The sequence below is a fragment of the Zea mays genome, chromosome 3 (genome assembly GCF_902167145.1).
Source record: "Zea mays cultivar B73 chromosome 3, Zm-B73-REFERENCE-NAM-5.0, whole genome shotgun sequence".
NCBI lineage: Eukaryota > Viridiplantae > Streptophyta > Magnoliopsida > Poales > Poaceae > Zea > Zea mays.
In genome coordinates, this window is record NC_050098.1 from 229,721,138 (window position 1) to 229,793,001 (window position 71,864).

General features: G+C 47.7%; 3 protein-coding genes across 20 annotated transcripts; 1 reads left to right on the forward strand and 2 right to left on the reverse strand.

Moving 5' to 3' along the window:
- Nucleotides 1–17,578: 17,578 nt before the first annotated feature.
- On the reverse strand, nucleotides 17,579–32,019 carry LOC100383414 (leunig-related1). 18 transcript variants are annotated; one of them, XM_020549903.2, is made up of 19 exons: nucleotides 31,518–32,019; nucleotides 30,843–30,940; nucleotides 30,646–30,755; nucleotides 28,919–29,069; nucleotides 28,779–28,846; nucleotides 28,615–28,703; nucleotides 25,121–25,211; nucleotides 24,922–24,997; nucleotides 24,592–24,641; nucleotides 22,771–23,043; nucleotides 21,412–21,603; nucleotides 20,656–20,886; nucleotides 20,449–20,566; nucleotides 20,008–20,117; nucleotides 19,785–19,934; nucleotides 19,545–19,709; nucleotides 19,325–19,444; nucleotides 18,232–18,438; nucleotides 17,579–18,135 (listed from the first exon to the last, which is right to left on the reverse strand). In XM_020549903.2, the coding sequence occupies exons 1-19, from the start codon at nucleotides 31,547–31,549 to the stop codon at nucleotides 17,989–17,991; spliced, it is 2,478 nt and encodes an 825-aa protein (XP_020405492.1). In that variant the 5' UTR covers nucleotides 31,550–32,019; the 3' UTR covers nucleotides 17,579–17,988. The 18 variants fall into 18 exon arrangements, with proteins under 18 accessions (XP_020405492.1, XP_035821878.1, XP_035821876.1 ...); XM_035965985.1 differs by having other exon boundaries at nucleotides 20,008–20,120; XM_035965983.1 differs by having other exon boundaries at nucleotides 20,008–20,120; nucleotides 22,771–23,076.
- A 2,341-nt stretch (nucleotides 32,020–34,360) lies between these two features.
- On the forward strand, nucleotides 34,361–35,101 carry LOC100278034 (uncharacterized). The gene has a single exon (NM_001151444.2). The coding sequence runs from the start codon at nucleotides 34,495–34,497 to the stop codon at nucleotides 35,038–35,040; it is 546 nt and encodes a 181-aa protein (NP_001144916.1). The 5' UTR covers nucleotides 34,361–34,494; the 3' UTR covers nucleotides 35,041–35,101.
- A 26,695-nt stretch (nucleotides 35,102–61,796) lies between these two features.
- LOC100279562 (uncharacterized) lies at nucleotides 61,797–66,786 on the reverse strand. Its single transcript, NM_001152559.1, has 2 exons — nucleotides 65,208–66,786; nucleotides 61,797–62,760 (listed from the first exon to the last, which is right to left on the reverse strand). Exons 1-2 carry the CDS (start codon nucleotides 66,601–66,603, stop codon nucleotides 62,099–62,101), a joined length of 2,058 nt encoding a protein of 685 aa, NP_001146031.1. The 5' UTR covers nucleotides 66,604–66,786; the 3' UTR covers nucleotides 61,797–62,098.
- Between the last annotated feature and the right edge of the window lie 5,078 nt (nucleotides 66,787–71,864).

The window sequence follows — 71,864 nt, forward strand, 5'->3', positions numbered from 1 at the left end:
GCAAAGCGGGGCCACGCCTGATCGAAACTGGCAGACCCCGTACCTGCAATATCTCCAACAAGGAGAGCTACCCCTCGACCGGGCCGAGGCTCGCCGGGTGGCACGGCGTGCCAAGTCGTTCGTCTTGCTGGGCGATGAGAAGGAGCTCTACCACCGCAGCCCCTCAGGCATCCTCCAGCGATGCATCTCCGTCGCCGAAGGTCAGGAACTCCTGCGGGAGATACACTCGGGGGCTTGCGGCCATCACGCAGCACCTCGAGCCCTTGTCGGGAATGCTTTTCGACAAGGATTCTACTAGCCGACGGCGGTGGCCGACGCCACTAGAATCGTCCGCACCTGCAAAGGGTGTCAATTCTATGCGAAGCAGACCTAGCTGCCCGCTCAGGCTCTGCAGACGATACCCATCACCTGGCCCTTTGCTGTGTGGGGTCTGGACCTTGTCGGCCCCTTGCAGAAGGCGCCCGGGGGCTACACGCACCTGCTGGTCGCCATTGACAAATTCTCCAAGTGGATCGAGGTCCGACCTCTGAACAGCATCAGGTCCGAGCAGGCGGTGGCGTTCTTCACCAACATCATCCATCGCTTCGGGGTCCCGAACTCCATCATCACCGACAACGGCACCCAGTTCACCGGCTGAAAGTTCTTGGACTTCTGCGAGGATCACCACATCCGGGTGGACTGGGCCGCCGTGGCTCATCCCATGTCAAATGGGCAAGTAGAGCGTGCCAACGGCATGATTCTACAAGGGCTCAAGCCTCGGATTTATAATGACCTCAACAAGTTCGGCAAGCGATGGATGAAGGAACTCCCCTCGGTAGTCTGGAGCCTGAGGACCACGCCGAGCCGAGCCACGGGTTTCACGCCGTTCTTCCTAGTCTACGGGGCCGAGGCCGTCTTGCCCACAGACCTGGAATACGGCTCCCCGAGGACGATGGCCTACAGCGATCAAAGCAACCAAGCCAGCCGAGAAGACTCGCTGGACCAGCTGGAAGAGGCTCGGGACAAGGCCTTACTACACTCGGCGCGGTACCAGCAGTCCATGCGACGCTACCACGCCCGAGGGGTCCGGTCCCGAGACCTCCAGGTAGGCGACCTGGTGCTTCGGCTGCGACAAGACCCCCGAGGGAAGCACAAGCTCACGCCCCCCTGGGAGGGACCGTTCGTCATCGCCAAGGTTCTGAAGCCCGGAACGTACAAGCTGGCCAACAGCCAAGGCGAGGTCTACGGCAACGCTTGGAACATCCAATAGCTACGTCGCTTCTACCCTTAAAATATTTTCAAGTCGTTCATATACCTCGCACCCACGCAAAGTTTAGTCATCAAGGAAGGGTCGGCCTCGCCTCGGCAAAGCCCGACCCTCCCTCGGGGGCTAAAAGGGGGGCAACCCCCTCTGCGTCGAAATTTTCCTCGAAAAAATATCTCATCTGCCAGAATATCTTTCGTGCTTTTTGACTACTTCGAAAAGTGGATCCTGAAAACGACGGAGTACACGTAAGCAGCCAAGGCTGACCGAGCCGAGGGACTCCTACGCCTCCGGGATACGGATACCTCACTCATCACCTTCTGCGATAAGTAACTCGCGTTCGGATAAGTGATTCCGCGGACCGAACAAGTCTTCACGTTTGGAAGCTCTTCTGCCGAAGCGATCCTTCGAGCCTTCTCGACTGAGTCGGTGACAGAGCCTCATGGACGGGTGAAAGTGCGCGTAAGCGGTAAGGCCGACCGAGCCGAGGGACTCCCACGCCTCCGGGATACGGATACCTCACTCATCACCTTCCGTGAGAAGCAACTCTCACTCGCACAAACATCCCTGTTGCCGACAAAAAAGTCCAGATACTTGAAACAAGAGGAAAAGAGACGCGGCTTTACAACGCAGCGAGGGTGTGTGTTCTGGCCTCGGCGGCCGCAGAAGGCACGCGCTACAAGACAATATGATCCTGCAGGCTCGGGTCTTGACACTGGAAGGGGGCAGCAGCACCCTCGGCATCGACGACACCTTCGGCGAGGTCCGACCTAGCCTCGAACGACGACGCGGTCCAAGAATCTCCGCTCTAAGGGACGACGTCATCGCCACGCCCGGGCAATTGCTGCCTGGGTCTTCTCCAGAAATCTGGCCCGAGCAGGCGGCTCGGCCGGTCACTCCGGGGCCTCGGCCAACCATCTTCCAAGGGCGCCGGCCCGACCCGAGGCCTCGGCTGGTCAACTCCGGCGTCGGTCCCGCCAGCGGACAACCCGGCTAGGCTCCGGCCAACCAGGTTTCATTTTCGAGCCAACTCTGCCCCTGTTGGTGCTGATATCGCTACCCCTGGCCTCGGCTCGTCGAGGAGCGGCCAAGGGGTCCCTTTAACTAAGCTAGAGAAGCCTCAGACAGCAAGGCCGACCGAGCCGAGGGACTCCTACGCCTCCGGGATACGGATACCTCACTCGTCACCTTGACACGGGGCGACTCACGCTTGGTGAAGCGGTTCAGACAACCAACAGGCAAGTCTTAGTGCTCGAAAATGAGGAAAAAACACGGCTCCGTGCCAAAATTACATACATGTTCAGGCCTCGACAGCCACAATGAACAAAAACACTGGCATTCGAAGTGCCACTACAAGCGGAACTCTGGTTCCGTCCCCGCGGGTATGAGCAACCTCGAGCCTGCGGGGCGACGAACACCGGGAGGCCCGCCAGTGACCTCTGCAGCAGCAGCCATGGTCCCGGGTGGACGCGGCCGCCGGAGGGCACTCGTTCGCGTTCCCGCTCAAGGGACGCGAACCAGCTATTAAAGCCAAAGAGCGAGCCGCTCCCAAGCGCGCCGGCAGATCCTCGCTGTCGTCCCCGCCGCGAATGCGAGGAAGAGGGCGGAATGTTGCATCCTAGCTGGGAAGCAACAGTTCGCCTTCCTCGGCATGGCTGGAAGACGTCTCCGCCGCAGGGCTGGAGGGCGATTGCCACCACCAGAAGCTGGAAGAAGAGGTGGCCCGCCAACCCGCGCAGGAGGTAGAGCCCCGTCTCGCCTCGCTCCCCGCCCTAGCAAGGATGACGAACACCCTCGACGCTGAGGGCGGGATCGAGATCACAGCCCGGCTTGCCTCTCCCCATCCAGGAGCTGGAGGTCACCGTCTTGGGTGACCACCAGCGGAGGGGTGCAACCGGGCTGTGTGATGAAAATCCTTGAAGCCGAACGATGGCTGAAAGGTACCAACTCCCACGGAGTTGCGTTCCTCCAACGATGAGGCGAAAAGACAGCGGGTATCCCCCATCCGGGGGCTTGGAAGGTGGAAAGACACGATGCATAAGGGAGCGCGAAGACATGGTCGCCTTCCAAGGGGGTCACCCTCCTTTTAAAGACGACTATCCCTACTCGCGTCCTCAGCCGTCACGGGCTGAGTCTTCTCCAACACGCTCCAAGGCCCTCCCCTGCGGCGCGGGGGCCGGGTCCCACATGTCATGCAAGCCAGCTTAGAGCAGAAGAAGCCAAACCGCCGCGCGTGGTACACGCGACCGCCCAGCGGTTAAAAGTGACCCTCCACTTTTGCCCAGACCAACGGGCGAAAGGAGCGGGCAGCCATGCGGGCGGCATGCAACCGCGCTACGTGGGCACGCTTCTCCGACTCCCGACACGCCCAGCATGGAGGCCCAGGCCCACGCGTCACGCAACCGGCGCGCCGGATGCTTCATGCAAGAAACTGCACCGCCACTTGCGCCACCGCCACGCCTCCTCGATTGCGGAACCAATGTCGCGACTCGAGGCGACCCAGCGCATGACCCAGCTGAGAGCACCTAGAGGGGGGGTGAATAGGTGATCCTGTGAAACTTAAACTTATAGCCACAAAAACTTGTTAAGCGTTAGCACAATAATTGCCAAGTGGCTAGATAGGAATCCTCAACAAAGTACAATAACCAACAAAGATCAATCACAGAGATGACACGGTGGTTATCCCGTGGTTCGGCCAAGACCAACGCTTGCCTACTCCACGTTGTGGCGTCCCAACGGACGAGGGTTGCAATCAACCCCTCTCAAGCGGTCCACAGACCCACTTGAATACCACGGTGTTTTGCTTTGCTTATCTTTATCCCACTTGCGAGGAATCTCCACAAATTGGAGTCTCTCGCCCTTACACTTAAAGTTCACAAAGAAGCACGGAGTAAGGGAGGGGAGCAACACACACAAATCCACAGCAAAATGCGCACACACACGGCCAAGAATCGAGCTCAAAAGACTATCTCAAAGTTCTCACTAGAACGGAGCTCGAATCACTGAGAATGACAAACGAATGCGCAAAGACTGAGTGTGGATGATCAAGAATGCTCTAAGGTTGCTTGGTGTGCTCCTCCATGCGCCTAGGGGTCCCTTTTATAGCCCCAAGGCAGCTAGGAGCCGTTGAGAGCAAATTTAGAAGGCCATCCTTGCCTTCTGTCGTCTGGCGCACCGGACAGTCCGGTGCACACCGGACACTGTCCGGTGCCAGATTTCTTTCCTTAAATGGCGAAGCCGACCGTTGGCAGATTTGGAGCCGTTGGCGCACCGGACATGTCCGGTGCACACCGGACAGTCCGGTGCCCCCTTCCGACCGTTGGCTTGGCCACGTGTCCCGCGCAGATCGCGCGGCCGACCGTTGGCTCGGCCGACCGATGGCTCACCGGACAGTCCGGTGCACACCGGACAGTCCGGTGAATTTTAGCCGTACGCCGTCGGCGAATTCCCGAGAGCGGCCACTTCGCTCGAGGCAGCCTGGCGCACCGGACACTGTCCGGTGCACCACCGGACAGTATGGTGCCCCAGACCGAAACAGCCTTTTGGCTGTACACAGCCAACTCTTCTCTTTTCTTCTTCTTTTTGTTTCTGATACTTAGACAAGTATATTAGTACACAAAACCAATGTACTAAGACTTAGAAACATACCTTTTCTCTTGATTTGCACTTTGTCCATTCATGGGCATAGATTTACATTTAAGCACTTGTGTTGGCATTCAATCACCAAAATACTTAGAAATGGCCCAAGGGCACATTTCCTTTTCAATCTCCCCCTTTTTGGTGATTTATGCCAACACAACATAAACCAACTAGAACACGTGCAAAATCGCTTCAAATAAAACTCAAATTTATTTTGATTCAAATTTTGGCATATATGGATCATCCTTTGCCACCACTTGGTTTGTTTTTGCAAATCAAACTCAAAATCCTATCTCTAAGTCAGATCCACTTGTAGAGACACAAAGAGAGGTTTTCCAAAGAAAATTGATTCAAGATTCCAAAAACTCCCCCTTTTTCCCATAATCAACACTTCTCCCCACAAGAGGCCAACTTTTGACAAAAGAGACAGTGCAAGAGTTTTGACAAACCAAAAGCTCTATCCTACTGTTTTCAAAGTTTCTCAAGTGGTAGCTGATCCATTTATTGCTTTGGCCTTTATTTTCTCCCCCTTTGGCATCAAGCACCAAAACGGGATCAATCTTGGCCCTTTAGCCCCATTGCCTCACCAAAATCTTCAACTAAGAGCAAATAGGCAATAAGAGTTTAAAGATGAACTTGGAATAAGTTACCCTCTCATCGGAGTGCAGTGGAAGTCTTTCATGGTCCAAGTCCACCTTTTCCCTTTCAATTCTCCTTCGAGACTAAATCAAGTAAACTCAAGCATATGGTTAGTCTCAAAGGGTCAAGTTGTAACACAACTCCCCCTAAATATGTGCATCACTGACACAAGGACTTGTGAGATCCAGGGAGTGTTTGTACAACTTGAGCACCATACTAAACAACAAAATGCAAAAAGGAACATGATCAAAGGTATAAACACATGTATGCTACAAATCAATCCAAGTTCCGCGAATCTAAGACATTTAGCTCACTACGCAACCTGCAAAAGGTCTTCTCATCTAGAGGCTTGGTAAAGATATCGGCTAGCTGGTTCTCGGTGCTAATATGAAACACTTCGATATCTCCCTTTTGCTGGTGGTCTCTCAAAAAGTGATGTCGGATGTCTATGTGCTTTGTGCGGCTGTGTTCAACAGGATTTTCCGCCATGCGGATAGCACTCTCATTATCACATAGGAGTGGGACTTTGCTCAGATTGTAGCCAAAGTCCCGGAGGGTTTGCCTCATCCAAAGTAGTTGCGCGCAACACTGTCCTGCGGCAACATACTCGGCCTCAGCGGTGGATAGGGCAACGGAGGTTTGTTTCTTAGAGTTCCACGACACCAGGGACCTTCCTAAGAATTGGCACGTCCCTGATGTACTCTTCCTATCGACCTTACATCCAGCATAGTCGGAATCTGAGTATCCAACCAAGTCAAAGGTAGACCCTTTTGGATACCAGAGCCCGAAACAAGGCGTAGCAACCAAATATCTTAGAATTCGCTTCATCGCCACTAAGTGACACTCCTTAGGATCGGATTGAAATCTAGCACACATGCATACGCTAAGCATAATATCCGGTCTACTAGCACATAAATAAAGTAAAGACCCTATCATTGACCGGTATGCTTTTTGATCAACGGACTTACCTCCTTTGTTGAGGTCGGTGTGTCCGTCGGTTCCCATCGGAGTCTTTGCGGGCTTGGCATCCTTCATCCCAAACCGCTTTAGCAGATCTTGCGTGTACTTCGTTTGGGAGATGAAGGTGCCGTCCTTGAGTTGCTTCACTTGGAACCCAAGGAAGTAGTTCAACTCACCCATCATCGACATCTCGAATTTCTGCGTCATCACCCTGCTAAACTCTTCACAAGACTTTTGGTTAGTAGAACCAAATATTATGTCATCGACATAAATTTGGCACACAAACAAATCACCATCACATGTCTTAGTAAAGAGAGTTGGATCGGCTTTCCCAACCTTGAAAGCATTAACAATTAGAAAGTCTCTAAGGCATTCATACCATGCTCTTGGGGCTTGCTTAAGTCCATAGAGCGCCTTAGAGAGCTTACACACGTGGTCGGGGTACCGTTCATCCTCGAAGCCAGGGGGTTGCTCCACGTACACCTCCTCCTTGATCGGCCCGTTGAGGAAAGCGCTCTTCACATCCATTTGGTACAACCTGAAAGAATGGTGAGCGGCATATGCTAGCAAGATGCGAATTGACTCTAGCCTAGCCACAGGAGCAAACGTCTCCTCAAAGTCCAAACCTGCGACTTGGGCATAACCTTTTGCCACAAGTCGAGCCTTGTTCCTCGTCACCACCCCGTGCTCGTCCTGTTTGTTGCGGAACACCCACTTGGTTCCCACAACATTTTGCTTGGGACGAGGCACCAGTGTCCAAACTTCATTGCGCTTGAAGTTGTTGAGTTCCTCCTGCATGGCCAATACCCAATCCGGATCTAGCAAGGCCTCCTCTACCCTGAAAGGCTCAATAGAAGAGACAAAGGAGTAATGCTCACAAAAATTAACTAATCGAGATCGAGTTGTTACTCCCTTGCTAATATCACCCAGAATTTGATCGACGGGATGATTCCTTTGAATCATCGCTCGAACTTGGGTTGGAGGTGCCGGTTGCGCTTCTTCCTCCATCACATGATCATCTTGTGCTCCCCCTTGATCACACGCCTCCTGTTGATTAACCTGTTCATCGTCTTGAGTTGGGGGATGCACCGTTGTTGAGGAAGAAGGTTGATCTCGTTCATCTTGTTCCTGTGGCCGCACTTCTCCAATCGCCATGGTTCGTATAGCAGCCGTCGGAACATCTTCTTCATCTACATCATCACAATCAACAACTTGCTCTTTTGGAGAGCCATTAGTCTCATCAAATACGACGTCGCTAGAGACTTCAACCAAACCCGATGATTTGTTGAAGACTCTATACGCCTTTGTATTTGAGTCATAACCTAACAAAAACCCTTCTACAACTTTGGGAGCAAATTTAGAATTTCTACCCTTCTTAACTAGAATGTAGCACTTGCTCCCAAATACACGAAAGTAGGACACATTGGGTTTGTTACCGGTTAGTAGCTCATACGAAGTCTTCTTGAGGAGGCGATGAAGGTAGACCCTGTTGATGGCGTGGCAAGCCGTGTTCACGGCTTCCGACCAAAAGCACTCGGGGGTCTTGAACTCTCCAAGCATAGTCCTCGCCATATCTATGAGCGTCCTATTCTTCCTCTCTACCACACCATTTTGCTGAGGTGTGTAGGGAGCGGAGAACTCGTGCTTGATCCCCTCCTCCTCAAGGAACTCCTCCACTTGAAGGTTCTTGAATTCGGACCCGTTGTCGCTCCTTATCTTCTTTACCTTGAGCTCAAACTCATTTTGAGCTCTCCTGAGGAAGCGCTTGAGGGTCCCTTGGGTTTCAGACTTATCCTGCAAAAAGAACACCCAAGTGAAGCGGGAAAAGTCATCAACAATAACTAAACCATACTTACTTCCTCCTATGCTTAGATAGGCGACGGGTCCGAAGAGGTCCATATGTAGCAACTCCAGGGGTCTTGATGTGGTCATCACATTCTTGCTGTGATGCGCTCCTCCCACCTGTTTACCTGCCTGACAAGCTGCACAAGGTCTATCTTTTTCGAATTGTACGTTAGTCAAACCTATCACGTGTTCTCCATTTAGAAGTTTGTGAAGGTTCTTCATCCCCACATGTGCTAAGCGGCGATGCCACAGCCAGCCCATGCTAGTCTTAGCAATTAAGCATGCATCTAGACCAGCCTCTTCTTTTGCAAAATCAACTAAGTAAAGCTTGCCGTCTAATACACCCTTAAAGGCTAGTGAACCATCACTTCTTCTAAAGACAGACACATCTACATTTGTAAATAGACAGTTATACCCCATGTTGCATAATTGACTAACAGATAGCAAATTATATCCAAGAGACTCTACTAAAAACACATTAGATATGGAGTGCTCATTAGAAATTGCAATTTTACCTAACCCTTTTACCTTGCCTTGATTCCCATCACCGAATATAATTGAATCTTGGTAATCCTTATTCTTGACGTAGGAGGTGAACATCTTCTTCTCCCCCGTCATATGGTTTGTGCATCCGCTATCAATAATCCAGCTTGAACCCCCGGATGCATAAACCTGCAAGGCAAATTTAGGCTTGGGACTTAGGTACCCAACTCTTGTTGGGTCCTACTAGGTTAGTCACAATTTCCTTAGGGACCCAAATGCAAGTTTTATCACCCTTGCATTTTGCCCCTAACTTTCTAGCAATTACCTTTCTATCCTTTCTACAAATTGCAAAGGAAGCATTCAAAGCATGATATATTGTAGAAGGCTCATTAACTTTCCTAGGAATATTAACAACATCTCTTCTAGGCATATTATGAACAACATTCCTTCTACCAACATTTCTATCATGCACATATGAAGAACTAGAAGCAAACATAGCATGAGAAAAATCATCGTAAGCATTATAACTCCTATAAGCATTTCTAGTTTGTCTCCTATCATGATACAAAAAGGCATGGTTCTTTTTAGCACTAGTAGCCATAGGGGCCTTCCCTTTCTCCTTAGCGGGAATGGGAGCCTTATGGCTTGTTAAGTTCTTGGCTTCCCTCTTGAAGCCAAGTCCATCCTTAATTGAGGGGTGTCTACCGATCGTGTAGGCATCCCTTGCAAATTTTAGTTTATCAAATTCATTCTTGCTAGTCTTAAGTTGGGCATTAAGACTAGCCAATTCCTCAGTTAATTTGGAAATTGAAACTAAATGATCACTACAAGCATCAACATCGAAATTTTTACACCTAGTGCAAATCTCAACATGTTCTACACAAGAATTAGATTTACTAGCTACTTCTAGTTTAGCATTTAAGTCATCATTAACACTCTTTAAAGTAGCAATGGTTTCATGACAAGAAGATAATTCACTAGAGAGCATTTCATTCCTCTTAATTTCTAGAGCAAGAGATTTCTGAGCTTCTACAAATTTATCATGTTCTTCATACAACAAATCCTCTTGCTTTTCTAAAAGTATATTCCTATCATTCAAGGCATCAATCAATTCATTAATTTTGTCTACCTTGGTTCTATCTAATCCCTTGAATAAGCATGAGTAATCTATCTCATCATCGTCACTAGACTCATCCTCACTTGAAGAAGCATAAGTACTAGTATTATGAGTGCTTACTTTCTTCTCCCTTGCCATGAGGCAAGTGTGACGCTCGTTGGGGAAGAGGGATAACTTGTTGAAGGCGGTGGCGGCGAGTCCTTCATTGTCGGAGTCGGATGAAGAGCAGTCCGAATCCCACTCCTTGCCCAGATGAGCCTCGCCCTTTGCCTTCTTATAGTTCTTCTTTTTCTCCCTCTTGTTCCCTTGATCCTGATCACTATCATTGCCGGGACAGTTAGCAATAAAATGACCAAGCTTACCGCATTTGAAGCATGAGCGCTTCCCCTTGGCTTTGGTCTTGCTTGGCTGTCCCTTGCGACCTTTAAGCACCGTCTTGAATCTTTTGATGATGAGAGCCATCTCTTCATCATTAAGTCCGGTCGCCTCAAACTGTGCCACCTTGCTAGGTAGCGTCTCCTTGCTTTGTGTTGCTTTGAGAGCAAGGGGTTGCGACTCGTTGATCGGACCATTCAAGGCGTCGTCCACGTACCTTGCCTCCTTAATCATCATTCACCCACTAACGAATTTCCCAAGAACTTCTTCGGGCGACATCTTGGTGTACCTGGGATTTTCACGTATATTGTTCACCAAATGAGGATCAAGAACGGTAAATGACCTTAGCATTAGGCGGACGACGTCGTGGTCCGTCCATCGCGTGCTCCCGTAGCTCCTTATTTTGTTGATAAGGGTCTTGAGCCGGTTGTATGTTTGCGTCGGCTCCTCCCCCCTTATCATCGCGAACCGTCCAAGTTCGCCTTCCACCAACTCCATTTTGGTGAGCAAGGTGACGTCGTTTCCCTCATGAGAGATCTTGAGGGTGTCCCAGATCTGCTTGGCATTGTCCAAGCCGCTCACCTTGTGATACTCGTCCCTGCACAAAGAGGCTAGCAATACAGTAGTAGCTTGTGCATTTCTATGAATCTGTTCATTAATAAACATAGGGTTATCCGAGCTATCAAATTTCATTCCACTTTCCACAATCTCCCAAATGCTTGGATGGAGAGAAAACAGATGAGTACGCATTTTGTGGCTCCAAAATCCGTAATCCTCTCCATCAAAGTGAGGGGGCTTGCCAAGTGGAATGGGAAGCAATTGAGCATTTGAACTATGCGGGATGCGCGAATAATCGAAAGAAAAGTTTGAGTTAACCGTCTTTCGTTTATCGTAGTCGTCGTCGTCCTTTTGGGAGGAGGAAGATTCGTCGCTGTCGTAGTAGACAATTTCCTTGATGCGCCTTGCCTTCTTCTTTCTCCCGTCTTTTCTTTTGTGGCCCGAGCCTGAGTCGGTGAGCTTGTCATCATTGGGCTCGTTGACGAAGGACTCCTTTTCCTTGTCGTTGATCACCATCCCCTTGCCTTTAGGATCCATCTCTTCGGGCGGTTAGTCCCTTTCTTGAAGAGAACGGCTCCGATACCAATTGAGAGCACCTAGAGGGGGGGTGAATAGGTGATCCTGTGAAACTTAAACTTATAGCCACAAAAACTTGTTAAGCGTTAGCACAATAATTGCCAAGTGGCTAGATAGGAATCCTCAACAAAGTACAATAACCAACAAAGATCAATCACAGAGATGACACGGTGGTTATCCCGTGGTTCGGCCAAGACCAACGCTTGCCTACTCCACGTTGTGGCGTCCCAACGGACGAGGGTTGCAATCAACCCCTCTCAAGCGGTCCACAGACCCACTTGAATACCACGGTGTTTTGCTTTGCTTATCTTTATCCCACTTGCGAGGAATCTCCACAAATTGGAGTCTCTCGCCCTTACACTTAAAGTTCACAAAGAAGCAAGGAGTAAGGGAGGGGAGCAACACACACAAATCCACAGCAAAATGCGCACACACACGGCCAAGAATCGAGCTCAAAAGACTATCTCAAAGTTCTCACTAGAACGGAGCTCGAATCACTGAGAATGACAAACGAATGCGCAAAGACTGAGTGTGGATGATCAAGAATGCTCTAAGGTTGCTTGGTGTGCTCCTCCATGCGCCTAGGGGTCCCTTTTATAGCCCCAAGGCAGCTAGGAGCCGTTGAGAGCAAATTTAGAAGGCCATCCTTGCCTTCTGTCGTCTGGCGCACCGGACAGTCCGGTGCACACCGGACACTGTCCGGTGCCAGATTTCTTTCCTTAAATGGCGAAGCCGACCGTTGGCAGATTTGGAGCCGTTGGCGCACCGGACATGTCCGGTGCACACCGGACAGTCCGGTGCCCCCTTCCGACCGTTGGCTTGGCCACGTGTCCCGCGCAGATCGCGCGGCCGACCGTTGGCTCGGCCGACCGATGGCTCACCGGACAGTCCGGTGCACACCGGACAGTCCGGTGAATTTTAGTCGTACGCCGTCGGCGAATTCCCGAGAGCGGCCACTTCGCTCGAGGCAGCCCGGCGCACCGGACACTGTCCGGTGCACCACCGGACAGTCCGGTGCCCCAGACCGAAACAGCCTTTTGGCTGTACACAGCCAACTCTTCTCTTTTCTTCTTCTTTTTGTTTCTGATACTTAGACAAGTATATTAGTACACAAAACCAATGTACTAAGACTTAGAAACATACCTTTTCTCTTGATTTGCACTTTGTCCATTCATGGGCATAGATTTACATTTAAGCACTTGTGTTGGCATTCAATCACCAAAATACTTAGAAATGGCCCAAGGGCACATTTCCCTTTCACCAGCAGCGCCAGCCTGGCGCGGCGGTCAATGCGGTCAAAAATGGGCCGGCAGTAATGACGCTGGCAGGCGGGCGGGAGCAGCGGTCACGTCGTCAGCCAAGCTCACATCCCATCCGGGGGCAGCAAGAGAACCCCCTCTCACGACGTGAAGACAACGCGCCCGTGACCCGTCCCTCGAACGGCTCGCGCACGCGCAACGGCCGCCCCGCCAACCACTCGCCCCGTCGCATTAACTCCGCGGCGGGACAGGCGGCGCCTCTGGCAGGAGAAGCGGGCGACGCTTCGCCTTCGCCATAATAACCGCACCAAAAAAGGTACGCCACGTCGTTCGGTTTCGTATCCTTTTCCTTTTTTCCTCTTTCTCTCTCTCTTGCAACAGGGACCGGGAAAGGGGGATACCCCGAAAAGGATCCTTCCCCGTGAAGGAACCGGGCTCCGAGCCTCCCTACTGATCAGAGGTTCGAAGGCTGGCCCCCCCGAAGGGTTCGAAAGCCGCCTCAGATCGCGTGGGCCCTACACCCACTACTGGTCAGAGGTTCGAAGGCCGGCCCCCCGAAGGGTTCCACGGCCGCCTCAGGCTACTCGGGCTCCGCGCCCATTACTGATCAGGGGTTCGAAGGCTGGCCCCCGAAGGGTTCACAACCGCCTCAGACGCCGAGCGAGGGATGACCAGGGGTACGTTCGATACATAACCAAGGCTCGGGTTGCGCTCCCGAGGTACCCTAGGACATTTCCGAGACCAGCGGGAGCGATCTTGTAACGGAATCCCATCGGAGGGAGGCATCGAGCCCTCGGACCCCGTCGCCAGGGGACCGGGTCCGGCAGATCACCCGCAGGTACTTTTGGGCGTGCCTCTGGGCTCCTAGCCGACCCCTAACGAACGGGGCACCGACGTCCACTCGGATTACCCGCTTGCAGCTCACCGGAGACACCATGTTCGGCGCCCATCGAGGGCAACATGGCGCTTTCCCCCCCCTCCTCCTTGCGAAAAGGCGACGCAGGGGCATATGTAAAAAAGCCGAGTCTGTCCCTGATCGCCCTCTCGCCCTGTGCAGAGGCTCGGGGGCTGCTCTCGCAAACCTAGCTCCGGCCGAACCGTTGACAGCGTCAACATACCAGCCCGAGAACTTGGGACCCGACCGTACACCCGGGCTACGGCCAGCTCGCATGGGGGAACGATCAGACTAGCCGAAGCATTACGCGAGGCATTAAGACCTCGAAGGAGTGAAACCACTCCTCCGAGGCCTCGGGGGCTACACCCGGCGGGTGCGCTCGCGCGCACCCACCGGAACAAAATGCAACCGAGAAAGGCTGGTCCCCTTGCAAAAAAGTGCGACGAAAGCCTCCAAGCGAGTGCTAACACTCCCTTCGAGGCTCGGGGGCTACTGTCGGGGACCATAATTAGGGGTACCCTCAAGGCTCCTAATTCTCAGCTGGTAACCCCCATCAGCATAAAGCTGCTAAGGCCTGATGGGTGCGATTAAGTCAGGGATCAGTCCATTCGAGCGACTCGATCATGCCTCGCCCGAGCCTAGCCTCGGACAAGGGCAGCCGACTCCGGAGGATTTTCGTCTCGCCCGAGGCCCCCCTCCGACGGCGAACATATTTCCGGCTTGCCCGAGGCCCTGCCTTCGCTAAGAAGCAACCCTGACTAAATCGCCGCACCGACCGACCAAATCGCAGGAGCATTTAATGCAATGGTGGTCTGACACCCTTATCCTGGCATGCGCCCCCCGGCAGAGCCGAAGTGACCGCCGTCACTTCGCCGCTCCACTGACCGGCCTGACAGAAGGACAGCGACGCCTGCGCCGTGCCGGCTGCAGTGCCACTTGACAGAGTGAGGCTGACAGGCAGTCAGGTCCTGCAGAAGGCACCACAGGAAACTCCGCTCCGCCCGACCTAGGGCTCGGACTCGGGCTCAGCCCCGGAAGACGGCGAACTCCGCTCCGCCCGACCCAGGGCTCGGACTCGGGCTAAGTCCCGGAAGACGACGAACTCCGCTCCGCCCGACCCAGGGCTCGGACTCGGACTAAGTCCCAGAAGACGGCAAACTCCGCTCCGCCCGACCCAGGGCTCGGACTCGGGCTAAGTCCCGGAAGACGGCGAACTCCGCTCCGCCCGACCCAGGGCTCGGACTCGGGCTAAGTCCCGGAAGACGGCGAACTCCGCTCCGCCCGACCCCAGGGCTCGGACTCCGCCCTGGCCTCAGACGACGACCTCCGCCTCGCCCGACCAGGGGCTCGGACTCGGCCTCGGCCACGGAAGACAGACTCGACCTCAGCTTCGGAGGAGCTTCCACCTCGCCCAACCTAGGGCGCAGACCAGCCACGTCAACGGGAGGCGCCATCATCACCCTACCCCGAGCTGACTCGGGCCGCAGGAAACAAGACCGGCGTCCCATCTGGCTAGCTCCGCCGGATAGGCAATGATGGCGTCCCGCATGCTCTGTGACGACGGCGGCTCTCAGCCCCCTTACGGAAGCAAGAGGACGTCAGCAAGGACCCAACCGCTCCGACAGCTGTCCCTCCGCCAGGCTCCATCGCTCCTCCGACAGCCACGACATCACACCAGCTGGGTGCCAAAACCTCTCCGGCTGCCACGACGGCATGTACTTAGGGCGCTAGCTCTCCCCCGCTAGACACGTAGCACTCTGCTACACTCCCATTGTACGCCTGGATCCTCTCCTTACGCCTATAAAAGGAAGGACCAGAGCCCTCTTAGAGAGGGTTGGCCGCGCGGGGACGAGGACGAGACAGGCGCTCTCTTGAGGCCGCTCGCTTCCCTCTCCCGCGTGGACGCTTGTAACCCCCTACTGCAAGCGCACCCGACCTGGGCGCGGGACGAACACGAAGGCCGCGGGATTCCCACCTCTCTCACGCCGGTCTCCGACCGCCTCGCTCCTCCCCCCTTCGCGCTCGCCCTCGCGCTCGACCCATCTGGGCTGGGGCACGCGGCGACACTCACTAGTCGGCCCAAGGGACCCCCCGGTCTCACAACGCCGACACTAACTTACTATGGTTTCTATATATTATATAGATAAATTTTGCTTAAATTAAATAGTTATTTAAACATAATTTAAACTTATAGATTCTCATATCACGACAAAGGGAGACAACCAACGCACGGCGACATGCTTGTAGGGTCGGATCACATGGCTCTGGCTGTATCTCATGGTGCATCTAGGATGTAGCCCTGTAGACGTCGTGATAAGACGAGATGAAGTTTTTCCTCTCATTTTTTTCACGCTCGCGAGATTAGGGATGGTGAGGGAAACACACGACCCAAGCATCTCGGAGAATTAATAGTGTCGTTGTCTGGTATGAGAACCATGTCGTGCCCAAGTCTTTTTAGTCCATAGTGCCAAACCGTTCGAGTACAATTATATTTTTTATTAAATATCAAGTGCTTTGTATTGAACATGTTCCATTTGTATTGAACTCAAACCCCTTAAGTTCCATTTTTTGTTTATTCTCCCAATGTACCATCCATGCAGATTTGCATGCGTGTTTATTTTCGCAACCATGCATGCGAGTGAAAGACACTTGCTTTGCATCCGCACGGCAAGGGCAACGACTTAGGTTGTCTCCAACAAGGATCTGTAAAGCCTCCTTTCCTAGAAATATAGCGGATGGGGACGTTCTGCACGCGTCCAGCGGTCACCACCCGCTAAAATATAGCGAGCCTTCGTCAGCCGCTACATTTGGTGGATAGACGATCGTGCGCTATACACTGTTCATCACGTGTCACCGTCTTTCGCCCGTCCCCGCGCTTTAGCAAAACCTACTGCAGCCGTCCATGGTTGATGTCAGACTGTATGTAGCGGCCAGCCGAAGCCGGTGGTGAGCATCGCGGCTGTACTTTTTTTTGCCATATTGTTGAAATAGTTGAACGTATGCAATAATTCGTAAAATGCTAACGATTAATTTATTTGATCCGATAAAAAATGATGAAAATAATTTCTGTTAATATGGTTGCAGAGAATATGGAGGATGAGATATAGAGGACGAAATTTAGAGAACGTTACTGGAGATGGAAAAGATATAGAGGATAAAATCTTTTAAAGTGTGTTGTAAAGGACAGAGAATATTCTTTTAGATGATAAAATTTAGAGGAAGTTGCTGGAGGAATTGCATGCATGCAGATTTGCATGCGGGCGAAAGAGGCGGTCATGCATATTTGCATGCATGCTTATTTGTACGCGAGTTGCATGCCTACGCGAGTGGAGTGGCGACTCGAGTCAAAATGATTGCTGCTGCTTTACAGTATAGATGTGTTTAAGGGTGTGTTTGGTTTGACTTTTGGCTTTGACTTTTGCCCCCTAAAAGCCAAAAGCCAACCAAAGGGCTGGATCCAGGAAGCAGCTTTTTCTAAAAGCCGACTTTCTCGTAGTGCAAAACTGAAAGCACCCCTGGACCTGCTTTTAGTGGCTTTTGGATGGAACTGTGAAAACATATATCGAAGAAATTTTAACGACTTTTAGTGGTTTCCACCAAACGATTTTTAGCTTTTTAACAGCACACAGCCTACAGCAGCTTTTTCCACAGCTCACAGCCCACAGCAACTTTTTCCACAGCCACAGCCCAACCAAACAGACCGTAAGTCTAACAATGGGCCTTCGTGTTCGGTTTGAGTGGGATTGATGGAAATTAAGAGTATTAAATTGCATCTCTATTTAAAATTGAATAGGAAGTGATTTAATCTCCCCTAGTCCCCTCCAATCCTCCAATCCCGAAGGGTATTTGAGATTTCCAAAGTAGCCCTCAATTTATCACTAACCAAACAAGCCTTAAGACCCTATTCGTTTTTATCAAACTCATGGGGGATAAACTCAAAACCACTATCAGTCCACTCCAATCTCCTTCAATCCCCGTGGACTAGGGGATGAAATGAACATAAGCCTACTTTATTTGGATACTATAGTATTTACATTAATCCCTAGTATTCAACTAAATCCACATGTATTGAGTTGAATTGTGTATAAATTAAACTAATTTACACCCTAACCCACTTCAATACACATGGATTGGAATAAATACTAGAGTAGCCAAATAGGCCTAAGTGGGAGGTCAAATTATAATAGCAGTTCTCTAAATAGATAAAATTGTAACATAGTATCACCCGGCATGGATAAACAAACAAAGAAATAAGGGAAGCACATTACTGACAACTATTTGAATAGTTTGCGCATGCCACAGTCGCAAATCAACCTAGGAGATCAGATCAGCTGCCCTTTCGCTTTTGCCACGACACTGGAAATGAGAATGACACAGACGAGCGTTGCTGTGTTCAGTGTCACCTCCAGAGCTTAACGAGCTGATCATGACTCACTGATGCAACCAGCCCCGATGCACTTGACGCGGCTAGGGCAGCAACCATGCCGTCATGAGCGTTGCTGATTGTCACCGTGTTCTTCTCCCTTATGTCCCAAAGCTCTAGGGACTGCATGATGTGAAAGATACAAGCAAATGCAATGAGAAAGGTGGATATTATAAAAACGATTAGCTTAGGCCTCTGACAAGATAAGGGAGAACTTGCCTCATAACAACCGATTATAAGCAAATTCGGGTAATTTGGGTGAAAAACACACGAATGGAACTTGTTCCCGCTGCAGATCAGCTCATGTATGCATTCGATGTAGTTCCCTGAGGTAAATGACCACACCCTGACAGAATCTTCACTGACAGACGCCAGATAGTTGCCCGCGGCATCCCAACATACTGACTGAATAATCTGTACGTGGCCCTACATAAAAAACACAAGCCAAAATTACAGAGTACATCGAGAATAGTGCAGAGTAAATGCAAAAAACATACAGTGAAGTTATAACTTAGAATAGCCGCTAAGTTGCATACCTACACTTACCGCAATTTAGGAATGACATGGACATCAAGGAACTGATTATAATTCAGGAAAGAAACAAAATTTCAGCCTGGATGGTGATGAGCTGATCAAATGCTCATTATACCACAAGAGTTCTCATCATACCACAATAAAGTATAAACGTACACTCGTTTGTATGTTGTATCTCAATAATCTAGTACTCCCTCCATTCCAAATTATAAAATAATTTTGCTTTTCTAGTTATATTACTTTTACTATATATCTAGACATAGTGCGTATCTAAGGGGGGTGTTTTATTGCACTAGAGCAGTAGAGCTAATAGTTAGTTGGCTAAAAAATAGCTAGTGGAATTAGCTAGATACTAATAGGTAATAGCTAATTTGCTAAAATAGCTAATAGTTAAACTATTAGCTAGACTGTTTGGATATCTTCAGTTAATTTTAGCGGTCTACTATTAGCTCTAATGCATACAAACATGGTCTAAGTACATAGCAAAAGCTATGTATCTAGAAAAGCCAAAACATCTTACTATAATTTAGAATAGGAGTAGAACATTACATGTAACTACTCTTGCAAGTAACTAACCAAGAAAATGATACTATTTTGAGCGCTCAGCACAGAAACAAAGGGTATAATTTCTCAGCTATATGTTTGTTTAATCAAACCAAATGTATACGTGGGTGGGTGGGAGACTAGGAGTGGGGGTCATTGTTTAGCATAGACTGCACATAAGGAATAATGAAAGCCTCACCAGCGGATACTGGATGTGGGGTATCTAGTTACCAACCTGCAAAGGAGTTCTACAAACTTGTAATGTCTCCGCATCCAGTATGGATATTCCCTTTTCTGAGGCAGCTGCCAGATATTTACCCTGGCGAGGTTGAAATCTTAACCGAGTAGCTCCTCCCTGCAAAGAAAAAATACAAATAGTAACAGGGGCACATTTTACTACATTAGCATGGTACAAACACACCATATGTGAATCAGAGAAAATGAGTGTTGCATACATTGAAAACCCTAACGCAGGTCACACAACTACCATTATTTATGCTCCAACACCGCACTTCACCATCACTATCACACGAACAAACGATGTCTTCTTTGTTCGGATGAAAATCAAGTGACATGACAGATGCTGAATGACCTGTAAAAGTGCGTAGCGAATAATCTGGCTGCACACAGAAAGCAAATTAGTCATGGGATTCGAAAGTACAATATCTAAAGGTAGCTAATGAAAAAGCACATACATTGTCAGCGTCCCAAACCCGCACGGTTTTGTCAAAGGAAGATGTGGCAAGGCGGGTCATGCCAGGGCTGAATCGGACATCTGTAATTAGGGAAGAGTGCTCTTCTAATGCGGATTTACGTTTTAGCACATCTGTAAACCATAAAACGACCTGAAAAAGAAACATGTAGCATGAAATTTCTTTATCGCGTAAAGGCAAATTCGTTTCATCTTGGCATCCACACCTTTTTATCATGCCCTCCGGTGGCAAGAAGTTTCCCATCCAATGAGAAATGGCAACAAACAACTTTGTTTGTACTCGCACGGGCTTTTGCAACCTCAGTAAAACCCAACCCTGCTACAAAGAGAGATTAACAGGTTGGCATTGCATCCAACCCCTCAAAATAGTTGCAGTCATGCAGAAAAAAAACTATTAGCAAACTTATTGACTTATAAAAATAAGATGAATGATGAACATGATTTTAAAACAAATACATAAGCTCTAGAGTATATTGCTAGCTCACTGTAAAAGACAAAGTGGCAAGTTTTAACATCATGGATATTCTGTGTTCAAGAAAAAAAATTGAATATTCATATTCCAAACCAAAAGGCATGAGAAAAATAATAATAGCTATTATCCGACTGACTCAAGAAGAGCAAGGCATCAGTGGGAAATAGTAACAAACCTTTACTAGAATCCATGCAGCGTCCCATTGTTTCTCGAGGATCCATGTCATCTTGCGATAAAAAAGATTCTACATTTTCATCCAAGGAACCATCTTCCAACAGACGTTCAACATCACCCTGAAGGTGAGAGTTTTTGTTATCTTGCTGGCAAAGCAATGTGTTAAATGACGCTATGAAAGAGAACGTTTGGACCGGCATGTAAATACCAGCGGGTTTGCTGGAGAAGTCAAGCTTCCAGTGCCATCAGAGCCAAACATCATCAATGGTTTTGAAGGGCCACCATTATACTGCAGCTGTGGAATGGACATTGCATCTCCTGGCGTGTGAGTAGATGGTGTTGAGGGTGCAGAGCTAGGAGATGGCCCAGCAGTGTTCGCTGTTCCTGAACTATTAGCTCTACCAGAGGATGAGACAGGTTTCTTTCTCTTCTTTGATCCCTGAACAACGAAAGGAAAATCATAAGTGATTGAATTAGAAATCAAATCGTTCTCTTGCTAATATGAAGCATTTGGAATCAGTGCTGCAAAATTTTAACAATAGATAAAATCGAGATTAAGCAAGGGGCATAGTACTATGGAAACATAGCCGAAGACCTCTGGATACATATAGGGTAAGTAATGCTAAAAGCAAGTCTTCAAATCTATAATCAAACTGCAGCTCCAGCTTTATGAAAGAAAAGCAGCTTATTAATGGCTTTGCAACAATATAATTGTAAATGGTAACTCAAAAAGGCATTCATAGAACCCCATATATATAAGCAGTAGCAAGTAATCATATGAGGTAAAGTTAATAAATAAAACCAAGATGATCTACATGATTCATTATAGGTAGTTATAGATACTTCAGTTGTGACAAACTACAACTGTTTGCAGATTCGAATTATTTCTCTGGTTGTAGGTTGCAGCATATATCATTCATTAATACCAAAACCAGCATGAAAACACTAGTCGTATCAGACATACTTGTTCAGGAAATCCAAAAGAGTTTGGCAAGTTTCCATCAATAGGCAAGCTCCCAACTCCTGGTTTTCCATGCTGATGGAGAAGCTGGTTTGAACTTTGAGATTGCTGTCCAGAGAGCGCAGGTTGCTGAAGCTGCTGCTGCTGGCTATGACTTTGCTGCTGCTGCTGCTGCTGTAGAAGAGCAAATTTCTTCTACTATATAGAAATACCAATATAAGTACATGCTCGTATCAGAAGTAAAAAAAATGTTAGAAGACTAGTGTAAAGGGAGGAATTTGTCTGTTAAAATAGGTTGTTAGGCACACAACTACACATGTATCAGCCAAGAATAATTGAAGGAAACTATAAGACCAGTCTAACTCTCATTTCATACTGTTGCACAGATTAGCTGCATAGTATGAAAAACTCGGCCTGCGGGGGTATGACAGCCTCCGGGCATTATATTAAGAAGAAAACATTCTCACGCAGGTCGAGAAAACCCCCGAACCCCTGGCCCGCCCATACATAGCGGCACCGTAGCCCATATGAGAAACGACAACGACCGAGCTTTAGACCTGTGCTTTGGCATGAGACAGACGAGGGGATTTTTTTAACCACAGCCTAAAATTCGCTCCCACGGGAAGTCGAACCCAGGACCTGAGGAGTACTACCCAGACCACCTGACCAACTCAGCTAGAGGCTCTTTCGCAGCTGCATAGTATGAAGCAGGCTAATTATTCAAGAGTTAAAAGCAGGTTAATCATTCAAGAGCTAAATGCACGAGTGGCCCCAAACTTGTCATTATGGATGTGCAGTGCACTTAACGAGTTTAGGGATGGTCGTTATGGATGATGTCCAGAAATGGACCTGCGAGTTTAGGGATGTGCAGTGCACTTAACAAGTTAATTAGGAACCCATAAATATATTTTCAAAGTTCGTGGACCTAAGTGGCATCTCTTGACAACTTCAAGGGCCACTGATGCATTTAACTCACTATTCAATTAGGTAAGCAGTGAGCACCATGACAGAAGTAGCTAGAATACAATTATGGAAACAAGTACAGGCACAAACTATGCCTAAATTTAGAAACTATCACAAAGTTCCAAAGATTAAGAGAGTCTTGAGGAAAGTAAACAAATGGTGAATATATAACAATAAAATCAGATTAAGGCAGAAGTACGACTTTGTCTCGATGTTCCTCCATCCACCCTACTCATCATCTCACCAAAATGGGGCATGCAACTCTGTATACTAAGCTAATGGCATGGTATTTGATATGACCTTTAACAAACTAGATATGATTACTTCACAAAGAAAATAATATATCTTGTATGAACTTTGAAAAATGAGTGACTTAGAGGTAGAGATCTGTAGGGATACCTTTATTAGTATATCTATATCATTACGCGATCCACCACTTTGCCCTGGCGAACCAATATTTGGGATAACATCACCGCCGCTATTTGTCTGCCCATCCTGTCCAAGGACCACATTCCTGTTGTTAAGAAGCATCCTTAATCTCCTGGTATCAACATCGCTTGACATCGAGGACGACAGATTTTGCTGAGCGTGCAGCAAAAGCTGCTGCTGCTGCTGTGGGGTCAGAAACTGGAGCTGCTGAAATTGCTGTGGAGATTGCATAAATGGCTTCTGCTGCAGAATTCCAGAGCGAAAATGATCAAGTCCCTAAGAAGATAAAAGGAGCTGCATGTTAAAACAGAATTTTGACACAGAACATCTATAGTAGCACCAATCACATGATGTGTATTATACTTCCAAGCTACATAAAACTGCTGAATGCAGACATTCATTCTGTCACACCGCAGAACTAAATATACTACGAAGTCTGTCGTGGAACTATAAGATACAAGGGCATTATATGTGGCAGAACAAATGTGAGGCTGTTGCAAAGCGAGACGCCACTGCTTCAGGGTATAATGGAGATGGCAACTTCAGTCCAGATGATCACCAGGTTTCGGCTCCTGCATAGAGAGCCGAAGAACCAGACGAAGTCGCATTAGGGGAATCCACTAGTTTCCAGGTATGGAGCCTACCTTGGTCAACACCGCCATCGCCAAAATTTCACCAGGACAATGAATCATGAAGCAGCAGCACGATGCCCATGGATCCGGCACCAACCTCCTTGCAGCCACCTCATAGGAAAGAGGATGTTGTGCCGTGCCCACAAGCCCTCTGCTCCACCGCTACTGAGCCATGCCCTGCACCAAACTACCTCTGGTGCGCCCTCAGCTATGCCGCCACCATCAGCAGCATGCCCTCTGCTGCGCCATCACTGAGTCCACCCACCACCGCGCACGCCTCCGCTGCACCGCCGCCGGTCCCACATGTCACCCCTGCGGACATGTGGCTTGGATCTCCAGAAACTGGGGGTGTGAAGAGAGAGCACAAGGGCAAGAGCAGTAGAGCACTTGGGAAGGGATGAGCTAGAAAAGGACGGATTGGCTTTAATTAGTTAAGGTCCCACACAAATAAGTGATTACTTTGTGTTTGTGTGGTTTCTAAAGGAAGACTTTTGCTATGGAAACTAGAGGATAGTTTCAGCATTGGGACTGCACTAAGCTTTTAGTATACATATCTAATGCTAATAGCCTAATGTCTAATAGATATGGCAGATATACATATAGCAAGTGTCAAGTGATAAAAAACAAAGGAATTTTTATGTGCAGTATAGCCACACCACATACCATGGAGAAAGTGAAATATGTGATACTGTGTAGTTTCTAAAGGAAGATTCTTGCTATGGAAACCAGAGGATAGTTTCAGCATTGGGACTGCCCTAAGCTTTTAGTATTCAATATCATAATGCCAATAGCCTATAGCTTAAAAGTCTAATAGATATAACAGATATCCATATGTCCATATAGCAAGAGATCATAAAGAGAATTTTTACATGCGATATAGCCACACCACATACCATGGAGACAGTAAAATGTGATGTTGGCGAGTTAAATGCTTCTATTATAGGTAGAGGGACACGCTTGCAGTTCAGTAAACAGTAACAAAATTTTGGAAATATAAATACGCTCCTCAAATATGCAACCACAGGGATGAGCTGAAGTAAGTGTTTAGTCCACAAAACAGAAACAGAATGTAACCTAAATCAAAATCCAGAATATGGGCACGCGTCATAAATGAAGCACATGCAAAGAGAAACACATTCAATCAGATAGTAGAGCTTACCGTGAGCGGCCAGCCTTTCAGAGTTAAATTGTTTCCAGCCTGATTAGATCCTGCTAAAATGAGACGGGAGCTTAACTTCATAAAACTACCTACTAGAGTAGTAAGTATTACATGACATGATGCTATGTCAAAAGATTCAACAGGAATGATGTGGCAGCATAATCATGGTTTCAAAGGCGACTAGGCGTCCAATTGAGTGCTGGATCCACCTGGACGCTTAGGCACCACTATTTCCCAAGGCAAGCTGGGTATAACTGGATGCGTTTAAAACAGGGGGCCATAATTAACCAGAGAACAATGAGTCTAGTGAACATAATATATGACTGTTACCTTGGATACCAATCAATGAACCCTCAGTGCCTGCTGCTCTTGGTGTCAACACTGGATTGATCTCGGTCCTGATATTCTGCAAAAAAAATATGATCATTGATGGGAATGTTAATAACACCCCCCCCCCCTCTCTCTTTTTTTTCCTCATTCTTTTTTGCCCATGGAAGTGAGTGGCAAACATTTTGATATCATAGGTAACCTGTTCTGCTGTAGGTGGTTGTTGTGGGCTTCTTGCCTGAACTTGTTGCGGAGTACCTGACAAACCACTAGCAGTCCCATGCAAAATTTGCCTATGGAAGATAGCATGTCAAAATTCATGAAAGCAAGACTAAGGACACCTAGAAAGCTACCCACTCCATTCTAAATTGTAGGTTGTTTTAGTTTTGTTGCAATTCAAACTTCTCTAACTTTGACCAAGTTTATAGATGGATCAACATCTAGTATATCAAAGAGAAGTTTGACTTAGGGCAAAACTAAAACAGCCAACAATTTGGAACAGAGGGAATAATTGCTACATAATCCAGATGAAACCATAACCAACACCTCATTCCTGCAAAATGCAAAACTGCAAAAGACTATTTGTCTCTCACACCAATATTTCAAGCATACTAATGACTACACAAAAACCTATAGCCTAAATAGATGAGTAAAGTTTTTTTGACCAAGAATACATGAGTAAAGTTGGTGTTTAATCACTTTAATGATCAATAGACAGTCAATGGATGACAAACAACTGCCAATTGTACTTCAGAAATCCAAACAAGAACTGTCATGGAATTAAATAAAAAAGGAAATACAAGCAATATTTCCAATAAGTATAATCTAAATGTACCAAAAAGTTAGCAAAATACTTTATGCATGAATGTGCCTTATGAGTTATGATTAACATGTTAAGACTATCAATTGATTGCAAGGGTGTGAACCGAAATACAGAGAAGACTAGACAAAAGAAAACTAGCTAGAAACAGTCCAACTCCAAGACATTCCAGATACGGAACTTTTGCCACAGCATTCTAATAGGAGAATAGAAATGAAGGCTAATAATCATTGTTTGCCTAAATGGCCTTTTAGTGCATTTAAACAGTAAACAAAGGCTTACCATGTTATTTAGGGCCTGTTTGTTTCAGCTTATAAATTATATAATCTAGATTATAATCTAGACTATATAATCCAGATTATAATTTGTTTAGATTATAATTTATATGTAGCTGTTTGGTAGTCTAGATTATACAACTGCAGATTATTATTATCTAATACACAATATCCCTCTCACTCCATCTCACTTACGTACAGGCCAACATGACATCTCCTTCCTCTGTTCTCTCCCTAGTCCTTTTCCTGGATACGTCATGTGTAAGGCTGGTGAGGACGACGAGTGCCTGCAAAGCAGCAGTGCTGGCGAGCAGCATGGATGAGCGTAGTTGCGACAGCGGGAGAAGAAAGTGGGCCGCGCGGCGGCCGGCTGCCTACTCGCCCAGAGGAGGCACAACAGACATCGTGTGGTCAGCCGCCTACTCACCCTGCGACGGCGCAGCAGCAGCCCCCGCGGCCCGCGCCATGCTCCAAGGGCAGGGGGCGGCGGGATGGAGATGCGCAGGGCAGGAGCGGGGAGAGAATGGGCAGGAAAGGGGGCAGCGGGATGGAGAGAATGGGGAGGGGGAATGGCGATCGTATAGAAAAGAAGATGTTGGCAGATTCTGTAATTTACATTTACATAACCATGGGTAGTGGATCTTTTTACCAAAAATAATCTGAAATAAGCTACTCTTGAGGAGATTATGAGATTATCATGATCTGGGCATAGATTATATAATCTGGACCTATAATCTAGGTGTTTGTTTGCCTGTCGGATTATTTGCGCTGGATTATATAATCTCGCCAAATTATAATCTGAAACAAACAGGGCCTTAGGCCCTAAATGGTTGGACAGTTTTAAACCATTAAAAACCATCTAAACATAATCGGGTTAAATGTGATTAAATGAGCTAATGGGCATTTAATTCACCATTTAGTCAATACAAGGACTACAATTGCCAACATTGGCACCCAACTAGTTAACATCGTAAGTATAAGAGGTGGAGTGGAATGTAGTTTTCTTCCAATAAAACTATTTGATAGAATTCTTATTTTTTTACATGCCTAAATATGCACACTTTCTAGCATATTTGAATTTTACATACACAAATATGTACTCCCTCCGTTCCAAAATAGTAGTCATTTTAGCACTTTATTTAAATGACTATATTCAAATGGATGATGATGAATCTAGACACATACATCAAGTATTGTATGAATCCTCTAATTTCCTAAAACGAATTTTATTTTGAAATGGAGGGAGTATATTTTAATGTTAAAGCACTTCCAAGAGTTCCCAAAATCATTGAGTTTTCCAAGTCGCCAAAAATAATTAGGAGCAGCAAAGAAGGGTCTTTCCAGCAGTTTCACAAAGGTAACTCATAAAATATATAAAAAATAGAGCCAAGGGAAATTTTCTTGGCAACACGTGGGTATTTTCGCTACAGTGACAACATCAAGCAGTGCGCAGAGTGTCCTCGCCAGTGGCCCAGACAATGTCCTTGAGTGCCAGCCGAAGCTCCTCACTACAGAACAATTGGTACTCTATCATGTCGCCACTGTCCTTCACGTCCACCAGGAGCACCAAAGGTGTCACGCTGAAGATCTCCGCGACCACGGCTAGCCAGCCCCTGTGCGCACACGCGAAGCGGCCTTCCACACGCACACCCCATGAGTGTTTTTTGTCATGCGCATGTTTGTATTAAGTTGCATGCACCAACCAATTCAACCCAAAAGCTTAAGCTGATAGGAAGAGGTGGACAATTCACTTATATTATATTCCAACACCCCTCCTCACGTCGAGCCTCTTTTAGGTCTCTGACGTGGAATATAGGAGTGAGCAACAATTATTTTATTTAATTGTGCATACCAGGATTCGAACTCGAGACATCTGGCTTTGATACCATATTAAGTTGTATGCACCAACCAATTCAACCTAAAAGCTTAAGCTGATAGGAAGAGGTGGACAATTCACTTATATTATATTCCAACAGTTTGTACCACGGTCAGTGATCAACGACTCCATACAGGAGACCACGTTGTTGGCGGCCTTGTATCGCGATAGGGATGCTGCCCACAAAGGCCTGAAAACCTGGCACGGGGAGGATACACAGACGCGACTGCGCGGATTTTTCCACACGGGGGCTTAATTTTCCCAAGTGCCAAAAGATTGTGAGCTGGGGTTGGGAGCTGTTGATGTGTTTTACACAACCATTTAGGTCATTTAACTCCATTTAAACAGTCTAAACAGCCAAAACGCTAAACAAAGGGTGACCGACTATTTACCATTTAGTGTTTAGGATAACACTGCTGTATATATATCAGTTCATTATTCAATATAATACTAATAGATCACGAGTTTCTGTGCTGTTCTGCACTCATGGTATCTGGAATTCTAGATAGTTAGACAAATAGCTGCCAACTGTAGTAGGCTTTTTTTACCATCACAGTCCAAAAGGACGCTTCCTACAAAATCTTTCGTCTAAATAGAAAATAAATAAGAGCTTTTGGAAATCCATCATCATGCCGAAAGAAGCCTATGTATTCATGTCTGCCATATGATGTAACTTGTAGCAATGAAATATGCAATGCACACGCAACTTAGAATTTTGCACATACCCAGAGGATTGTCCAGCTGCAGCTGCTTTCAATAGTGCTTGGTTCGGATCAATTACTTGTCCCACATTTTCTCCATATCTTTGCTGCAACTGATGTTTTCATGACACGATGTGATAAGAGTAAACTAAAAGATAAGAACTGGCAGATCTAGCAAGGTGTGGTACCTTTATTGACGCCTCATCCAGAGAATCCCGCTGGGGAGGGAGCTTTAACCTCTCTTCATACATTTTTGCTGCCATCGAATTCGCATTAGCTGGATTTTGTCGGATTAAAGGATCATTCCCAGAAAATCCACTTGCAGTACCATTGAGAAGAGAACCATCTCTACGCTGCTGCTGTTGCTGCTGCTGTGCAGCTCTATGTAACAGCATTTGTTGCATTTGTATTTGCTGCTGCTGTTGCTGTTGTTGAGGTGGCTGCTGGTGTTGTTGTTCCCTTGCTTTAATTAGCTGAGTCTGGAAATATACAGGAAATGAGGAAAGTACAGCTAAATTAGCACCGTCAATTCAGTAGTCATCTCCCATGTCCAAAAAAACAATTAAAAGCAAAAACAGTTACAGTGTCAATAACTAGTACAGAAGAAGCTCAATAATGATTTGTGCAGAAACAATGGAATCAAGAGTAAACTGATGGCATATCTAAACGAGGCCACTAACAAGCAAATCTTGGATTCACATCTCAGAGAGATGGTTCTTTGCAATCTACAGAGGTATTGGTACATAGGTGAATCCTAAGGCATGGTTAAAATAAGGAGGGAGGGGTACACCAAACCAATGTTATTAAAAAGTCGCTTAAGCGCCTTTTAAGCGCAAAACACTGCTAAGTGCATAAAGTGCTACAACATTTCACGAGAAAGCGTAAAGCGCTCGTTTTAAGCGCTAAAGTGCCCGTTTTAAGCGCTAAAGCGTCTGTTTTTGGTGTTTAAACGCTATGGGCTGTAAAAAGGGCACGCTTTAACGCTTTATGGAACTCTAGCCCAGCCCACGATTGAAAAAAAAACTTACCCTAAAACCGTCAGGCCTCAGGCATCACCACATACGCCTCCACCTTTGCGCCCTGCTCTTCTCAGCCGCCTCCCTGTGCTTTGCCCACCTGGTGCCTGTCCTCCTCGCCTGCTGCCCTGCTCTCAGCTCGACGACGATGAGCTCGTCTGCCGCCTCCCTGCTCCCCCGCTCGGCTCCGCGGCCCTGCATCCCCTGCTCCCCCCCCGCGACCTCGCCTCCCCTGCTTAGCTCCGCTACCTGCGCCCATCTCTCCTACTTGCCTCCTCAGCCTCGCCTCCTCCGCCAAGCGTCGGCCAGTGCCCACCACCCATGCTCTCAAGAAGATGCTCATCTCCCATAGTCCCCTGCAGCGCTCTCATCCTCCTCCCCTCCCTTGCTTAGTTGCACTTGTGTTATTCTGGTGATGTGGTTGTGGACATGTCATTTTGCACAATATTATTATGTGAACTTATGTTATTGTCTGAAATTATGTTATTTAACTTCATCTTATTGTCTGAAATTATGATATATTGATATTTTCTTATGTTGTTTAAAACTATGTTTAAACTTCGTTTAAAACATTTAAAAGTCAAAACTCCACCCATGAACATTTCAACATTTTGTCGTTTTAATAACCTTGCACCAAACTTGGCATAGGATGATAGGAGGCAGTGGTACAAGTGAACTTGAGTGCAATTAATACCCAGAAACTTGTCCATAGATAAGAGCACGTGAAAATTAACTATCCACATACCTAAACCACGAGTAGTCTTTAGATCCCCTAGAATAATATAGTTTTTAGGTTTTTATTCTTGAAAAAGTTGGGGTTTCAGCACTAGCTTACCCCAACTTGCAAGCACTAAAAGTCTGTTGTTGGCGTTGTTGCCGCTGCTGCTACAGAGGATTTGTTGTAAATATATAGAATGTAGAGGGTACCACGCCCCATTTAGAAAAATAAGTTAAGGCAGATTATTTCTGTAACTCCATTTGAAAACTGGCTGTAACAGGCAAGAATGAAAAGCATGGTTTAGCATGTCCACATGCATACCTCGATATATGATGCTGCAACATCTGAATGCTTCTCATTTGTTCTTGCTATGAATATATCCCAAAATACAGACCACCACTCAAAGAGAAAGCCACCAGGAGCATCAATAGCTACAAGAAAGATAAGCTCAAAACCATGGCAGTACAAAAATAAAATCAGGCTAAAAAGACTCCATTGTGACTGTTCAAGAGGCGTACCAACTGGATCTGATGAGACCTTGCCTTCTGCTTGGAAGGCCTTTGCGGTTGCCTGCAGGTTTCTCTTGACAAAATAGTCATATATGTACACATCCAGCCTGTTTCGTCGTTAAGTAATATAAAAGATCATTCAGTTCTTCTGAGGAGGGTCGAAACAAACATGCGTCTAATTTATATAGCTACATCACCATCACAAACTGGATGGAAACAAAAAAAAAACATTCGGAACGGTACCACATTTATTTGTCCTATTACCTACAAGGAGTCAAGAAGTCAATGACTTGAGAATACAAGGAACTAGCAACATCTTTTATTGTAATGGTTGTCGATTCTCGATTGTAAGGCATCATCTGTAGGCCTCTACCAAGCTACCAATCCGCCCATGCAATCACAGCGACACCACACGGTAGCCCCAAGAATGTCCCAATCTCCCAAAAATATTCCTTCTAACTCCATACATGTAGTTTATCCCCGAAGAAAACCGGACTCCCCAAAGAGAGTCAGGCTCAATGAACCCTGAGGAGGAATCAACAGACAGCTTTGTCTGTCCAGCAAGGCAACTGTAGAACGGCAAACGCGAACATCGGAACGGCGAGATAAAAAAAACAACCCGTTTCAAAAAGAAAAGAAAAAACATCTTAAACCATCGGGAAACAACAGACAATGCACGCTCACATCTTATCCGCCTCCCAGTTCGTCTGCGACATGATTGCCGTTCCTCGTGGGGCACACTGGCTGACCCACCCACGAGCAGTGTCGCCCCTCCCCTTCTCCGGCCACGCTCAACCACCTGAGAGCGAGCCCGCGTGTAGCGGCGCCGACCGCCGGGTGGTCGGTCGGTGCGTGCGCGGTACCCGATGCGCGGCGTAAACCCTAGATTTCGCAGCGAAGGCGAAGGCGACGGCTCAGGGAGAGAGGGACGGGGGTTGGGGCTGGAGCTGCAAGCTGTAACGGCGGGAGGCGAGAGGGAAGAGCAGAGGTGTGGGGCAGCCGGGCAAGGAGAGTTGGAGAGATGGGAAAGAACAGGGGGTGCTATCGAGGGGACATGGGCGGGTCGACGCCGCGGCTCTGTGTGCGCTAGACGGCAAGAGGCATCGATTTTTCGGTGGTATCTGACTTGGATAGTGAATGACAGGTGGGAACGAGAGAGAAGACGTCCAGTGGGGGACAACTGTCAGTGACTAGCGCTGGTACCGGAGGAGTGAGGGGCGTTGTGCAGCCTGCAGGCTGCAGGGCACAAGGAACCTATGGTGGGGCCCTGGTGCGAAGTACTCTACTGCTGCGCCGTTTCCACCTTTCGATTCGATTGGCGGTTTCCCGGTTTGCATCTGTGTGTTCCTAGGAAAAAATGAACGGTTGGCGCTTGGTCACATACCAACTGCAGCGGAATGTGAATTGGGGAATGTCCATTTTGCAAAATCGGGAAGAACGAAATTGCTGCTTGTTTGAGTCAAAATCGCTAACCACGGTGTGATAAATATTGTCATTCATGCGGCGTTACTGTAGACATCGGCATAATAGATTGTCATGGTTGGTGTTGAGCGCTTAATTTGGCAGCACCGATGTACAATCTGATGGATAAACCCGGATAGTTTATTGTCCAGGTTCGAATAGTTCGTGCACAATATGATGGATAAACTCGGATAATTCACTGTCCATGTTCGAATAGTTCGTCACGTTATAGACTGTGTACCAAAATCACCTATATAGTTACCAAAACCACTATTTTGTAACGTAGAGTTGTCGGTGTTTAGAACCTTCTTTCAGCAAGTAAATTTGTTAAGTAAATTTGTTGTACGAGTTCTGAGCTCGCGGTGGGTACATGATTTATATTGGTTCAGACAGAACGTCTATGAAATATAGTCGTCCTCGACTCAAACAGTGGCCAAGGGGTGGCCGATCAACTCTAGAATGTACAAGGACTTTAGGCCAAAAAACATACGTCGCTGATTTCTAGAAGATTCTAGACATCATCTTGTTACGACGATTTTCATTAGTTCCGAGCATATTTTGACGTGGGACCAGTTGGGTTGTAAATCTTATTTTCTTAGCTTTCCAAAAAAATCTAAAACGTCGAAAATGCAGTTTTTATGTAGTCTTGGCGTCCGTTTTCGTGAGGATCATTCCTGCAATCTAGTTCGCGAACAAACTGGACTTGAACTCCCCTTGAGCTTGGGACTCTGATTGGACCTTCACCATATAGTGTCGTCCTTGTACTCGTCATTCTCTCATTCTTGGTTTTGATTCATCCTCGACCTAAATTCGTTGGTGCCCGTAAAATGTGTTGATGTAGTGCTTAACCTTACTCCCCTTCTTAAAGTTGACCTTGTTGTTATAAAACATACAAAGAAGGTAAGTGGAACTAAACGTGATATGGTTAACTTTAGCACAGCCCTTTAATTGATCATATTGTTTCATGATAAAAGGAGATTTCATATTTAAACAAATTATACTCGATGTATCATGCATTCTACTTTCCAATTATATCTCCCAGTAACATTATATGTATGTTTAGATTTACCATGGCAAATCAACACTAAAAGAAAGTTTATTCTCTAAATTATTTAGATTACATAGAACATCAAATTCAATATAGCATAAAGTATTTAAAGAAAATAACAATTTCAGCTCATCATGGACACTAGTTATAAAATTGGATGATCTAATTTTGGCACAATTAATAGAATCAGAAGCAACAACACCGAGTTTGTTCCCCAGTTGTGGCATACAAATAACAGTATTATTATTATCACAACTCTTTTATATCACAAGTAACAACAATTTCTTATAACAAAGGCATCTCAGATTTATCTGAAGTCATGACATCAATATAATTACTCAAATTATTTTTAGTATCATCCATAGAAACAAATTGTTCTCTCATAAGTGCTCTCACACCTGTTCATGTTTGTGGTTTCTCATAGTCGTGCAAATTATTCCACTATACTAATGCATCATTCGTTAAAGTATTAGCCATAATTTTAATTTTTCGCATGTCGCCACATATACAACGTCATAAAAAATCTTATCCATTGATGCTTCCAATTTATTATACTCATTTGCAATATTTTCATTACAAGAAGAGAAAGATGGATATATCGAGCCTGAGGGAGACGAATTAGCATCAATGGTGTGGCTCTCAAAGGCTTTAGTCAATGTGTCCATCATCTCCTTCATTTTCAAATACGAGACACACTCACCACCAGTAGGCTTAGAGCTCTTATCATTGTCTGTTTAGGTCTTTGGCCCTGTCGTTGTTAGTACAAAATGGAGAAAAAAGTCAACAAACAAACATTGTGAACCATACAACTACTATCGAGATGGTGGTGGAACACAAGTTATAAAAGTGTTTTATACCACTCTTACATGTTTCTTACCAACAATACAACTCACAAACGGTGGCCGGTGTAATTGCCCAAAAAGCATGGGTGTGGTTGCAAAGGAGTATATTTTCTGCTCGAGTGAGAGGTGGAGCTTTCGGAAGGCTATATATAGATAGCCATATGCTTCCAATATCTAGAGTAAGCACTCGCCCAACGGTGCCATCTGGTTCGGTGGCACCATGTCGGGCATCTATAAAGTGAACCCTAGGCCGCTAGGCTTCATTTTTTGATGCCCCATCCAGACGCACGAGCGATGATGGCGGTCCGGGATGAGCGAGCGGCGACGGCGCGACCTCGGAGGCGCGAGCGACGGTGCCCCCTTCGCACGACAGCGGTGGTTCCCCGACGAGGGGGCGGTGACGATGACCCCGGAGGCGCGAGCGCCGGCCGTGGCCCAGGGAGCCGCGAGCGGCCAGAGGCTCGTGCGGCGGTGTCGACCAAAGGTGTGCGCGATGGTGGAGGTTCCTCGAGTGCGCACGGCAGCGACGACCCCATCCAGAGGTCGCGCGAGGCGGGACTGTCTCCAGCGGCGGCGGCCACACGAGGCACGCGTGGCTCCGGCAGTGTCGGTGGTCGCGCAAGGCGCGTGCTGCAAGGGTCTGTGGTCCGCACGACGGTTCAGGCGTCCTTCGATCACCAATTCCTCCGATCTAGTGGTCTCGGTTGCGTCCTCAGACGATGACCTCCCCCAATCCTTTGTTTCATACATGCGGTTGTTGGGTGACCACATACTAGGATTTTTTTCATTAATTATGATGTACGATGTAAGTATTTATGCAACTTTCTATAATGATTTATATCTTGCACGATATTAGCATCCAACTTTTGCGTGTATGCTGTGGGAACGAAAATATCATTCAAAATTTTGTGGGCATGCAATGGAAACTCTCAAGACCTATCATAATTTTCGGATGTGCATAAAAATAGGAACAACACGCATGTGTCTAGTGGTTGCCATATTGTTCAGATCTGCCATAAAAATAGGACCGCATGCATGCGTCTGATGAGGGACGCACGTAAATGCATTTTCCTAGTGAAGGGACGATATATAACTGCGTACATATTTTTATGTCATTTTGTATGTATATCTATGTCAACATCAATAGGTTTCCAATGACTTTTATGTTGGACCAGTATTTACGGTTTTAACTCTCGGTTTTTACGCTCAAGATTTATGGTTTTACTCTCGAATATGGAGATGTGTCCACTAATGAACCGCATGCCAGATTTTTACACATTGTACCGCATTGCAAAAATACCTACATCGTGTAGCGTAATTAGTATTAGTATATATCATAAACTGGTTCTAATGAGCCTAGATGCATGGCTGTTGGAACGATCCTATATTTATAAAGAAAATAAATCATTTAAATAAGATTTTTTGTTTACATTCATGCCAATTCATTTCCTTTCATCACATTCCTACCATTTTTTTGTGCATGCAAGGAACCAAATTTTTACGAAGTATACCGAATTGTATAAATACCTACACTGTGTAGCGTACTTAGTATATGTATATATCATAAATTGGATATAACGAGCCTAGCTGCATAGCTGTTGGTGTGATCCTATGTTTATGGAGCCATCCATTTTTTGTGCATGTAGTGGAAACGAAAATATCATTCAAAACTTGAGCACACGCAATGGAAACTCACACTATTTGCCATAATTATCGGATCTGCCATAAAAATAGGATCTACATGCATGCGCCTGTGCGTGTCCACTAGTTGGACATGGTTTTATTCTATCTCTATGAACTATTTACACTATTTTTATAAACTATTTACGACATCTGTACAAAAAAAGAACTGCAATTATGGCATGCCTCCTGCGTGGGGGTTGGGTGTTGGATCAGAGGTTTGACTGAGGCGCGTACGTGGGGAGGTTTGGCCTGGTGCATGGTGGGGGACGCACCAGACCGCATGCACCTGATTGTTGGCTGCGGTCTAGAGGGTGACTGGGGCTTCCTGTACCTATTTGAAGCCCATGGCTCCCAATATCCTCTCCACATATATATATATATATTGAAAGGGAAATAGGCTCAATCCTCATTGTTGGCCGTGTCACTCTCTTCATTTGCTTGTGATTTGTTTTCACCCTCTCTTTCAGACTCGATTTTATTTATAACGCTAACCCCAGCTGGTAGTTGTGCTTAAAGTTTGTAAATTTTGGTTTCCGCCTATTCACCCCCCCTCTAGGCGACTTTCAATTGGTATCAGAGCCCGGTACTTCATTAAGAGTCTAACCACTCGAAGTGATGTCGGGAGGATCTGCCAAGAGGGAGATGGAAATGGCCACAAGCCACGGGAAGGCTTCATCAAGGGAGTCCGGTGACAAACGAAGGGAGGAATCACCTCCCCACGTTAAGTCGCACCGGAGTGGCGACAAGAAGAAGAAGATGAATAAGGTGGTCTACTACGAGACCGATTCTTCGTCGCCATTGATAGTCGCCTAGAGGGGGGGTGAATAGGGCGAAACTGAAATTTACAAATATAAACACAACTACAAGTCGGGGTTAGCGTTAGTAATAAAGAAACGAGTCCGCGAGAGAGGACGGAAAACAAATCCCAAACGAATAAGCAAGTGAGACACGGAGATTTGTTTTACCGAGGTTCGGTTCTTGCAAACCTACTCCCCGTTGAGGAGGCCACAAAGGCCGGGTCTCTTTCAACCCTTCCCTCTCTCAAACGATCCCTCGGACCGAGTGAGCTTTCTCTTCTCAATTACTTGGAACACAAAGTTCCCACAAGGACCACCACAAGTTTGGTGTCTCTTGCCTCAATTACAAGTGAGTTTGATTGCGATGAAAGAATCAAGAAAGCACGATTAAAAAAGGCCAAGCGACAAGAGCGACAAATAACACACGGATCACTTTCTCTCTCAAGCCACTAATCACTAATGATCTCTTTTCTCAATTGTGAAACTTGGAGAGATGGAGGCTTTGAATGTGTCTTGGAATGGATTGCTAGCTCTTGTATTGAATGTTGAAGGTTGGAATGCTTGGATGATATGAATGGAGGTGGTTGGGGTTGTATTTATAGCCACCAACCACTTCCTAGCCGTTGGGCCATTCTGCTGAGCGCGGACGGTCCGCCCTCCTGGTGCGGACGGTCCGCCCCTATAGATCAACGGCTGAAAATGCAACGGTCAGCAGTAACGGCTATATCAACGGCTATATTGCATTTAATGCGTCGTCAGATGTCAGACAGAGCCAGTCGCGGACGGTCCGGTCGTGCACCCCGGACGGTCCGCGAGGCCCCCTATAATTCATTTCTCCGAACCCGTCACCTTCGGGTTTTTCGGTTTCTTACCGACCGGACGGTCCGCGCCTGAGGCCGGACGGTCCGCGCGAGGGCTCGGACGGTCTTCGCTTTTCCTCCGGACAGTCTGTAGTGGAAACTTGTGTTTTTGCATTGGTTCTGTCCGAGGGGTATCCCGATGTCGCGGACGGTCCGCCGCAAGAGCCCGGACGGTCCGCGCTTGGCCTGTTTTTCCAAAAAGCTTCTCCTGTCCGGAATAATCTACGGTATTCCGGACAGTCGAATTAGTATAGTTGTAGATGAACCTTTGGCACCTGTAGAACGTATAATCTAGAGCAAACTAGTTAGTTTATCAATTTGTGTTGGGCAATTCAACCACCAAAATAATTTAGGAACTAGGTGTAAGCCTAATTCCCTTTCAGCCATCCACCTCCGCCTCCGACGCTCCATCTGTCACTTCTAAGCGCCATGAGCACAAGAAGTTTAGCAAGATCCCCTTACGTTATCCCCGCATTTCCAAACGCATTCCTTTAATTTCCGTCCCATTAGGCAAACCATTGGTTTTTTATGGTGAAGATTATTGTATATGGAGTGATAAAATGAGGCACCATCTGACCTCACTCCACGCTAGCATTTGGGACATTGTTGAGTTTGGAGCGCAGGTACCATCCGTGGGGGATGAAGGCTATGACTCGGACGAGGTCGCCCAAATCCAGCACTTCAACTCCCAAGCCACCACTATACTCCTCGCCTCTCTATATCGAGAGGAGTATAATAAGGTGCAAGGGTTGAAGAGTGCCAAAGAGATTTGGGACGTGCTAAAAATCGCGCACAAAGGAGATAAGGTGACCAAGATCACCAAGCGGGAGACGATCGAGGGGGAGCTCGGTCGATTCATCCTCAACCAAGGAGAGGAGCCACAAGCTATGTACAACCGGCTCAAGACCTTGGTGAAAGGGAAATAGGGTCAAACATTTTCCTAAATGATTTTGGTGGTTGAATTGCCCAACACAAATAATAGGACTAACTAGTTTACTCTAGATTATAAGTTCTACAGGTGCCAAAGGTTCAACACAAACCAATAAAAAGGTCCAAATTAGGGTTCAAAAAGAAAGGAGCAAAACAAACCGAAGGCTGCCCTGGTCTGGCGCACCGGAGTGTCCGGTGTGCCACCGGACAGTGTCCGGTGCACCAGGGTGGATCAACTCGAACTCGCCACCTTCGGGTTTCTGGAAAAGCCACTCCGCTATAATTCACTGGACTGTCCGGTGTGCCAGCGGAGTAACGGCTCCAGCGCAACGGTCGACTCCAACGGCGGGCATCGTGGCCGAGAAACCCGGCGACGTGCGCAAGTGCGCACGTGCCGGTCCACAGCGAGCGCGGAGAAGGCGGAACTGACAGAGCTGGCCCACAGCGCAGGGAGAGAGGACAAGGGCGTGCGGGCAACGGCTCGACGACTGGGAATCCGGGTCCACGAGACAGAGAGAGAAGGAGAGCGCGCGGGCGAAGGAAAACTGGCACCGACAGATCGGCTCCAGCAGGCAGAGTGCGAGAGAGAGCGCGCGCGGGAGAGGGGAACTGCCGCTGACAGGTGGGGTCCGCTTGTCAGGCGACGCGAGCGCGCGGGCGCGCGGCCTGGCTGGGCTTAGTGGGCCGACTGGGCTGCTTTCCCCTTTTCTTTTTCTCTGGATTTTCTAATTCCTTTTCTATTTCTTTTTCCATAGGGTTCTCAAATCCAAAATTAAACTAGGTTTCAAATTCAAATAAATTCAAACATGTGCAACACTTCAAAGAGTATTTTAAGCTCAGCATGATGCAACATGTCATGACCCATAGGGTTTTGGCAAAAATAAATAATTAACCTCCACTAGTTTAAGCTATCCCTAATAAAAAGGAAAAAGGGGGAATGAATCTAGAGGGAGAGAAAACCTAGAGTGAGAAAAAGAAGAGTAACACATGCTTTTGGGTGATAATTAGAAAGAAATTTTATACCCCCAAAATCAGGGTGCTACACCTCCCAACGGCTGTTTTGGTGGTTGGGGCTATAAATACCCCCCAACCACCACCACTTCAAGCATCCAAGCATTCACTACTCCTCATTCAATACAAGAACAATACACAACACTCCAAGACACAAATCAAAGCCTCAGATCAAATCAAACTCCACAATTCAACTCTAGTTAATAGGACTTTGTGAGAAGATCGACTTGTGTTCTTTTGTTGCTCTTGTTGCTTGGTTGGCTTTCTTCTTTCTCTCATTCTTACTCTCAAAGCCTTGTAAGCGAAGCAAGAGACACCAATTGTGTGGTGGGCCTTGCGGGGTCTAAGTGACCCAAGAAATCAAGGAAGGAAGCTCACTCGGTCTAGGTGACCGTTTGAGAGAGGGAAAGGGTTGAAAGAGGCTCGGTCTTTGTGACCACCTCAACGGGGATTAGGTTTGCAAGAACCAAACCTCGGTAAAACAAATCACCGTGTCACTCTCTTCATTTGCTTGTGATTTGTTTTCACCCTCTCTTTCAGACTCGATTTTATTTCTAACGCTAACCCCAGCTGGTAGTTGTGTTTAAAGTTTGTAAATTTTGGTTTCCGCCTATTCACCCCCCTCTAGGCGACTTTCATATATATATATATATATATATATTGGGAGCTCTGAGCATCTGACACGAGTCAGTAACAGATAACAATGTTCAATAAGTGTTCCAAGTACTCGTCCTAGTTGTTGGCATAGAGAAAGTATTAGAATAGTTGGACCAATGCACAAATGAGTTTGCAAGGATCTAAGAACAACAAGGAAACAAGGTTGAATGAAAAACAATCACACAGGTGCAGAGATCAATTGTGTTCGTGCTTATGCGCATTTTTTTCTTTTTCTGATTTCCTTCTTCTTCTTTTTGTTTTGTGCGTTTTTTTGCACTTGCGTTTTTATATTTTTCCCAAAAGAGTGACAAAAAACAAGATATAACAAAAGAGTATAAAAAATGTTCGCGTCTGTTTACCATAGATTTTATGGTGTAACTTCAACAGACTGTTTGACAAATTTAAAGACCTCAAACGCAAAAACTCACAATATTAAAGTTGTAGGCATCCTTTTTCTTTTAAATATATGGATCGCCTTTGGATAAAGAAAGTCAGAGATATTGACCCCAAACTATAGACTGGCCAAAATTTCAGGATCACAAACAGATGTACTTCCAATACAAAGAACTCCTTGATACTGATGCTTTTTTGGAAATCTAGGAAATAAGAAAGTTGTAGATAATTTTCTAAGATTTTTAGAAAGTACAAGAACACTAAATTTCGAGTTCTTATGCGAGATTTATGCTCAAAATATCGAACCGGGTAGAAACTAATCTAACAAGGACGAGATGATAAGATGAAAAACGATGCGATTTGTTTTGGAGATTGAATTTGTGAGATCGCATCAGCGGATGAAAAGGATTAAACTGAACCTAAACAAATCTAAACTAGCAACAAGATCATGACCTATGACACAAACTCAATGCAGCGGGATCTAAAACCAAATTGTGCAAATGCTAAGGTGAAGTCTGTAGGTCAAGATACACTAATGGTTTTAAAATATATGACCTAATGTTATGACTCTTTTCTCCTTGTCTTTTTGTGGGCTATAGAACGAAAAAACGAATCTAAAGGTAGGATTATACCTCACGGGCAACCTGAACCTTGATACCACTTGATAGAATGCAAGACCCGATCTTTCGTGGGGTAGGATAACTTGATTGGGTGGAGATCTCGACGTTGATGATCCAAGGCTCCGAGCGAATGAATCATCGCAATCACTACACCACTACTCCATTAGTCATCACCCGTGACACACGAGTAACCTCACCACGAAGACTTATCCTTCCAAGCGCAATCAAGAACACAAGAAAGAACGGGAAGAACACAACCAAAACAATATTGATCACAAGATGGAGTCTCACAAACCGATGAATGATGACATTGTTCGATAATATAGCGTTTAGGGGTCTGCAAGTCCTCTAGATGCACCCCTAACGGGCTCCAACATGATACACAGCCCAACAACCCAAAAGACGGTGTCGTAGCATCAAAATCGAATCTGGACACTAACTGGTTTTGACAATTCCTGTTGACTCCAATGAGATTTTAAGTTGGTTCCTTTTGGGTTGAAAATACTATCGCCTTAGCTTTCCATCCATATAAAGTCTGACCTAGTTGAAGTTTGAATGCATCCTGGGTGTCCATTTTAGTGTAGACTGATCCTGGACTCCGAGGTGGAGACGAAATCGAGTCAGACTTGGCTCCCTCTTGTAACGAACGTCCTAGATTATTGTCCTTGACATCTTGGCCTTACCGGTTCTCTACAAAGTTTCTAATCATCAAAACATCCATGTAACCAAGCATAAGCTCTAAAACACAATTGACTAGGTTAAAACGAACCTAGAGATTCAACTGACATGCACGTGCCCGTGTTATCGGCCCATGCATTATATGCATGAGAGTGACATCCTCCTCATCCTCTCCCTCTTGAATTGGAGTCTTTCTCGACTTAGATGGTGGGAAAGGGGTGGTCGAGCAACCTTAGAGTGTGCAAGACCTTCAGGTTCAAAAAACAAACGTCGTTGATTTCTGGCAGATTCTGGATGTCATTTTGTTACGACGATTCCTGTCAGCTCCGAGCATTTTTTGATATGGTACCAGACGGGTTGGAAAGCTTATCTTCTTAGCTTTCCAATAGTATGTAGAACGTAAAAAACGAAGTCTTTATGTGGCTTGGGCATCCATCTTCGTGAGACACGCTCCTGCAGTCCGAACCTGATTCTTGAATAAACTGGACTTCAACTTCCCTTGAGCTTAAAACTTTGTCTTTTGTTTGGCACATGACCGTGTAGACATGTAGTTGATGCACATGTACTCATTATTCTCCCATTCTTAGTATTGAGTCGTCCTCAGTTCAAAGTTGTTGGTGCCTGCATAAGGTTTTGTTGTAGGTCTTGACATCATCCAACCTTGCTCCCCTTCTTGAAGTTGACCCTATTGTTGCAAAACATATAGAGAATGAAAAGTAGAAGTAGCCGTGACATAGTTTAATCTATAAAGTCGATTGCAATTTTTTTAAAAAAAATAAAATAATCTAAATGGCCACTAATAGAGGTGGGATGACAAACGAAAACGAAATTAACGTCGAGAAGCAGAAGGAAGCGGTGTGTCGACACGATCCATAGGATTGCTTCATAAGCAACATGATTTGGTATCTTGACATCTTGTGGCCCGCGCGGCTGGGCCTGTGTCACTTAGCGGCCTGTGGAGAAAGCGTCAGGTGCTTCACTAGTACGCAGCGTCTCCGTCCCCTTTGGGACAGTTTTGTCCAGGAGGCACTGCCGCACTACACTGACTGCTGGGCCCTGGAACCTGTTTGATGTTGATTGATAATAGGAGTACAGCAGTGAGCTAACGATATTTTCTCAAACTTTTGGCCGGAAGAGCGAGCGGAACAAACAAGAGTCTTTGAGCCCGACAGGGCCGCAGCGGGTACAGAGTGCTTTCGATTCGATTTGACAACTGAGGCCCGCGGCGCCAGCACACACAGTGATCTCATCGGTCAGGCATCGGGTCAATACACCTGTTGAAGTACTCAGTGGCAAAGAGAGTTCAGAGAGAGACAAATGACAGTTGTATATTTTATTGCAGGGAGAACTCTGTTTATATACAGGTGAAGGGGTGCGTTCTCAAGGGGTGTCCCTTGGGAATTATCTGTCGCACCCCTTGGATTGATCACAAATACAATATTTTGTAACACTCCCCCTTGATCAATCTAAGTCCATTTGATCATCTGCAAGTTGTCTTCCAATATATTATCTCCTCAAAAACCCTGTGGGAAAAATAAGGAGTACACAATGTCTTTTGGATAATGAGATAATCTCACTTGAACTCCAAAAGGAAAATATGCTTGTAATCATCATGCATAAAAACCCCTGTGGGAAAAAGTCAATGATGAAGCATATAGCTTAGTTGATATTACCTCGTTAAAAACTTTGGATGAGAAAACCTTAACAAGGCAAAACTCATACAAAGAAAAGAGTGTAATATGATGGTATAAAACAGGTCGAATATCACGGAGAATTACTCCCCCTGATCTTGCAAACACTTGAGTCTTCTCATACCAATCACCTCAACACATTTCTGAAAACGTTGAGTATGGTAGAGATTTTGTGAATAGATCAGCAAGATTATCACAAGACTTTGCAAGATGTTAATGTTTCCATTTTCCTGTTTCCATCTGAACAACACAAGCTCAATTATCCTTATGGATAATGGTTAGTGGTTCAATTGAACCACAATACGCATTGTTCTCCAATGGACCTCTAGCCCAAAGAACAATAATATGTCTATAGCCATCATCTCAAAAACCCCAGTGGGGAAAATAAATGATGAGACATATAACTCAGGCTAATATTTTTCCAAGATAATCTTGCCAGAAAATCTGAGAAATCAACATATCAGCTGAGTCTCCTTAAAAACCCAGTGGGAAAAATAAGGAGAGTAGTCATACTCTATTGTTGATCTATTTGAACTCTAAGGAGATAAACTCATCACCTAGTTCAAATACAACAATAACTATGTCATAATGTATCATCCTTGAAAACCTCTACGGGAAAAACAGATGATACGACATAGGCCTTGTGTTGATGTTGCCTCGTTAAAAACTTTGAATGAGAAACCCAAACAGGGAAAAACTCATGCAAAGAAAAGAGTACAACATGATGTATAAACAAGTTCTTTCGATCAAGAGGGAAACTCCCCCTGATCTTTATAAAACACTAAGTCATCCCATACATACTCACAAACACATTTAAAATGTGGAGTAAGTTAGAGACTTAGTTGGTAACTTGTTTTTCATCTAAACAACACAAAGTAATATTATCTCCATAGATAATAAGGTCAATGATATAAAATCATGACCACCACATACCCTCTGTATGTAGTATATCATTCTGTACAATCCCACGAAGTGTACTATAGAATGATTAGTGTAAGTGACCATTAATCTCTGTTGATTAAAATTTATCAAACAGTAGGTCCAACTTACCAGAAGTATGTCATTGATCTTGTACCTGGGGATCTTCTATAGATATCCAAGATCAGTATATCCAAACATAAGGAGAGCATGAGTACATCTAGAGATCATAACTCGATCTCATGTGCTGTTAGCTAGCAAATCTTTGCAAAGCAATATCCGGCCGGATGCTCTTGCAAGATACAATAGCACATCTCATGATCCAAAAGAATCAAATAACAATGATTCTCTCATATTGAATTTCTTCAATATATGTTGGATATAGACAATTTTGTATCCAAGATACTCAAGATAGTTTACTTTGAATTGAAAATCTCTTTCAATTCATATCCTCTATCTTGAACTCCGTCAATAAGTAATGTATGTTTAAAATATGCTGCACATATTTACACTGAACATACCATTCTTTGTGTATCCTTTCAGAAGGAAGGATTCACTAGGTCGAATGTACCATATTTGACCAGAATGCTCTAAGTCACAAAGACTTTCCAAGCATTACAAATTTGTGATTGGTGATTATGTATTTGGAATCCTTCAAGACTCCATAAATACCATAATCCAGTGACCACATATGCATATGTTGTCACTACATCTATCAACTGCATAGATAGATGATTTACTGCCCATAATATTGTATCGGAATTTTACTACTCACAGTAGAGGAGAATTTATAGCATTAAAATAATGCTTGGGTTTGCGTATAAACCCAGTTGCTACTAGCCATGCTTTCTCACCACCTCATTGTTTCCAAGTCCATGAAAACAAACTTGTATCCACAGTAAGATACCTTGAAGTGAAAATAAGTTAACACTTCTTTCCGGTGAGCAAGGCTATCTCTGCAACATTGTATCACTCAACAAGATCCAATTTGAGCATACTCATGCTCTGCTATGGCCATAGTCTTTTGGATCACTTGGAGTGCATATACAATTGTTGAGATGTATGTGTCGACACTTGTAGCTTTTAAATAACACAATTCTCTAGTTGACATAAAGTCATTTTTATGTACCCTTATGATTCCTCGTGAAATCCCAAAACGAGAATCAAGGGCTTCCGATAACCTAGCCTCATCAGTGCGCACTGAGCTAGGTTGTGAATGTCTTCCATTCACAGGATAATTCATATCCTTTAGGTGTCCACCAACGCTAAGTTGGTTACCAACGAATAGTTGGTTTGCATTTACTATCTCAGAAGGTCTAGCCTTCAGCTGCTTGTAAGCATTTTAATCCCAATTTGTGACCATACTTCTCCCCCTCTTATTTACAACATCATTGTAATAGGGAGTTAAGTGGTTTTCCATGTAACCACTCTTTCTGGCACTTCCTCATAGGATTAATTTGAGTGACACCTCATAGTAAATGCACATGGCAGTCAATTTGCAACTTCTTGCAAATCATTCGAACTCAAAGGTTCAGTTTTAGTACGTGATCCTGAGCCTGAATGCTTACTGCATTCATTATAATTTCCTGGCATTCTTTTTGGTACTTGAAATCTCCCCCTAATGCCTGGAAAAGCTCATGATTCAAGCAAGCGTACGGGCCATAAATAGATTCTCATGAAGAGATTATAAAACTTAATGATCGACGGAGAATGAATTCTCACATAGATCCCCAGTTTTCTGTGTGCCCATACATGTACACTGCGGTGGTGAGATTGGGAACATACCCAATGTACGCATGGGAAATCTTTCACGGATTCCCACGTACTAAAAACCATAGGGGAACTTGTACATGCAGTACGTGCAGTTAATCACAAGTCAGGAGCGTGCAAAAGCTTCTGACTCCAACCATAACCAGTTGGAAATGACAATTCATTACTGATGGTCATTAATGATCTGAAATTTTTGAATCTATCACAGATTCATCATATCCTTTATGGATATCATTCTGAATACCAAGACAAACAATCACCATTGTAAGTACATTTGGTAAATTCAGTAGTGTGGAGGCTAATGTGCTCAAGCTTGAGACATTATTGCTTAATGGTCATGTGTTGTCCGAAGGACACACTTGAGGTCATCATATAGATGCACCAAAGAACCATATAAAGCCTTCAATGTCCATACAATCTCTGTAATGGACCACACTCGTTCCTTTGAAACAATTCAAAGAACTTAACCAATTCAGATCAGATTTTAAGATAAGAGGGACTTAAAATCTCATTTCCGATGATACTCATCAAGTATCCATCTTATGGGGAAAACAAGACCAATATAATTGTTCATAACTTTTCATTTCATCCCAACAATGGGATGACCAATTCAATCTTACCCAGCATGGTAAGTATCATCACTTGAAAAGTTATAACATATGCAACACTTTGTATGGGAGGATGTATGTAGAATACAGTCCATAAGAGATGTTTCTGAGAAACATATGCAATATCCATCACTATCACCTTGTGTTTCCACATGATAGAAATTATATGGATATCTCTATAATATGGTAAGATAACAATTAGGATATATCAACACATCCTTGATACTTCCAATACCAAAGGGGATATGATAATAACATATCATGATATCGCATGAAGCGATTGTTAAAATATTCTTTCCTTTTTCCATAGGAATATGAGAATATTTTTCCCCATATATAGAGTTTGTGGTTCAATTCTCCACATTGCATGTTTCTTCCTCAATTGGAAGAATCCCTGTACAAGTTTGCACAACTCAAATTAATGAGTCTTCAACTCCCTTGATGAGTTGGTTCAACTCTAATCGATGAGCTTGTTCAACTCAATTCACATGAGTGATCAACTCCAATCGATGAGTTTGTTTAACTCAAATTCATATGAGTTTTTTACACTCAAATCACATGAGTGTGTTCAACTCACATCACATGAGTTGAACCTATCACAACATCAATTATGAGATTATACCAAATCTCATGCATCATTTATATAGTACTCAATAGCAAATCATCTAACAAAGTGGTCTTCTCTTAGAAAAAGAAGTGTTGTTACATGATTAGTCCAAATCATGATTTACACAACTAACCACTGTTATCATGTCAGATGGAAGATTGAAGTACACTTCATATCTTAGCTTTCATGAGTAGTATGCATCTATTGGGATTCCATATACATGATTAGATGCTTAGGCATACAACACTATATCACATATAGTGTAATGACAAAAGAGTTTGTCATACTCATTTCTCTTCCCTTTTTAATGTGCTTATATATTTGCTTTCAAGCAAAATATATGAATACAAAGTGTTAGTCTACAACATAATGTAGACACATACTCATAAGTCCACAAGTCTTATGATTTTCTTTGCTATTCATTTTGGGCTTGCACATCAGGCCACAAAAGTACATTAGTTCTTTTCATAAGAACCGTAAGAGAAAGCGAGCATCTCATTTCCTCCAAAATGAGAGGCGAATTCCCATATCATGCAAAAATGAAATGATCATATCCAATGAACATTAAGGATAATTAAGCCCATTAGGCGAGTTCATCAAACTCTATTAAATTATTATCCTTCAAATGGCTTAACCATTTTATCATGCCACAAAATATATCATATCTTTATATGTTGGAGAATTCTAGGTATCACATAAAGTGTACCAAATTATTTTTGAAAAATTGGTGGACACAACGTAGATAGTCTCCATGTAATGAAACAATGGAGTAGATCTCTCAGTAGTGGGCAAACTTATGCTGCCTGAAAGCATGGTCTCTGGGCAGATATATTCAAGGAACATACCGCAGCCAATGCTTAGGACTCCACTACCCTGTGCTTGACCAAATTTTTAGAAACAAAATGGTAATCACCATAAAGGTGAATAACCAACATCAAATCTCCTACATATCTACTTGGGAGAACACATAGGTAATCATCATAACCATATGATGTAGACCTCTTACTGATGGGCAAATAACATTTTGCTGTCTAAAAGCTTGGTCTCTAGGCAAATAAATTCCAAGAACTTATTGCAGCCAAAGCTTAGATCTCCATCATGTGTTGAATAATCCCAAGTTCAAGATATGTATCATATCTTGCAAGAATTCATCATTTAATTAAGTAGAACTTAATTAAAAGAATTCTTGTAGCAGTCAGCATGACTGCAGCGTCCAGCCTGGCTCCATAGCCCGCGACGCCTGCATGGTCCGTGATCTTTTTGGGTAGCATGTATAGGTAATCATCTCGAAAGATGTAGACCTCATAGTGATAGGCATTTCAAATGCGGCCTAAAGCACGGTCTCTGGGCTACTAAATTCTATAAAGAATTTAGCGCAGCCAGTGCTTAGGACTCCATCACCCTATGCTTTCACCCAAAACTGCAACCTCATGTTGCATGTAGACCATTCAGTTTCGACTTATTATATGTGCTATGTTTTCCATGCAATCATAAATAATGCAAAAACAAAGCAAGTCGAAAATATGTGAATTATAAATGTAAAAACAATATAATTCACTATCAAGTCTGATTTTTTCATAATAAAACAGACAAGTGGTAATCTCCAAAAATTTAGAGTAGACAAAGTATCATATCAATTTTTTTTATATGAACATGTGTAGGTAGTCACTGTGTTGGTACACAATGTAGACCTCTCAGTGATAGACGAAATTAATCGCTGCATTAGACATGGTCTCTAGGCAGGATTATTCATGAGAATAAAACGCAGCCAATGTCTATGACTCTATCCCCTTATGTTCAAAATCAAAATAACGAGTGATATGTGATAAATTTGTATGAGATAAATCCTTCTAAAATTTAAATCTAAAGGATTCATGGTGCATCTCTATAGCAAAAGGTAAATACATGTATATAAATAATTACACATATTTACATATTTATATGTATATACCTTCTTTTTAATGCTGAATGCATTAAAAGGGAGAGAAAAATGGCACATGCAACTAGTCATCTCGTTGTGCGTACAAACGAGGCTTCGAGGCTCCAACAGGTTCGTCTCCTTGGGCGGTTACGGTCCCACGGGGAGAAGTGACATTCCACGCTGTACAGCGCCATCATCGTCTGGCCGGTGCTCGCCATAGCAGCGCGCATGCAGCGCCTGGCAACCGGCCAGAGCAGCGACCACGCTTCTGGCCGTGGTCATGCCTGTGCCGCCCGGGAGCACCCGTGCGAGGCTGTGCTAGGCCATGGCTTCACCCGCGCCGCCGAGGCCGCATCCGTCCTCTGTAGCGCCTGATCGGGGCTCGCCCGCGCGCGCCAGGAGGCGGCTGCCAGGGGCCGCGTCCTCGCCGTGGCCGCTTTCATCCACGTCGGGATGCGTCCGCGCCGTGCCGCACGTGGCCAGGGCACACTTGTGCCGCCTACTGCATGCCGGAGCCGAGGTCGCGCCCGCCCGCGGCAGGTTGGGATTGCGACCGTGCTGTTGTGAAGCGCCATGCCGCGCTTGCCCGCGTCGGGGGCCCACTCCGGGGCTAGGCAGACCGCGCCCGAGCATCCGCTGGAGCCGTCCGCGCTCACCGTCGAGGGCCCATGCAAGGGAGCGGAGCCGGGGCCGAGGAACGCTCGCGCGTCTGCGCTGAGTTGCCGGCGTCCGTGCCCTTGGCCGGGTCGCGGCCGAGCCAAGCCCGCGCCGGGGGTCGAGGGCGGCCGAGCCAAGCCCGCCGCTGTGGTCCGCCGGGGCTCTCCGAGGCCGGCCGGGCGGGCACGCGCCGCGCCGGGACGCACGGTTGCAGGGGCCGGACCGCGCTGCGCCGGGTCCGAGGCCGAGGACGGCCACGCCCTTGCCCGGAGGCAGAGCAGTTCGCCCGTGCTGGGGCGGTTGCCCGCGACGGGGCTCGTCCAGCGGTGCCAGCCCACCGAGCCCACGCCGGCGTCCGTGTCCGTGACGGCCAGTGCTTGCAGCACCGTGGCCGCGATGGCCCTTGTGACGTCCGGCTCACAATGGTGATGTGAGTGACGGCGAATTTTAAGAAGAACCATAGGCATCGTACCTTTCTATTCTTCTTTCACGAACTGTGAGTAATCACTTCTCTTCGCTTCTTTGATCGAGTCGTGCTGATAACGTGTTGAAGTACTCAGTGGCAAAGAGAGTTCAGAGAGAGACAAATGACAGTTGTATATTTTATTGCAGGGAGAACTCTGTTTATATACAGGTGAAGGGGTGCGTTCTCAAGGGGTGTCCCTTGGGAATTATCTGTCGCACCCCTTGGATTGATCACAAATACAATATTTTGTAACAACACCAACCACAATGCACCCTCCTGCCTCCACCAGTGTCCAGCCTCCAGGTCACGGCTCACGACACGCCAAATTTTCACGCCTGCGCGGTGGGCCCTCGGCCCAGCTGCATGTGCAAGCCAGCAGAAGACAAGGCCACGTGACGCGAGAGCCACCTCGGCGCAGCCTCGAGTCAACCTGAAGCTTGGGACTGAGGTGCAATGGTGTTTTTGTTTTCCTCCCTCACGCCACGTCCACATACTAGCTAGAGGACTGTTTGGTTGTTTGCCTCACCTCCCTCAATTTACCATAATGTTAGCCAAGTTTAAGTTAGGTCCTATTTGGAAGCAATCTAGTAGTTTTTAAGAAATTAGTTTTTATCTTTTAGTTAAGAGATGACAACTTCTTAGTTTTTAAGAAACTGGTAATCTAATTTATATAAACCGAGGTATAAAATGTTATGTTTGGAACCACCTCAATTTGCATAAACCGATTTCTTATAAACTAGGTACTTCCAAACAGACTCTTAGTCATGTGTTTGGTTTGGACCCATAGTTACGACAAGGATAAATCACGTGACAAAGATAAATCAGAAATATGTTCCATTATAGATTGCTCTACAATATCGTGAACCGTGGACAATTTTGGTTCATCAAATTTTTTCTCACCTTGAGAGATCATAAAACACATGTCATTACCTTTATTTAGCTTTTTAGTGCATGGTTGCACGTGTGAAAAAACAAACCTAACTTATGTCCATTCTCTTCTAGCATGTTGTTTCTACCACCCTTGTTCTTAATATCATGTGTAAGGTTAGTAGCAAACAAAACATCCATGATATGTGTGCCAAGATGTTCAATTTCAGCAAAGCATGTATTATCTTCAATTTTTACGAGTTCTTGTGTCTTATATTTAATTTTATACTCAACTTCACGAGCAAGACTAAATAACCCATTGAGAGAGCTATATTTCATATCAACAAGAATATAATAAATATTAGCATTACGACCGTTTAAGAATATTTTCTTCTTTGCTCTCTCAGATTCATCCAAACCACAATACAACAACCAAAGCCTAACATGGGTGCTGGTCACTGAATATAAAGTCTAAGGGTCATTGCACCCCTGGATATGCCCTCTAATAGGCTCTAAGACGGTACATGGCCTAATGAACCAAAATACGATGATGTAGCACTCTAACAAATTCTGGATACTCACTTATTTAAATGGTTTCCATTGACTCTAGTGGAATTTTGACATCAAACAATCCATTAGTTAGCTTACAAAATTAGATATCTATCAGTATATGGATCATTTAAAATAGAGTCTATACGCGTCCTAGGTATTTATTTTAGTGTATGGTACTCCTAGGTTCCGAGATGGACTCGGACTAGATACAAAATGAGCCTCCAACTTGGCATAAACGCCTTTGCTGGCCTCCAAAGGTGGTGACCAAGGATAAGGCATCAAAGGGCTTCCTTGGTGTGTTCTCTATCTTTTTGGGGCGTGCCCCAACCTAGGTTAGGGTTCCATGGTGAATATCATACTCACAACAAGGACATAGGTCTTGGCAACAACAAAATGAACTTATCATGATGACGTGGAGGATTTAATGACATGATATGAATGTCAAACCATATCTATTTGAAAGTTGATCAAAGAAGCTTTCTATCAAGTGCTCATGAATTTCAATCTCACACTAGATGAAGGAGTTATAACCTTTCCAATAAAGTACTATCTAGCCATTGACGAGTTGAAACTTTGGCTTTGATGGACTTGCACTTCGAGGTCAACCTTGTTCATGGAATTACATGCTCCATCATTATCATCCTTGTCCCTAAACACATTAAAGTATCGATATTAGATAGCAACCAATTCTTAGTTACATTATTGTGTAAAAATAGAAACGAGCTCACCTTATATTTAACTTTTATGGGTGTATCGATAGGTGTCTTGTTCTTATCATCCTGTCCTTGATATTAAACTGCCTTGGTTTGATCTTAGTTAGTAGGCAGTAACAGTAACCAGTAGTGCGCCTCTTCATGAAATTTAACAGGTTTCTTTGAATCAAAACTTGAAGATCATGGCCTGGCACATATATTATAATTGTAAACCTCTAGTTGATTATATTATTGCACAACGAAAGGAGAATTCAAATTTGAACAAGCATAGACACGATGCACCATATACTCTCCTTTATAACTATATTTGCTAATAAAATTGTACGTACACATCTAGGCAACCATGCCAATTTAGAATAAGCATAAAATCTGTCCTCTAGATTACATAGGCTACAAAATTCAATACAACCCGGAGTTGGTGAAGACGACAATAATTTTAGCCTATCTTATTGAGTAGTAATAGGAAGAAAATTTATACTTTCAGCTCAGTAATTCATTCTAAACACAAGAATCAACCCCACTCACTAAGGGGGTGTTTGGTTAGAGGGACTAAAGATTAGTCTCTAGTTTTTAGTTCTATTTAGTCCTTTTTTTTTCAAACACTAAAACTAAAATATGGACTAAAATAATTTAGTCTTTAGTCCTTCACATAGGTGCTAAAAGAGACTAAAAGCCCACATGAGTGTACTCTAAGGGCATTTGAGTCTTTGGACAGTGTATTTAATGACTTTAGAATCTATTTATTCTCTAGAACCAAACAAGTAGGGACTAAAGTTTAGTCCTAGGACTAATTGAAACCAAACATGGCCTAATTGTGGCGCATGTATAATGAAAGCACTATCACACAACTCTTCTTTATCACGAGAATTAGCTAAATAGTTATTTTTATAAAAAAGGTAAATTATGTTTAATGTTCACTAGATGTTTCTCTATGACAACATAAGTGGTGGATAAATTGTGCACGACACAACTAATTTCGACAATACCAGAGTTTGTAGCTAATTTCGGCAATACCAGAGTTTGTAGCAAGCATAAAAGAACCTTTTTAATTCGCATGCTTTGCTTATTTACAGATTTGGTTGAATCAGATGCAGCTCGAAGGCATATCCTCCAAATGCAGCATGCTGGGATCCAGTAGTTTCTGCTTTCATACGGAGTGGGCCAATTTTGAAGACGCTCTAGACATGTTCAGTGAGATGCTTGCTTCTGACGAAAACACGGCCCAGTCTGCGCACTTGGAGCTTGTTAACAAGTGCCTTATCCCAAAAATGGCATGCATCAGGAGGTAACAAATATAGTATGTTGCAAGTTGTAGGAAGCAGAGTCAGCGCCCAGTCCAACAAAATATCTATTCATCAGCGATCCTTGCTGCTAAAACAGCAGCTTCTGAAGACTATGGGACGGCAATTCATGCTTTGTGTTGTGGAAATGGTCTGCTGCTGTCTAAAAATCCGTGATAACTGATACAGTCACTTCTGAACATGTACGATAGTTTTGACGAGAGAGACAGAGCCACAATAGATGGTTTACTAAAGTATCCATCATCAGCGTGGCCGGAAAGGTTTATAGGGACCAGAAGGTTCCAATCAGGAAACGAGCACCTGGAAGAGCCCGGTGCAGGCAAGAGAACAGTGCTAGCTGCTGCTGCTGCCTGTGGTTGCACAGAGCTCCCTCTAAAGCTTGAAGGTACAGACCTTGAATTATTAGTTGCACAAGAGAAGTCGCACTGTGACTTATGGATAACATGTTGAGAGGCGTTGCACTTTTGTTATGTATATGTGATATGTCTGCCCAGTTTGCTCGGTTTTGGATCAGAATCTTTACGCTGACATCCCTGGTTTGGAATTGGGTCTGGGTCTGATTTGAGTGGCGTTTTCATGAGGCCAGAAGGTTCCAATCAGGAACCCAGCACCCTACAGAGCACGGTGCAGGCAGCGTGCAAACAGGGCGCTGCCTGTGCTGGCATCCTCCGAAAGCTTTTGCTTGCAGCTGCAGGTGTTTGAATTATTTGCACCAAAAAAGGCGTGCAGTTGTGAAACGTGCTGCAATTGCGATGGCTGTACAGTTTGCTCCATTTGGGATCAGCAGACAGCAGGCAGGCTGTGCACTCCCTGCTGTTCCCTTTTGGGAATTTCAGAAGCCAAGGTCGGTCTAGATGCTGTTCGAACCCAAAATGACCGTGCGGACGGTCCGCGCGTGCGCAGAGTCAGTTAGGGTTCCTAGTTTCTCGCGGGATTTGTTACCTAAAACCGCGGGATTAACTCGGAAATTAGTTGGAAGCGGATCCAGACCTCCCCCTTTATATAAATGAAGGGCTACGGCCGATTGAACCCCCCAACAATCGAACAAATCAAGTCTATTACTCGTTTTTACCTTATGCATTAGGAGTAGTTCTAGTCTAGTTCTAGTTTAGCCCTAGTTTAGTATTCCAATCCCCAAATTCTCCGCCTCTCCTCGACTCTACGTCGATTAGAGGAGTCTAGGTCGGCCTGCCCGAGCCTAGACAACTCCTAGGATCTCTCCTCCCCGACGGGGTCCCTCCCGGGAGCGAGATCCAGGCGCCGTCGGCGATCTTCCGCCGCCCCTGCGCACGCGCGGACCGTCCGGCCCTAGAGCGCGGACCGTCCGGCCGTCAGGCAGGGAATTCTAGCTCCTGCACCAGGTCGCGGACCGTCCGGCCCTGTGCCGCGGACCGTCCGCGTCCGGCCAGAGAGTACCGCCGCCTCGCACCAGGCCGCGGACCGTCCGGCCCTAGAGCGCGGACCGTCCGGCCGTCAGGCAGGGAATTCTAGCTCCTGAACCAGGTCGCGGACCGTCCGGCCCTGTGCCGCGGACCGTCCGCGTCCGGCCAGAGAGTACCGCCGCCTCGCACCAGGCCGCGGACCGTCCGGCCCTAGAGCGCGGACCGTCCGGCCGTCAGGCAGGGAATTCTAGCTCCTGCACCAGGTCGCGGACCGTCCGGCCCTGTGCCGCGGACCGTCCGCGTCCGGCCAGAGAGTACCGCCGCCTCGCACCAGGCCGCGGACCGTCCGGCCCCTGCGCGCGGACCGTCCGCCCGTCAGGCAGGGAATTCTAGCTCCTGCACCAGGTCGCGGACCGTCCGGCCCTGTGCCGCGGACCGTCCGCGTCCGGCCAGAGAGTACCGCCGCCTCGCACCAGGCCGCGGACCGTCCGGCCCTAGAGCGCGGACCGTCCGGCCGTCAGGCAGGGAATTCTAGCTCCTGCACCAGGTCGCGGACCGTCCGGCCCTGTGCCGCGGACCGTCCGCGTCCGGCCAGAGAGTACCGCCGCCTCGCACCAGGCCGCGGACCGTCCGGCCCCTGCGCGCGGACCGTCCGCCCCTGTGCAGAGGGCACCGCCGCTGGTTCTTCTTGAGTGATTGGCGCTCCGAAAAAGCGTCAACATACTTTTTGGCGACTCCGCTGGGGACTAGGTGTCTAGACCTACTAAAAATCGGCCCATAGATGGCCGGTTCTAAGGATCACACCAAGATCTCCACCACCAACATCATCAAGCCGGCCATGGAGGCGCTCCCGGCTGATGACCAAATGCCCTTTGAAGACCTCGTAATGCGCGATGAGAAGGAGGTGATGCGGCAATGGAACGAACAACACGACAAGGAAGAGGCGGAGCTGCTGCATAAACTCTCCGAACGGCGCAAGGAGGCGGCGGACAAGTACTTGTCACACTTCACGGTAGATCGCCACCAGAAGATCGTCCGTCAAGGGGAGATCGATATGGAATCTCTCCTACCTCCACTTCAGGGTCCCGCTGTAAGTACTCCAGATCTATCTCTTACGACTTTCATGGATCAACGAGGAGATCAGTTAAAGCAATATGTAGATGAATCTATTAAAATGCATTTACGTGCATACGAGAAATCAGCTGCTCCTAACTTTCCATCGCGAGAGTCTAATACAGTGCCACCCGCGTCAAACACATCGGCTATAAATGGGTCACCCTTGACCCAGCCATCATATGGTATGCCGATGCACGCTTTCGCGCCACCACCACAGCCACAACCACTAGGCACGCGGCAAGTACTGGACGCGGCCGGACCGTCCGAACATCATCTCAGACAGTCCGGTTATACCGCGGACCGTCCGGCGTATTTCGCCGGACCGTCCGACCAGATGCAGGCCCGCACACAAAACACTCAGGTCGCACCGTACATGGCCGGAACATCAGGATACAACCCTGAACACTTTGGCCCCATCACGGACCGTCCGGTGCATCACGCCGGACCGTCCGGATATGTTGCGGACCGTCCGCCATCTTACGTCGGACCGTCCGGATATGGCATGAACCGGCCGACGTATTACGCTGGACCATCCGACTCTACACGAGTCCATGCGCAGACTGCCCAAGTCACGCCATATATGGTCGATCCATCCGGGCACAGCCCTGGACCATTCGGCCCGATCGCAGACCGTCCAGTTCTTTACGACAGACGGTCTGGGTACGAGACTACCCACGTAGCACCATATACGGCTGGACAATCCGGATATACCTTCAGACCATTTGGTCAGGTCGCGGACCATTCGGCCTCTTACGCCGGACCGTCCGGATATGCATACGCAGAGCCGAGAGCTGCGCAATACACACAGTTCCCACATTCATCGCAACAACATTATGGTGCCCCACCAGCAACACATTATAATCATGCCATACCACCTGATGGACATAAGGCTGAATACTATTCGGCCACAAGAGAGCCTGAGGGGTATAGGGCAAGAGCTGGTGACATTAATAGGACACCTAACACACACCTCAAACATACCTGGGAGGAAAGCCGACAGAATAATGTCAGGCAACCTGAAATCTCCACCCACAAACTTAATGGATGGTCGCCAGACATGGCAGAGAGGGTCAGAGACGAGGTAGCCGGGATGTTCAGGGACAAACTCGGTGTTAGTGTGTCAGGTACAGGGCAATCGTATCGGAAGCCTTATAGCCACCGATTCGACACCGTGCCATACCCACAGGGAACTAGAATACCAGACTTCTCTAAGTTTTCTGGTGAAAGTGGGAAAAGCACACACGAACATATAAGCCAATTCATAGCACACTTAGGAGAATTGGCTGATGGGGAAGCCTACCGCGTTCGTTTATTCTCGTTGTCCCTTACTGATACTGCATTTGCATGGTACGCAGCTTTGCCACCAAACTCTATTAACTCTTGGGAAGAATTAGAGCAGAAATTTCATGAACACTTCTTCTCAGGAGAACATGAGTTAGAATTGGCTGACTTAGCTTCAGTCCGACAGGGGCCTGAGGAATCGGTTAATGACTATATCCGGAGATTCCGGGACACTAGAAACCGATGCTTTCAGATTCATGTCGCAGAAAAACAACTGACAGGGCTAGCTTTCAATGGGTTGCGATCCTACTTAAAAGAAAAATTAGACGGCACCCAATTCTTTTCATTAGTGCACTTACACCAGCGGGCTATGACCTGTGAAAGCCGAAGTAAGGAAACATCAAAATCGGCTAGCCATAAGATGCATTTAGTGGGATACGATAATTCGGACGATGAATCCACGGATGTATACACCGCCGAACTGGTTTGGCCAGGACAGGCTAAACCTTCAGCGTGTTCTGCTTTACAGTCGATTCGAAAGAATCGACAAGAGGAAGTTAAGTTTACTTTTAATGTTGCCAAATGCGATAAAATATTTGACGAGTTACTGAAAAACGGCAACGTTAAATTAACTCATACTATTCCTCCTCCTGATGAATTAAAGAGGCGTGCTTATTGTAAGTGGCATAATTCCTTTTCTCATGCCACCAATGATTGTAATGTTTTTCGTCGACAGATACAATCGGCCATAAATGAGGGTCGATTGGCTTTTTAGGAGATGCAAGTAGACACACAACCCTTTCCTGTTAATACAATAGAACTCACATGCAAAAAGGTCTTGGTTCGGCCCGAAATGGCCGATAAAGGCAAAGGTAAGGGTATCGTCATTGGCGATCCCCGCATGTCAGATATATCACAAAAGGAGATTGCTCGAAAGGCTTCGGACGAGAAGGCTAAAAAGTCCGAAGACACTGGGGGGCAGACACAGTTAATGAACCAAACACATCAGCCTAGCCCGAACATCGTAGATGGTCCGGCACCTACGTGCGGACGATCCGGTGCTCAGACAAACGGTCCGGCTAACTCAGCCGGACAGTCCCCCTATGACCAAAGGCGTCAACCTCTACATAAAGCAAGAAAAAAGACGCAAGGTCAAAGCACATATAATCGGCTGATCAAAGCCGATCCTACTTTTGATCAGTTGCTCTCCAAAAATGCTAGCAAAAAGACTGTTCCACGTGATCGGTCAACAAAGAAACCCTGGCCACCTGCTAAAACAAAACGGTTAAACAAAACGGCCCAAAAGGCGACACAACAAGCATCGCCTATTCATTCTATGAGACCAGGGTACTTTCCACCTATTTACCCATCGTCGGTATATTATCCTGTTCAAACATGGAATGGCACGATGATGAATCCATGGTACATGTATAATCCCTTCGTCTATCCAGACTGGGGGGCACCTCCATTCTATTCCTTTTGATCCATTGATCAAATGGTCATGGCCGAGAAAGATACAATCCGAAACGGCCTTTATATTGGTGCTTTATTGAATAATCTTCATATCGAAAAGTCGGTGACTTACATCAGGTTTAGTTCATATGCTTTTGGTTCGTCAACCTTCACCAAAAGGCAGGGGGGCATATGTTCGAACCCAAAATGACCGTGCGGACGGTCCGGCCCGGAGGCCGGACGGTCCGCGGTCCGGACCGTCCGCGGTGGTGGCGCGGACGGTCCGCGCGTGCGCAGAGTCAGTTAGGGTTCCTAGTTTCTCGCGGGATTTGTTACCTAAAACCGCGGGATTAACTCGGAAATTAGTTGGAAGCGGATCCAGACCTCCCCCTTTATATAGATGAAGGGCTACGACCGATTGAACCCCCCAACAATCGAACAAATCAAGTCTATTACTCGTTTTTACCTTATGCATTAGGAGTAGTTCTAGTCTAATTCTAGTTTAGCCCTAGTTTAGTATTCCAATCCCCAAATTCTCCGCCTCTCCTCGACTCTACGTCGATTAGAGGAGTCTAGGTCGGCCTGCCCGAACCTAGACAACTCCTAGGATCTCTCCTCCCCGACGGGGTCCCTCCCGGGAGCGAGATCCAGGCGCCGTCGGCGATCTTCCGCCGCCCCTACGCACGCGCGGACCGTCCGGCCCTAGAGCGCGGACCGTCCGGCCGTCAGGCAAGGAATTCTAGCTCCTGCACCAGGTCGCGGACCGTCCGGCCCTGTGCCGCGGACCGTCCGCGTCCGGCCAGAGAGTACCGCCGCCTCGCACCAGGCCGCGGACCGTCCGACCCCTGCGCGCGGACCGTCCGCCCCTGTGCAGAGACCGTCCGCCCCTGTGCAGAGGGCACCGCCGCCGGTTCTTCTTGAGTGATTGGCGCTCCGAAAAAGCGTCAACAGATGCTTTTGGCTAGTTTTAGTCTCCTGGCAATAGATTAACTGTACGTCCATACTGAGAACTGTAACTATCGCTGTACTGTAACGTGCAATGTCTTCCTTTTTTTCTTGTATAAAGGAACAGAATAATGGCAGGAATTATTTATTGTTCTGTCAGACGATAAATACATAGTGGCCGAACATACATACTGCGTCGGCGTGCTGTCGATTTCCGAAATCTTCAGAAAAGAACATTTGGAATGTTTACATGATCTGGAGAGGAAGAATCCCCCAACAGTTACACTTGGGCAAAAGTGTTTTTCAGTGGCTTTCTGCATTTTAACCGGAGGCTCCACGTCACGCACAATGCAAGCTCATGTTGTCCACCCACCCGGTAGCAAGAGCAGCTCCACGCCCGCTGCGGCTGCGCCGGGCCGGCTTGCCGCTCGACGTCCGGCCGCTTTCGACACGCGGCCCAGGCTTTAGCAAGGCGCCACGTGAGGAGTGGGCGTCCCCCCGCCCAGTGCGGAGGCACGACGTGCCATGGCGGGAGGCAGGTAGCCGGGTAGCCCAAGCGCAGCCCCACCATGTGTCTCCGGCGGGGAAAAAGCCTATGTTGCCATCCTCCGCCAACCTCCTTCTCGTAAAGAATAGAAGAGTTTGTTGACTTGCCGATGCCACTGCTACTCTCTGCCAAAGTTGCCCCGGTGGGGATTTTGTTCCGTTTTGCTGGGAGGCTTGGGAGTGTATGTAGCTGCCGGACAGATGGAGTAGGGTGCTATTTGTTTCACATATTTGTAATGTAAATAGAGATGGCCAAACAGGCCGTCCGACCTAGCCCGACCAAGGTCCTATGAAGCCCAGCCCGTTTTAGGTCCGATCCGCCAAACACGGTTAGAAAATCGGGTCAGGCCATCTAAGCCCGTAGGCTCGTTTCCCTGTCCGAGCCTGACACGGCCCGATAAGCACGGAAAAAGGCGGTCTGAAAAACGGGCTAAGCGGGCCGATAAGTACAGTTTAGTGCAAAAAAAGCAGGCTTAACAGACTCAGAGGTAAACGGGTCGTGCCGGGCTAGCCCACCGTGCTTAGTTTCCTGTCCGAGCCCGACCCGCAGCGGCATAGAACTGGTCGTGCCAGGCCCGGATCGGGCCCAAACAGCAGGCCTCGTGCTTATTGGCCATCTATAAATGTAACGGGTAACAAATAACGTTAAATAATGTTTGTTTAAGTTTAACCGTAATCAGATACTATACTAGAAATTGATATCAGCCTTTTCAAAATTATCGCTGATAATCGAGGCGAACTATTATCATTATGTTACATTTTATAAAACAAACTAGATCCGATCATGGGCTGCCCAGTGGCCAGCGAACCCGGGGGCCTACATGGGCCACCGCGCCAGGACCAGGACACAACACAACACAACACCGTTCATCATTGACTCATCGTCGTGCGTTCCCTCATCGTGTTTTGTTGCTGCCGCGAAGTTGGCAGTTGGAACAAGAAAACCTTATCCGAATAGCCTGTCTCTAAGAAATCATGTGAAAGCAATGTAGCTTCCCAGTCACACCGTGAGTGAATTCACGGCTTTTCATCATAGGCATGAAGTTTGCGTGACATACAAGCGAGCGGCAACAAGATGCTGGTGGGGGGCACGCAGTCAGTATGGAATGAGGCGGCCGATGATTGGACTCGCTTGGTGATAATAGTTTGGAGCCGGTTGCTTTGCTTTGCTCCCAGGTGAACTCAACATGGACACAACGGTGAAGACTATCACGGCATAAGTGCATCACAAATAGGGATCTAAAGAGAAGCTGAAGAAAAATTACACTTCTTTGCTTGGATGAATGAAGCCTGAAAGAGAGAGGGAGATGACGGGGGGAAAAACGAAAATTTGATCCAACAAAACAATGCCCTGAAAAGACCAAAAAAAAGAGCGAAAATAAAAAAAAAATAAACAAAGAAGAAACAGAATACCAGTGTCCATCGACATGCAGGCACCAGGAACCTATGCAATTGAATCCGGCCAAGGACATTTACCCCGCTAGCTGCGTCGTCACGGCGTCGGGGCGGCGGGAGGCGTGCCCCCCGACCGCTCCTCCTCCGACGTGGCGCGCACGCCCTCGCTCTCCTCCGTCGTGGTCCGGCCGCCGTGGCCGGCGCCGATCTCCTCGACCATCCTTACCACGTCGGGGGCGTCGGGGCGCGCGTCGGGGACCGTGGCCACGCACGCCATGGCCACCTGCAGCAGGGCCACCATCTCCTCCTCGGCGCTGGCGCCCAGGCGCACCAGCTCGACGTCGAACACCTCGGCGGTCCACTCCTCCCGCACCACGGACTGCACCCAGCGGGGCAGGTCCAGCGTGCCGTCGCCCTCCAGCGACGCGTGCGAGGGGGACTTGCCCGTCAGGAGCTCCAGCAGCAGCACGCCCAGGGAGTACACGTCCGACTTGTACGTCAGCCGCCGCGCGTCCACCGCCTCCGGGGCGCGGTACCCGCCGCCCCGCGCCGCCGTCGACGCCGCGAACAGCTGGTGCAGCCCGAAGTCGGAGAGCGCCGCCGCGTCCGCGTCCGGGCGGAGCAGCACGTTCGACGCCTTCACGTTGCCGTGCACCAGGTTGTGCGCCGTGTGCAGGTGCGCCAGCCCGCGCGCGGCGGACAGCGCCGCCCGCATGCGCGCCTCCCAGTCCAGCGGCGTCCGGCCCGAGCCCCGGCTCCCTGCGCGTGCATGCACAAACTCCCGTCAGAAAGCTCAAACTAGCAACACAGGGAAAAAAAATACACCTGCAAACCTTCGCAATGACTTAGCGACACCATCCAAATGACAACTGAGCAACACAACCAAGTTTTTTATTACACGTAGCAACAGAAGTTCAAGTTCACAAAATCCATGCGGCTGGCTGGCACTAAAAAGCAAAAAATGAAGATTTGTTTATTCTGCCGGTGAGTCGACAATCATGTTGGACAGGTATGAAAACCACAGGGGTTTGTCACTGCTCACCGTCAGGGAATTTGTGACGGTCACACACATAAACAAACGTTGTGCAGACTGGAATGCAGAGAACTAGCTAGCTAGTGCATCCAGCGTGGAGAGGACAAGACATGAGCAACTAACTGGTCAAGTAGAAAAGTAGGGTTGGACAGCGGCATCAAGCACACAACAAGGGATAAACAAAACAAAAAAAAAATCATGGCCGTGGTAGGTTGATTAGGTCTACTGAGAAACCGATCTAAGAAACTAAACGGTCTAATTAGAATAGCGCAGCACACAGGGCATTCATAAGCGCATCTGCTAGATGGACTGGTAGGACGTGACAGGCCAGCTACAACGCCGAACTAGTAGGTCGCATAATTGCACGGCCAAACAGACACACAAAAAAAAAAAGAGGCTGCGCGAGCTGTATTTTTGACTCGAGCGATCGACGGGCTTCTTCAAGGAAAACAACGAGGCTGTGAGCAACGTTGACTGGCAGTGGACCACACGGCAGAGGCATTACCGTGCGTGTTCCTGCTAAAGGCTGCTATAAAACGGCAGTGGCAGCTACGGTAGTCAGTGCACAGTGCTGTGGACCACCGCGATACAGCTACGGAGTACTACAATACTGTGGCATTGACGCATTGTGCATGTTACTCCAGCTGTACAAACTACAAAGTTGAGAGGATTTTTTTCCCTGTCCACAGGTGTGGCATCCATTGTCCCTGTCCGTTTTTTTCCAGGATGGGTAACCGGCAACAACCTCAGCGCGTGCATCCAGCGTCCATGGATCGGGAGGGGGAGGAGACCCCCTGGACCGTGGGCACGCAGGGGAATAATGAGCCACGTCCTCCTCCTCCCGGGGTGGAAGGAGAAGGCGGAGGGCGGGGGTTGAAGAAGGTCTGAAGCTGCGCTCGCCGGTCGCCAGCACGAAGCGAGCGCGGCCAAAGAGCCCAAGACCCCACGACAACTCACGCCCGCATTACTCTACTGTCCTCCACCATATATCCCATCGCCAAAGTGCTACGCGTACAGGGAGTTCCTGTGGCAGAGCGAGGGTAGTTAAAGTGGAGAGCACCGGACAGCTTCCAATTTGCAACCGGTCCCCGGAGCATATTTGCAACTTTTCCTACTGCTGCTGCATGTACGCTGTAGGATCAAATGAGCAGAGTACCGGGAACAAGATATGGCGCCAGGTGGGTACCGTACAGTACAAATACGCAGGGTCGTTCCTCACGTGCCAATAACTGCGGCGCGCCATTGCGTTGCGTGCCCGTAGCGGGTTTCTGCTGTTCTGGATCGTTCAGCCAGAGGCTTGCTGGTCGCAATGCGACGGCTACCAATAATAAATGAGCGAAACAATTCTCGCCCACGGGGCGCACCCATCCGTCCGCCGTGACCATCCACGGGGGGGGGCCGGCAAGGCCAGGGCGTGGCAGGACCACGACCATCGGAGGCTTTACAGGCAGGGCAGGACCCTCACGCGGGCTCATCACTGCTGCGCACGACGCCCGCACCGCACGACGCCACGCCACCACCACTCCGTCCGCACTGCCTCGTCGGGCGGGCAGCATCTCTCTCTTCCATCGCATCGCAGAAAAGCACGGGAAAAAACAAAGCGGGACGAAGAAAAGCGCGCGAGAACCACCGCCACCACTCACCACCACCTGCCAGGACGGCGAAGCGGTCGCGGCAGCCTACCAACAACCTACGATCGATCGCCCGGCCATCAAAGCCGGCCTGTTCCGGCAGAATTCCCCGCGTTCAATTCAAGCGCGCCGCCGTGCGCGATGCGACGGAGACCGTACCGACGTGACGACGCGGGTTGCCCGAATTAAATTTTGACAAGGAGATGCTCTCTGATGGTGGATTCCTCGCACAGTCCTGCACGGATTGGTGCTGTTGGTAAATGCTGCGTTCCAACGCGCGAACGAAGGAATGAGTGGCGCTGCCGATCCGGCTATCCGAGGCGACGACTTGGACTTTGAAATCCCGCCCCGGAGTCTCCGGGTCCCTCTCTCTCCTCGCCGTCGCCGCAGTCCCTCTCAGCTCTCAAGGCGGTAAACAAAACCCCAGTCGCGACGCAAAATCGAAGCAAATGCAGCAGCAACGCCGCGACCGCGACCCGATGGACGGCGACGCAATGCAAGCGCGAGGAAGAGGTCGGATAGTGTGGGCAGTGGGCACTGACCGTGGAGCATGGCGGAGAGGCTGCCGTTGGGGAGGTAGTCGTAGACGAGCAGCTTCTCGTCCTTGGAGAAGTAGTAGGCGCGGACGGGGAGCACGTTCCGGTGCTCCACCCTGCCGACCGCCTCCATGTGCGCGTCGAACTCGCGCCGCTGCACCGCCACGTCCTTGAGCCGCTTCACCACCACCGTCGTGCCTTCCTCCAGCACCGCCTTGTACGACGTCCCCACGCTGCCTTTGCCCAGCACCTCCGCCGACGCGCGCAGCAGGTCCTCCAGGTCGAAGCTGTACCCGGCGCCCTTCCCCACGAACACCAGCCGGCTCTGCTCCCCCGCGGCGCCGCCCGCCGCCGCGGCTGCGACGGCCGCGGCAGACCCGGACGCGCCGCCTCCGAGGTCCTCCTTGGACGAAGACGTCATGCCGCCGCCCTCGCCGGACGCCGGCGGGGGCTGGCCCCTGGTCGCTCCCGAACCCGCCGCCGCCGCCGCGGACGACGTCGCGGCCTTGGGCCCCTCACGGGCGCCGGCGCTCCGACGTTTGGACACCGCGCAGAGCACGACGGCGATGAGGAGGAGGAGCCCCACCACCACGCCGCCCACGACGATGCCCGCGATTGCGGCGCCGGAGAGCTTCCGCCTCTTGGAGGAGCCCGTCGCGGGGCCAGGGCTAAGCCCGGGCGATGGTGCTGGGGGAAAGAACGAGCTGCTGCAGGGCGGCAGCGGGTCCCCGCAGAGCTGGAGGTTTCCGGCGAAGGATTCCCGCGGGAAGTGCGAGAGCGATTTGGGGATGGAGCCGTTGAGGTTGTTGTCGGAGACGTTCAAGGCGCCGAGCCCCGCGATGCTGATGCTGGGAATGCTCCCGGAGAGGTGGTTGCCGTCGAGCTTGAGCACTCGCAGCGCGGTGAGCTTGTTGAGCGCGAAGGGGATGGAGCCCGAGAGGTTGTTGTGGGAGAGCACGAGGCGCTCGAGGCCGCCGAGCTTCTGGATTCCCGTCGGGATGGGGCCGGAGAGCAGGTTCTGTTGCAGAAACAGCGCCTTGAGGCTGGCAAGCTGGAGCACGTCGTCGGGGACGGTCCCGAGGACGCGGTTGGAGCGGAGCGAGAGCACGCGGAGGTTGGTGAGCCGGCCGAGCGTGCCCGGCGGGATGGCGCCGACGAGGCCCACGCCCGGGAGGCGCACCTCGACGACGGTGGAGTTGGCGTTGTCGCACGTGACCCCGACCCAGCCGCACGCCGGGGTGGAGGCGTTCCACCCGAGGCGGCGCTCGTGCGGGGTCGCGGTGAGGAACGCCAGCAGAGCGGACCGCTCGCTCGGCGGCGGCTCCGCGACGGCGCAGCACGTGAGGGCGGCGACCGCGAGCAGGGCCGCCAGCGCCGCTGCGGGCACGCTGGGGCCGGCCATTGCGACGTGCGGCGGACGCGGCTACGGGCGAGGCATTGGGGAGGAGGGGGACCTGGAGCTGGAGCTGGATCTGAAGCTTTTCTCCTCACTGGCTGGCGCTGCCGTTTTCTTTTTTGTGCGGACGGTTTTTTTTCTTCTTCTTCTTGTGTTTGCTTCTCTCGGAGTCTGAGGTGGGAAATTTCGGGAGGAAGAGAGGGAATGTGCGCGTGATAGCTGTAGGCTGTTTTTATGCGCGCGGGACGGGGAGTGTGGTGTGGGATCGAGACGGCAAGGACAGTGGCGGCACCCGTGAGGCCGTGACGGCTTCTTGTGCCGCTCTGGCCTGCTACTGCTAGTACTACTAATCAGCAAGTAGTCAGTGCGCGCTGAAGCCGCCGGCGGCATCGGTAGCTGCCTCGACCGGCGTGTGTCTCCGTCCTCCGCCTGCGCTTGGTGGTTGAGCTGGCCCTGCCCGGCGTGTGAACCGTGAACTGGATGCTGCTTTGTGCTCTCCCCACCGCGGTCGCTTGGATGTGCTTGTCGTCCAGCTGGAAGTGACACGTTGGCATGCAAACACGCCGTGCGCCATGCTTTTTTTTTCTCCACAAAAATGATAATGATGCGAGTACATCTACTTCCTCCGTTGCATCATATATACCCGTTCCATAATAGTTAACATTATAGACTCACGGCAAAGATCAATGGAGAAAACAAAAGACCAAAATCTTCACTATTATAAAGCACTAGTTTTTCTTTTTCCACGTCCACCAACTTATACGGTGGGTCAAATTATGCACAAGTGAAGTTTTAAACCTTGGTTGTTGGCTCTACGTTCACATCCACATAACTAACAAGAACTCATAGTTTTGTGTTTTATTAAAACAAAGTCCTATGATATGGAGAAACCGTAGCGATGCACGGGGGCATCTTACTGGTACTCTTAAAATGTACTAGAAAAAAATATTGAGAGAAGAGAGAAAGATGTATTAAAAACGAGAATAACAATTATTTCTAGCATAATTTTTTAAATCTTGTGCATCGAGTATTTTCTAATAGATGTAGTATAGGAATATAATAAAGCGAAAACCCAGTTGCACCGATCGGGTATCTTGGAGAGCTTTTTTACTTTCAGGCCTTGCCGTCATGGGTCCTCACGACGACGTGATCCTTTTACGCGCCGCGCACGCAGGCCGCACGCACGCACGCACGCAGGCTTTCGGCGGTGCTAAAGGAACAGGGGACTGTTGTTTGCCAGCAAACTCATGCACGATCGATTACTGCTAGTATATATACAAATCGAATCTGCGGTTTGCCTGGCCCCAAAGAACAAGAAAGAAATCTCGGAACGAAACGGATAACCGCGTGCCAGCACGTACGTCGCCGACGGTTAACCGGCGGTTTACGCCAAACGCGGCCACACGGGCCGCGTCCCAATCGATGGCCGGAGAGTATTCGAGAGGTCGAGGCGGACGCTCGCCGGTCTCCGTCCGTGCGTCGGGGTCTGGACTGGATTAGGCGAGCAACCGGGAGCACATTAGCCACCAACGCACCCACACGGGCGCGCGGTCACACACACACACAAGCAACGTGGTGGCGGCGGCGGCGGCCTCGATCCGAACCGCAAGCACCACCAGGATGACCAACCAAATCAGCTCTAATTGAAGGCTTGGGGGCGAAGCGAGTATGGGGGTGGGGTACGTCGACGTGTGTATGGGTCACCGCCGCCGCAAGCCTCGTGGGAGCGTGTGGGACACGATGCAATGCAACAGCAACACCCTTGTTTTCGAGTGCGCCATCATCATCCGCTTCAGTACGGTTGGCGTCTTGCCTCCGAGGGCCTGATGGCGCCATGCGTTTGATTTGACGAGCATGAGCCCGCTGTCAGGCCTGCCTGCCTGCCCCTGGATCTCGATGACTCGATGAGTGCTGGTCGGCGGCGTACGTAATTGCCGCGCAGACCCCTCACCGCCGCTCGACAGCGAGACCAGAACCAGATCGGCTCCCGTTGCCATCGTTGGCTCGCATCTAAAAACCGTACCTGTTGGGTGTTCTCGGCTCGGTCTCTTGTAAGAGTATAGTATCCAACAATAGCTCCTAATCAATACTTTTCAAAATTTATTTTTAAAGAATATCACAGACAAACATGTTCAACATATCATAATATGTGCTCCTAATTTTCCATGCCTCCATATATATATATATATATATATATATATATATATATATATATATATATATATATATATATATATATATATATATATATATATATAGTATATTAGGAGCCCTGGGCTTCCAATAACTAAAGGAAGCCCGGACCAGACAGTGCAATCCGGTCGAGCCGGACCACATCCGGATGTCTATAAAACAGGACCCGGAGTGCTAGGGTTCAGTTTTTCACGCCCCATCTCGATTCATTAGCGACGGCGGTTGCCCGATAGCGCGCGCGGCGGTGTACCCCAGCCAGTGGCTGCGGTGGTCGTGGCTCCCCGACCTCGACATGCGGTGGCGGCGGTTCCCTGGCTGGCGGTGGCGGTCCCCGATCCAGAGGGCGAGCGGCGGCGGATCCCAGGCCGGTGGCCGCAACTCCATTACCTCGACGCGCGGTGGCGGAGGTTCCTCGATCCGCAGCGAGGCCCTTGTGCAAGCAAGTGGCGGCGTCCCCGAAGCCCCGAGGAGGCGGCATTTCCAAGGCCGGCGAGCAAGCGACGTCGACGTGCGAGTAGCGACGGCGACGCATGAGGCGCGATGTTCGAGCGAGCGACGTCACGGAAAGGGCGATATGCGCGCAGCGATGATCGCGCGTGACATCCTCCGATCCGGCGCATTTTTCTTTTCGTTTATTGTGTTTTATGCCTACCACATGTATTATTTACGCTAAAAACTGTATGATTTTATGCTTTAACACAGAGTTCGTATACCAGTTTACTGCATGCACATTGGAAAGACAATTTCTTGATTTATGTTGTTCTTAATTTACGCGCATGCAATGGAAACTCCCACGATTTTGCCATAATTTTTGGATCTGTATAAAAATAGAAACCGCATGCATGCGACTGCCATGTTTTTCGGATCTGTCATAAAAATAGGATCTTAATAACAACCTACTAAAGCTATCAACCTCTAATTGACTCAGTATTTACGCTTATAATTGAGGGATTTTATGCTCAAAACTTAAGGTTTTTACGCTCCACCCGGAGATGCGTCCACCAGTGAACAACATGCCAGATTTTTTACACAGTGTAAGGAATTGCATAAATACCTACACCGTGTAGTATAATTTGTATCAGTATATATCATAAACTAGATTTAATGTGTTTTAGCTGCATGGCTGTTGGAGGGATCTTATATTTATGAAGGAAATAAAACATTAAATACGATTTTTTGTTTCTATGCGTGTAATTCATTTCCTTTCATTGCACATTATTTTTATCATAAATTCGTGTGCATGCAGCTGGTAACAGATTTTTACGCAGTATATCGAATTGCATAATTATTAACACAGTGTAGCATATTTAGTCTCAGTATATATCATAAAATGGTCCTTACGCGTCTAGCTGCATGGCTGTTGCGGCGATCCTAAATTTATGGAGGAAATAAAGGATTTAAAAACAGAAACTGCCGCACATATCTTTCCTAAATTTATGTGCATGCATTGGATCGTGTTTGACTCATGCATGCATTCCTTTTTTTGCGCTAACAGACGTGGGGCAGGTGGCGCACCCGACAGCCTGTTTGGGCGCGCTGGTTGAACCAGTTTGCAGGGGTGGTCGGCCTGGGCTTCCTTTAACTATTGAAAGCCCAGGGCTCCCGTTATACCTGCCCTATATATAGTTTATATATTAGGAGTGAAAGGGAATTAGGCTTACACCTAGTTCCTATATAATTTTGGTGGTTGAATTGCCCAACACAAATCTTTGGACTAACTAGTTTGCCCAAGTGTATAGATTATACAGGTGTAAAAGGTTCACACTCAGCCAATAAAAGGACCAAGTTTTGGATTCAACAAAGGAGCAAAGGGGCAACCGAAGGCACCTCTGGTTTGGCGCACCGGACTGTCCGGTGTGCCACCGGACAGTGTCCGGTGCACCACCGGACAGTGTCCGGTGCACCACCGGACATGTCCGGTGCACCAGAGGACTCCATCGCGAACTCGCCACCTTCGGGAATTTCCAGAGGCACTCGGCTATAATTCACCGGACTGTCCGGTGTACACCGGACAGTGTCCGGTGCGCCAAGGGAGGTCGGCCTCAGGAACTCGCCAGCTTCGGGAAAAGCCAACGGCTCGTCCACTATAATTCACCGGACTGTCCGGTGTGCACCGGACTGTCCGGTGCGACTCCGGAGCAACGGTCATCTCCGCGCCAACGGCTCTCTGCCGCGCATTTAATGCGCGCTCTGCGCGCGCAGGAGTCAGAATCGCCCATGCTGGCACACCGGACATCAAACAGTACCTGTCCGGTGTGCACCGGACACCCAGGCGGGCCCACAAGTCAGAAGCTCCAACGGTCAGAATCCAACGGCAGTGATGACGTGGCAGGGGGCACCGGACTGTCCGGTGTGCACCGGACTGTCCGGTGCGCCATCGAACAGACAGCCTCCCAACGGCCACTTTTGGTGGTTGGGGCTATAAATACCCCAACCACCCCACCATTCATAGTATCCAAGTTTTTCCACTTCTCAACCACCTACAAGAGCTAGGCATTCAATTCTAGACACATTCAAAGAGATCAAATCCTCTCCAATTCCACACAAAACCCTAGTGACTAGTGAGAGTGATTTGCCGTGTTCATTTGAGCTCTTGCGCTTGGATTGCTTCTTTTCTTTCTCACTTGTTCTTGTGATCAAAACTCCATTGTAATCAAGGCAAGAGGCACCAATTGTGTGGTGGCCCTTGCGGGGAAGTTTTGTTCCCGACCTTGATTTGAGAAGAGAAGCTCACTCGGTCCGAGGGACCGTTTGAGAGAGGGAAGGGTTGAAAGAGACCCGGCCTTTGTGGCCTCCTCAACGGGGAGTAGGTTTGAGAGAACCGAACCTCGGTAAAACAAATCCGTGTGTCACACTTCATTATTTGCTCGCGATTTGTTTTGCGCCCTCTCTCGCGGACTCGTTTATATTTCTAACACTAACCCGGCTTGTAGTTGTGTTTATATTTGTAAATTACAGTTTCGCCCTATTCACCCCCCTCTAGGCGACTATCAATTGGTATCGGAGCCCGGTGCTTCATTAGAGCCTAACCGCTCGAAGTGATGTCGGGAGATCACGCCAAGAAGGAGATGGAG

Bases quoted from the DNA above. Each gene is read 5' to 3' on its own strand.
- LOC100383414 (XM_008674966.4), bottom strand. From the start codon at position 31,549: ATGTCGCAGACGAACTGGGAGGCGGATAAGAT. The intron at 28,704-28,778 runs GTACCACACCTT...TGAAAACATCAG, and splicing joins TGGATGAGGCGTCAATAAAG to TTGCAGCAAAGATATGGAGA. The intron at 19,710-19,784 runs GTATGTGCTTTT...TTCTGTGTGCAG, and splicing joins GGGTTTGGGACGCTGACAAT to CCAGATTATTCGCTACGCAC.
- LOC100278034 (NM_001151444.2), top strand. From the start codon at position 34,495: ATGAGCGAGCGGCGACGGCGCGACCTCGGAGGCGCGAGCGACGGTGCC.
- LOC100279562 (NM_001152559.1), bottom strand. From the start codon at position 66,603: ATGGCCGGCCCCAGCGTGCCCGCAGCGGCGCTGGCGGCCCTGCTCGCG. The intron at 62,761-65,207 runs GTCAGTGCCCAC...ATGCACGCGCAG, and splicing joins CCTCTCCGCCATGCTCCACG to GGAGCCGGGGCTCGGGCCGG.